Here is a 72,089-nt window from a genome sequence, read left to right on the forward strand (position 1 = left end):
CTCCAGTCATCAGGATACTTCTCCAACAGGATCTCAGATCCAACAAGCCTTGTATGACCCCCCTGAATAAGGGCGGTCACTGGCTTTCTGGTAAGCCTCCTGTCTCTCTGTGGTGGTGGCCTCATGTGGTCAAGTCTATCTCATATCCCACGATCTATGATGTTTACATTCCTTGTAATAGGAATAAAAGTGATCCATTTTTTTTTGTAAAAGAACAGTGTAAAAATAAAAAAATTAAAAGGTAAAATAAGAAAGTTTTTTTTTTTAAACGCATCCTGTCCTGGCGACCTCGCGTGCAGAAGTGAACGCATATGTGAGTAGTGCCCGCATATTAAAACAGTGTTCAAACCACACATGTGAGGTATCGTCGCGATCGGTAGAGTGAGAGCAATAATTCTAGCCCTAGACCTCCTCGGTAACTCAAAACATGCAACCTGTAGAATTTTTTAAACGTCGCTTATGGAGATTTTTAGGGTTAAACGTTTGTTGCCATTCTACACGCGGGCACAATTTTGAAGCATGACATGTTGGATATCAATTTACTCAGTGTAGCATTATCTTTCACAATATAAAAAAAATGGGCTAATTTTACTGCTGTCTTATTTTTTTATTCAAGAAAGTGTCTTTTTTCCAAAAAAAGTGTGCTTTTAAGACCGCTGCACTAATACGATGTGGCAGAAAGTGTTGCAACAACCACCATTTTATTCTCTAGGGTGTTATATATAATATATATATTTCTATATATATTTAATGTTCGGGGGTTCTAAGTAACTTTCAAGCAAAAAAAACAGTTTTTAACACCAAATCTCAGGAGGAGGCTTGGTCCTTAAGTGGTTAATGAACCTTTTTCTCCGAGAATTGTAGGGATTGTATGTTACCGTTTATATTTTTAACCTCATCATTTACAGTGTGCAGGGCAGTTTATAAATCCATCATTTTCCCACATTATTTGTCTAAGCTGTGTGTTGAAGCCGTGTCTGGGTGAAATTGGGTATAGACCCGCATTGCAACTAAATCAGCTATTGTGGTCCCAGGAAAATTGTCTATGGTCCACTCTAAATTAGCAGATTCTTAGAAGTTAGAACTTATTTCAAATATGGTATTATCTATCTTTTGGCTCCTCAAGATATATTTCTGTCCTTTCTTCTGGCCGGAGAAAGTCAGAAAGTTGTCTTATGAGCACCAAGAGATATTAATTTTTAATAGTTTCAGACACGGTTAAACACCCCCTTTTATATAGTTGGTTGGGGCTGTCCCGGGGTTATTTTACTTTTTTAAGAGAAATAATTTTATTGTTGTGTCGATGTCTTTGATTATGTGATGAAATATTAATCACCGGAAATTCCAATTTTGTATGAAGTTGTTTAATTTATACTTGTATATTAATAAACTCTATATACTTATTAATTGATTAACAAACTCAGGAAATGATTGTGGTATACTACTGATTGTCTAAACAAAATTCATATTTTATTAAGTTATTTATTAGTTGCCGTAACAGGCTGGAAGCACTGCGAAACACTTTACTTTTATTCAGACACTACTTTTTTTTTATATAATTTACCATTTGCCAAAACGTTAAATTTTTATTTTATTAAAATTCCCCATATGTATTATCATCAAAATTCTATACCACACTCACAACAATGGCAGCCGGTTCGACAGAAGCCAGTCATTTGGCCGACTTCTTTTGGACAAGCATGCTGGAAAACCAGCAGCAGACCGGATCTCAATCAGCACTTTCAGCCAATGGCAGAGAGCCCTGACCGGAGTGTTCTGGTGGGGGGGGGGGCTGTCCCCCTATCAGAACACAATAGCTCAGTTGGGGAGATCGCTCTACTAACATTGGATTGTTAGTACATGGGCTCTGGCCGGAGCTGTCAGATTTTTTTTCCGTTCAATTCACCAAAAAAAACCTAGTGGTGTATACCAGGCTTAAGGAGTATCTTTACATTTAGCATCACATACAAATTAATTGTTCTTATGTTTAAACGCTACAAAGTAGGTAAGTATAAGCTACAAAGCAGATGGAACACATGGTTTCCAAGTAATTACATTAAAACTTTTCACTAACAAGTTGAGATAATGCAAAGAAAAGAAGTAATTGTAAAATAAATAACACAAAAGGTAACCAAAAAACATAATATTTTTAAACTATTAGTCTGAGACTGGAGTATTCAGTACACCTAAGGTGTTGAAGCATAGACATTTACCATAACAATACGATCTACCCTGAACAGTTTCAGTCTACACCCAACAAACAATATATAGAGGAGGAACTGAGAACAATGGTGACAGGATTCAGTAATTACAGGAAACAATCAAACAATTGTAGAGGTGATACCTCTACATACCTAGTCAAACATTTGACAATGGATTCCAATTCCAACGCCCAAAAAATAGTAGAGGTGATCACCTAGACAATGGCTTCCATTTCCACCAACCAACAATGATCTACCAATGGTAATCTTGATCAGCTTGAACCCCCACAATAATAACCTCCCATAAGCAGATCTAGAGGTTGTGGTGAAGGTATTGTCAGACTGGTATAACTTGTGGTAAAAGGATGAGACACTTAAGTGAAAGTCCATCCACAAGAACCTGCATATGGCAATCCAGCAATCTATTAATATACAATGTAATTATCAGTCATGTTACATTAGCCAGTCTAATAGAGTAGCTGGTTATTTCCTGCATTTCCTCCACATCTGGTCTATGATTCTCTATGCCTTGTTCAATAAGATCTGCCAGCATGGAGGTACACTGGTGAGGCCACCTCTTTATCTTGACCCCCAAAAAAGGCTTTGGATTTTACCCATGTCAAGGGATTTATTAACTTCTTCAGTTAAAACAATTTGTCTCCCAATGTGATCTGGGTCTGTCACAATGGCACACGCTCTGTTTTCTGTATTGTGATGTCAAAGTGAACATTTAGAGTAAAGTGGGGCAGATTCCAGGAAACAAAATACAACAAGTACAATGTGACAGTGAAGATACAAAGATCATCGTTTCAAGGAAAGTTCCTCCAGATCTCTCCAATGAACATATAAATGTCGGAGCACATGGGGGATTCTTAGAAGGTACATTCTACTAAAAAATGACTAGTAATGCAGCCCTCAAACTTTATATCTAAATCTTCTACTTATATAAGAGTAGTGTACACCACAAGATTTTGCAAAGTATTTGGGAAGCTTTTGAAGTTTAAGAATCTTTGTTAAGCCTCGTTGTTTAAAGAATAACTTCAGATTCAGGGCCAATTAACAATGAAGAATTTCAACCTTTATCTATTATTGGTTTCCCCCTTCTTATAGTCTCTCGGATGAATATAATTCTATAATAATTTAAAGATTGTATGCTGTATTTATTATTTATATCTGGAAGCATGTATGTGTTTAATTATACAGATGTTTTATACATGATCTTAAAAGTAAAACTCTAATAGCCTAGACCACACTCATGTAGTGACTATTATGAGATCACTTTTTATAGTTTGTAGGCTTATAGCCTCTCGTTGGGTTTCACCCCACCATCGTACCCTTGGGGATTGGATTTGGGAAATGGACAAGCATGTAATGTTTTGAAAAACATACTTACATTCAATGTAATGCTTCTTAAAAGTTTGTAAAGATATGGAGAAATTGGATAGATACATCACTTTCTAATCTCAATCTTAACATCTTCAATACCGGGCACTTTTACCCCCTTCCTGCCCAGGGCCAATTTTCAGCTTTTAGCGCTGTCACATTGTGAATGACAATTCCGCGGTCATACAACATTGTACCCACACTAAAGTATCATCATTTTCCTCACACAAATAGAACTTTCTTTTGGTGGCATTTAATCACCACTGGGTTTCTTGTTTTTTGCTAAATAAATGGAATAAGTGAAAATTTTGCAAAAGAAAATTTCTTAATGAATTTAGGCCAAAATATATTATGCTACATTTGTGTGGTGAAAATAACCCAAATCAGTGTATATTATTTGATCTGTGGGAAACGTATGGGATATATCTGAAAAATCAATCAATCCTGAAATCTAAAAGGCCCAAAAATGCCAGGACAGTACAGATACCCCTCAACTGACCCTCTTTGGAAAGTAGACAGTCCAATGTATTTAGTAAGAGGCATGGAGAGTTTTTTGAAGTTGTAATTTTATATTAAAAATTATATATATATATATATATATATATATATATATATATATATATATATATATATATATATATATATACACACACACACATACATATATATATATATATATATATATATATATATACACATATACAGTGGGGACGGAAAGTATTCAGACCCCCTTACATTTTTCACTCTTTGTTATATTGCAGACATTTGCTAAAATCATTTAAAATCATTTAAGTTCATTTTTTCCTCATTAATGTACACACAGCACCCCATATTGTACACACATCACCCCATATTGTACACACAGCACCCCATATTGACAGAAAAACACAGAATTGTTGACATTTTTGCAGATTTATTAAAAAAGAAAAACTGAAATATCACATGGTCCTAAGTATTCAGACCCTTTGCTGTGACACTCATATATATAACTCAGGTGCTGTCCATTTCTTCTGATCATCCTTGAGATGGTTCTACACCTTCATTTGAGTCCAGCTGTGTTTGATTATACTGATTGGACTTGATTAGGAAAGCCACACACCTGTCTATATAAGATCTTACAGCTCACAGTGCATGTCAGAGCAAATGAGAATCATGAGGTCAAAGGAACTGCCTGAAGAGCTCAGAGACAGAATTGTGGCAAGGCACAGATCTGGCCAAGGTTACAAAGAAACTTCTGCTGCACTTAAGGTTCCTAAGAGCACAGTGGCCTCCATAGTCCTTAAATGGAAGATTTTTGGGATGACCAGAACCCTTCCTAGAGCTGGCCAAACTGAGTATCGGAGGGAGAGCCTTGGTGAGAGAGGTAAAGAAGAACCCAAAGATCACTGTGGCTGAGCTCCAGAGATGCAGTCGGGAGATGGAAGCAAGTTGTAGAAAGTCAACCATCACTGCAGCCCTCCACCAGTCGGGGCTTTATGGCAGAGTGGTCCGACGGAAGCCTCTCCTCAGTGCAAGACACATGAAAGCCTGCATGGAGTTTGCTAAATATAATAATAATAATATATATATATATATATATATATATATATATATATATATATATATAATATAAATATAATAATAATTTTTTTTTTGTGTAATCTCCTCTAATATTTGGGGCTTTGGCTATATTATTCTGAAAAGACTCTTTAAACACATAACCCGCTGGGTTGAATGAAAAAGGAAAAACTGGTGGTGTGTACCAGGCTTTAGACTGGAATATTCCACACACAGGATCGAGACACAAAATGTATAATAACAAACGTATCCACCCTGAATAGTCTGAGCCTACACACCCAACAGACAATAGACAGAAGATACGGAAAACTATAGAAATGGTGACACAGTGTGTACTGTAAAACACAACAAACAATAGCGGAGGTGACCCCCCAACCCAGGTGGACAATAGGAACAGTAAATATTGGCAGTTTTATGCTAATAACTACCACAACCAATTCAACTGACAGTGTTAGTGGGGTAGTAAGAAAATGCAGGTGATGAAACAAATAATAATACTATTATTAATATTATCATTAAATATTAATAAACAATATCAGTGATATCAGCCAGCACCCACTTTCCACCGTTCAGTAGGGGAAGGTCAGCAATGAAACTCACATCACAAACTGCAGGTGAAAAATAGTATATTGTACAAAAATTACAGTACAGTGAATAGCTTAGACAATACAATCACACTATAATAAGTTCGACAGAAAACTAACCAACAAGAATATCCCATATTAGCACTCCGAGGAGATTGAACATTCGCTGGTCTCTATGTGTAGGTCAGGTCTCTCTCTTCCATTCTTATCATTGAAGACTCTACCTATTGGTCTAAAGACAACAATCATATCTGTCCCATGAAAGTGATTGGATGACAACCCAAGACCCTTTGATGTGATGGATATCCAATATTAATTAAGATCTCTCCCTGGTATTCAGATTTATATTTAACATTGTTTGTAAAGTTACAAAAAAAAGACCCAACTCCATTCAGTTCAACGAATGTGTGTGACTTTTATTCTCTAACAGTTTCCATAGCCCGGTATATTCCAGAAGACATGTAGAAGTTTTTTTTTTAAGTTGTCAACACTCTCAGTCAGTATCACTTCCTGGAGAGAAAGTTTCACATTTTTATCACTCTAAAAGTAAAGAATCCTTTCTTCACTCTAAGGCAGTGGTTCTCAACTCCTGTCCTCAGGACCCACTAACAGGTCAGATTTTAAGTATTACCTTGGGGGGATGCAGACTAGAATATTGCACTCGCTGAGCGGCAAATTTCAGTTATCTTGCAAACCTGGCCCATTAGTGGGTCCTGAGGACAGGAGTTGAGAACCACTGCTCTAAGGTTAAACATCATTTCTTCTAACCTCAAATTATGGCCAAGTGTCCTCTTCAGGGACCTTAAAGTAAACAATTTATCATAATTACTGGAGTCACCTATGATATATTTGTACATTGTAATCATATCTCCTCTTATGCGCCTCTTCTCATAAGTGAATAACTAATCTATGCCATCAATCCTCATAGCTGATCTCCCCCATCCCCCATAGATGAGCTCCTCTATCCCTATAGCTGAGCTCTTAAATCTCCCATAGCTGAACTCCTCCACTCCCCATAGCTGAGCTCTTCCATCTCCCATAGCTGAGCTCTTCCATCTCCCATAGCTGAGCTCTTCCATCTCCCATAACTGAGTTCCTTCATCTCCCATAGCTGAGCCCCTCCAACCCTCGCCCCTTATTCATTTATTAAGAAATTTTTTGTAAGATTTTTAAGGTGGACAATCTCTCAACAAATGTCAATACACATGCGTACATTAAAATCCAATCTTTTATTGAAATGTAACCACTAAACAAGAAGTGGCTGGTATTTAAAAAAAAGGGCAACGATAGTGTAGCCATTATTAAAAACAACATACACAACATCTACCCTCTATGAACACAAACCTTAAAAACTCTCCACAGCATCATAATATGACAGATCTAACCCCCCCGGGGGGGTTGACAATGATTCTTATAACACCCTAGTTTTGAGTATTTGAAAATGTTGTGTAGCAATGTGTTTCTTGTATTCTAATTTTAGCCCTACTTTTCCCTATCTTTTTTTAATGTAGAGCTCTTTTCATTCCACTATGCTTCTCTGTCCTGTAATCACCATTTCCAAAGTTCTTTCTAACTTGAACACCTGTAATAAGCTCCAAGTCATGACATCTCTTGCAAATATAAGTTTGTTAAGCTTTATCTTCTGAAATTACACCGACTCAGACACTCCAAGACGCCCCACGTGATTCTAAACATTGGCCTGTCAGTTGGTCTGTTAGCATATCAAAGCAGCCGGACATCATGGAGACAACACTGCCTATTACCTGGCTTCCACCTATTCACCTGCGTCTGAAGACAAAGGGTGACCCTAATTATGATGCGCAACATTTGGCTTTCACATAATAATCAAGGAACTAACAGGAGAGCCTTTGTCTTTCTTCGAAGACAGTTGTTGGTCTTGTAAAATAGTTCTTCACACATCCATACTTAGGTCCATATCCCATATAAACCCATATTAATAGATAAATCTCATTTATTCCCTACAAATACTGACTTTACTGGACAATGACATTGCTTAAAGTACACCTCAAAAGGCAATCTAAACTTTTAATAACAAAACAAAAAAAATTCAAACCTCTATCTGATTCACTGATTACATATAAAAAGCTATATACCCTAGAACATATTATTCATGCACAGAAAGATAAAAAAAACTGTCATCGACTCCCCTAACACTCCCCTCCCCCCAGCAAATGGTGGGAGAGTAGAGGAGGGAAGTTCAGCAATGTTGGGGAAGGCAGAAGAGGATCGGTGTCTGCAATAAGGCAGTACAGCCATCCCTCCTGCTAGTAAAGACCCCTATTATGAACTGATGAGGCTGAGCCCCGGTACAGGAGGGTCGGCCGTACTGCCTTATCAGTGAGCCTGGTTGAACACATATCTTGCAGTAGTGATGAATGACACATATATAGAGCATTGTACCATAAATGTCTACTGCATGCTTACCGTGTATCTCCTTCTATTGGAGACCATTTTTTAGTAGCTCAATCAATCTCCACAAATAGTACAACCACATGTGTGCTCCTTTCCACTAATTATCTGTGAAATATTTACCAAAGAACTCATTTCTCTAAATTTCATTGGCAAAAAAACAGTGGAGACTTCTCATACTAACTCTGTGGATGAGCAAATTTCCCCATGTCCACCCACTGCTTGTATAAGATTCATGGACACAACAAGAGTCTTTTAGAGAGTTTTGAGCATCTTTGTTTAAGACTTTGAAAAGTAACCAGTAAGTCCCAGGACCCATTTACACCTAGATATCCCAACATGGTTTAGGAAGCCAATTGATATACGGTATATTACCTACTTTATAGTTTCCGAGGTGGATAGAGTTTAGTGCTGAATTTTGTAGAATATATATATACACACACACACACTGTATGTATATTTATTTTATTATTATTTTATTAAATGAAATACTCAATTGCATAATATTTATTGCAAATAATGATCCATTATATATTATATAAAATATACTATTGGTTAGAATGCTAAGACATTTTATACATTACATTTAGAAATCTCAGCACCTAGAAACTGGTTTCCTTAATTAAATCATTTGAAATTAGTTTCAGGGTAACTTTCCCACCCTCAACACACTGGCACAGTATAAACAAACCCCATTCTTATGGACCTATTGACCACACCCTCCTAGAGCTCAACCCAAAGTCTCCAGACACACATATAGACCTCCATTCCTTACTCAGTGAATCTCATTTTGCTTGTAGCAAAAGTGATTTATTTTCTTCATTGACCACTTCCCACTGGAATAGCTTTGGAGAAGACCATATAGACTTCCTCAGTGATACCAACTTGGAGACATCTATATCTTCATTGTTTAAGGTAAGTCATACAGAACCCCAAAGACCTATAGACCTGATAGTTTTATGCTTTAAAAAGCTGGGATTTTTCTCTGATTTAAGGAGATGTATTTAGCAGGAAATGGAATAGTAAAAACTTTTTTAACATTCTAAAGGGCCTTTTATTTTAGAGATGGATATATTGACTGAATATCCCCATTATTTTACAATATTTTATTTTAAAAATATTTCAACCTCATGCTTTACATTCAGATGTTCATTCTTCATGTCCCGTCAAAAGTAAATTAAACAGTTTCATTTTAGGTTGTCCTAATTTTTGCCATTCCTGTAAATTTTGCTATTCCTCTCTGTCTTTTTTTGGACATAGCAAGTATTTTTCCTATTCTCTTAATTTTCACTTTCACCATATTTTACAATGACAACCTAACAATACAGATGTCTTAGCAGAAAGTTAAGTAGAAAAAAATCTAAAACTTTTTGTTTTTATTGTTCCCTGAATTAAAATGATTTACATTATTTTTTTCCTTTTTTCACTTGCCTGTTGTGGTCCTTCATATGGGATTAGATTATTTTCTTTTGTAAAGAGATCCATAGATTGATTGATTGAATATCCACATTATTTTGCAATATTTTGATTTTAGAACCCAACCAACCTCATACATTACATTCAGATTTTCTATCTTCATGTCCCCTTGAAATAAAATTAAACAGCTCCATCTTAGGATGTCTGTTAGATGGTAGATTAGCAGTTGCATGTTAAATGCAATTCAAAAATCAAAAGTTTTTCATCTTTCACCATATGTTACAATGACAACCTAACAATACAGAAATCTTAGCAAAAAGTTAAAAAGAAAACTTTTTTGTTTTTAATGTTCCCTAAATGTAAATTATTTAAATTATTTTCCTTTTTTCACTTCGCCTGTTGTGGCTCTACAAGTGGGATTAGATTATTTTCTTTTGATTAGAGATCAATATATATTTATTGAATATCCACATTATTTTTGCAATATTTTGTTTTTAGAATCCAACCAGCCTCATGCATTATATTCAGATGTTCTTTCTTCACGTACCCTTGAAATAACATTAAACAGTTCCATCTTAAGTTGTCTGTTAGATTGTATATTAGCAACTGCATGTTCACCATCAAAAGTTCTCTGTCTTTTTTGTACTTCCAAGTGTTTTCCCAATTTCACCCCAGACAAAGGTTTTAATGTTGAAAAAAATGTATAAAAACTGCGCTATGAGAACTAAAAACGAAATTAGGAAGGTGATGGCAAGATGATTAACACCCAACCATCACTTAGGGAGCAGCAATGAATATGTACAGCATCAATACACACACAAAAGGAAAAAATTAAAAATCGCGCTGCCCTTAAACATTATTAGATAGTGAGTATGACGTCTATATATAAACCTACGTGATAAGTGTTACATGTGTATATATGAACCAAGACCAATAGATAACAAACAGGGAAATTAATATACCATGCCGGTAATATTAAACAATAATAAAATAATAATCTGCTATTGAATTGTCTATCGATCACTGGTCATTTGTCATTGTACACGTTAAATGTCATTTTTATTATTGTTTAATATTACCAGCATGGTATATTAATTTCCCTGTTTGTTATCTATTGGTCTTGGTTCATATATACACATGTAACACTTATCACGTAGGTTTATATATAGATGTCATACTCACTATCTAATCATGTTTAAGGGCAGCGTGATTTTTAAAGGTTTTATTGTTCCCTTAATTTAAATTATTTTTCTTTATTTCACTTGCCTGTTACTGCCCTACAAGTGGGATTGAATGTGTTTTTTTAATTTATTTTTTTAGAGATCTGTATATTAATTGAATATTCAGGATCTTTTTTTAGCATATAACCACCCCCATGCATACATTGAGGTGTTCGTTCTTCATGTATTCTTGAAATAAAATGAAACAGAAGTGGGGACAGTGGCGTTTTAGCAGCACAGTGGCTGCAACTGATGATCTTTTTTCAAAAAGTGGGGCTGAGTGAGGTTGTGACTGTATATTTTATTACAGAGCACACAGTATTACAGCACCTAGATAGCACTAGTGTATTTAACTGCTTGAGGGGCTTATTTTGGGCCTGTCTGGTTCACATGTAGGTGTTTTGGTGGCCCACATTTGCGCAGGCACAGCAGCCTATTCATTTGAATGGGCTGCCATGCCTGCGTTTCCTGCAAAAAAAATGTGCATGCATCATGTAATAGGCTGCGCACACCTATGCCCACCAAGCAGTGAAATACAGCACTGTCTGTCCATTCTGCTTTTGCACCATGTGACTTACCTGCAGTTCCTGCACCGGCAAACTTCCTGCATTTTTTAGATGTTTAGGCCACTGCATTTGTAAAATGCTACATGAACCTTTTTTTCTGCATGAAACGCAGGCATGGCAGCCCATTCAAATGAATAGTCTGCTGTGCCTGCCCAAATGTGGGCCGTCAAAACACATACATGTGAATGTGTGATGTGACAATGGCTTCAATGTAATTGGGGTGCTGTGATGTGTAAAGGGGAACGATGACATGAAGGGGACTCTAATGTAATGGGGGTGCTGTGATGTGTAAAGGGGCACTATAATGTGGAAATGTCTGTAATGTAATGGAGTGCTGTGACATGAAAGGGAACTGAGGTCACCGTGGGACTGCTGTGTGTTTTTTTTAGATAATTCTGTGTGTGTCTGTTTTTTTGAGATGTTGGGTTGAAGAGCAAAATTGCATTGGGGGGCAAAAAAATTTGCCCAAATGGTTAATAACCGTATTAAAGACGGCCCTGACTGTAATCTATGCCATCAATTCTCATAGCTGATCTCCTCCATCCCCTATATATGAGCTCCTCTATCCCCATAGCTTAGCTCCTTCATCCCCTATAGATGAGCTCCTCTATCCCCATAGCTGAGGTCCTCCATCCCCTATAGATGAGCACCAATATCCCCATAGCTAAGCTCCTCCACCCCCCCTGGCTGAGCTCTTCCATCTCCCATAGCTGTACTCCTCTATGTCCCATAGCTGAGCTCCTCCATCTCCCATAGCTGATCTTCTCCATACCCCACGGCTGATCTTCTCCATCCCCTTATAGCTGAGTTCCTCCATCCCCCATGGCTGAGCTCCTCCATTCCCCTATGGCTGTTCTGGAGTATTTCTGACTATGACTATTTCTGAATATCTTTGAATATTTTTGAATGTTTTCAAATATTTTGAAAAAAAATAGAACAATTTTGAATATTTTTGAAAACTAGATGATAATGTATTAATTATGTGGATGTTGTTACTATTTAATATGGTAACTTGGCCTAGGTTTGCATGTTTGTTTGTTTTTCTCCTCTCTTTTCTTGGTGGTTTTTGTTATTAGATGTTTATTTTTTGTAAAAATGTTTAAAATAAAAAAATAAATAAATAAACAATTAAAACAAACTTTACATGGTTAAAGTGTGCCAATGTATTTTACTTCAGAATGTTTGGAATATAGCGGTTGATAAAAATGTTCATTACATAATATTTATTACAATCAGTAAGATTACTTGGTTTCAGGCTCAGGTTTCAACCCTCCACACAACAAAACAGAATACACAAACCCCATTGATATGGACCTACCTGCCCCACCCTTCTCAATCTCTTTCCAAACTCTCAAGTCTTATGTTAATCAGCAGCTCCTGTGTGCTGGCCAATCAGAATCCCCCATGAATTAGCAAAAGCCACTCTCTCCCCCCATATAAACCCCACATATATCCAGCCTTACTTCCACTTATCTTATTATTACTTGAAGCAAAAGTGAGTTTATTTTTCCATTGACTACTTCATATTGCAATTATTTCAAGAAAAATTGACAAGTTGGGAAGTCTGCAAAGATTCCATTAGTGAAGACCGAGTGGGAAACCATCTGCACCTTCATTTTCTAAGGTTTGTCCTTTAGATCAGTATAGTTATTCCCTCTAAAATTATAGGATTTTTCTTTTTGAACCTGCAGTCTACAGATAACTTAGCATTGAGATAAATAAACAAACTCTTTAATGTTCTTTAAATTTGAATAGATTTTTCTTATTTCACTTGCCATGTATGGTCAGAGTAGAGATCCATCTATGGCTATTTTACAACACTGGCTGTTAGTGTATTGTATGGTTCTTGGTGTAGATGTTCAGGGGCCACCACCACCTATTGACACATAGCTGCAAATATGCTACTTGATATTTTTTTCATTGATTTTATGACTTTGCAAAAACAAAATTTTTACTTTTACTTCTATGAGTGTTGTGTGCCAATAAAGTCCATGGACTGTGGTCCAAAACTGAATACTTTTTTTGTTTCTTTCAATCTATATTGATTTTTATTATTTCACTTGCCATTTATGGTCAGTAGAGATCCATATACAGATTGGAAATCCACAATATGTTGCAATGCTTATTTTTTTGTTAATACAACCAACCTGATACATGGAGATGATCTGTCTTCATATATTTATGAAGTAAAATTAAAATGTGAAATCTTAGATTGTCTGATAATTCCATGATCCATCAGTTGGGTGTGAAAGCACAATCCAATTTTTTTTAGTATATTTTTTTTAATAGTACTTTGGGTTCCAAATTCCACCATTCCAATTTGTTTTTAATTTACACAAAAGTGGTCTAATTTCTCCTATACCTTATTGTTACAATACCAGTGACATTCACACCTCTATTTGTGACTAGAATGTTGGTCATTCTAACCAGCCAATCTCTACAAGTCTTGTAGTTTAGAGATCAGCTTCAGCCAAAACCCATTTCTTGGTTTGTAATCTCTGTCAGCTTTTTTTTTATTAAATTCTCATTTAACAAAGAAAAAAAGATGACAAAACAGAAAGAGAAGTAGAAGATAAAATGGGAGAATACAAAAATCCTTCAGTATCAATATTTCCTCTTTCTTAAACATAACCATGTATAAAGTCTATTCCTATGTATTTCTATACATGCCTATATATCTTTCCTCCCGTCTTATATAAATACTAATATCATTATGTTTCCTAAAACTCTATTGGACTCCCTTAAAACATAAATCTCAAAATCTCTGTCTGCTTTTAATTGTCATGTGTCCATGTTGGTGAGACTTCATTGGTAACCACACAGAATATGTCATCTCCCCAACTGGGATCCATATGGTTATAAAATACTGACCCTAGATGCTGGGCAATATTCAGAGGGATATTTAATGCTTTTTTGTTGTTGTGATTCTAGAATGGCTTCTAACATCCATGAAGTTACAAAGAACACCGCAAGACATGTCATCGAACTCATCACCCAGACGTCCGAAAATCTGAAGATGATGGAGGTTTCAGAGCATTTTGATCCCATCCAAGAACTTGGGTCGGGGTCATATGGAAAGGTCCTTCTGGCCAAACATCGGGGTTCAGGTAAATGTTATAGCCTAATTCATGTAAGGAAATTAATTTCTTAGTATTAGTCGTGCTTTTGAATCATATTAATTGAATGGAACTAGTGTAAGAAAACTTTAAAAAAATGCTAAATTGCCAGCAGGTAGAAGAGACTTGTATGTTTGTTCTGGAAAAAAAATGCAGAGTCTGACATCCAAGATCCAAGAATCAATAGAATTGCTTATCTGTAGACAATCAGTAGGACAACTTTGAAGCCACGTGTACACACAATTTGTTTAGCTTGTGAATATTATCCTGAGCATTGTGTAAGGAAACAATCACAAAGCATTAACCTTGCTTTAAGCAGCGTTATTTTAAGTTCCTAAAGCTGCTTCCAAGTACCTTTTCAAAGTAAGTTCTTAAAGCATCCCTCACTTCCAGTTTTAGGGTGATGATTATGTAACTTAATTAATGTCACTGCTGTAGATTTAATCAAGCATTTAGCACACTTTAAAAGGCTTTTAGCAAGTTTCTGCATCTGTTTATGTTACTAATTCTCTTTTTTCTCTCTCTCTGTTTGACAGGTCAGTTAGTGGCTGTGAAGCTGCTTAGCAAACAGAAGGTCCCAATGGACAACTTCCTGGTTGAATATGGGATGTCTATCAGCCTCAGTGGCCATCCCAACATCATCAGAACCCATGAAGTTGCCTTTCATACAAACAGAGACTACGTGTTTGTCCAGGAGGTGGCGACAGCTGGAACTCTACATTCCTTAATACAGCCAAATGTAAGTTTGTATGAAAAATGAATAATCCTTACATTAAGAAAAGATTTCATCTCTGCTCTCAATATCTTTAAAGTATTTCTGAGGTTTAAGGACTCCCCACTCATTACAGTGAGTTGAGTCGGATATTGTATCATTTGATTTATAGGTTTGATTTTAGATATGTAACTTTCTCAGCTGTGAAGCAAGGTTAAGAAATATAGTCCTGGATTTTGCACCATCAATGGTGATTCTCATATTTGTATACCAACAGGTTTCCTTTAAGCATCCTTTCAAGTGTATTGAGCTAATATTCTATGTCCCTGTATGATGGATAAGATAGGCTTCTTATTTGATTACATTTTGCCATGGTGGTGTCTAGTAACTAATTTTGTCCTGTTTTCTTCTTGTTACAGGTTGGTTTAAATGAAGAGACAGTAAAGAAGTGCGTTCCTCAGATAGCCAGTGCATTGCAATACATGCACAACAAAGGGATGGTCCACTGTGATATTAAGCCAGACAATATTCTGCTAATGGACTTTGAATGTAATATTATCAAAGTGGCAGACTTTGGACTGGCAAGGCTCCAGGGAACTGAAGCACCATCCTTGTCCGGGTTCATACCCTACACAGCTCCGGAACAGTGTAACTTGAAACCAGGAGAACAAGTGCTTCTACTCCCGAGCATTGATATCTGGGCCTTTGGGGTCATGGTTTACATCGCTATGACTGGATACTTTCCTTGGATAGGAGCAGATGGTCATGATCCAATGTACAGAAAATTTGCTTGGTGGCAAGTCAGAAAGGATCTGACCTTAGCACCGGAAAAGTGGAGGAAATTCTCTCTTGAAGCCAGGAAAATGTTCTGGGACCTTTTGGCCCTCAATGCGTCCGAGAGGTGCTCAGCCATGGACATTCTAATATATCTTCATGTACCATGGAAAGCAGAATTACTTTCAGAAAATCATGGATGGAACACTGCAATACATATGGCCTATAGAGAACATGATGTACATTCCGGAGCTACAGCAAGTGCCGCCTTGTGTCTTCTACCTGATCACGAGACAACTTCATTTTCTATAGGAGCTGAGGTGGAAATTTCATAAAAAATTTTGATCACCTGGTAATCAAGGGACCAAATTGCTGAATGAAGGCTGGGGATTTGTAAAAGTGACCTAGTTGAGGGTAAGAACGTAGAAATCGTAGAACACTGTTGATTTTTTTGCTCACGTGATTGCTTATCTACAGTATTGTTTTTTGGGAATTATGGATCAAAGCATCATAAAACTGTAAGATGGCCCTGGAAGTGATATGTTTCAGGAAAAAAAAATCATAGTGTGGGCAAAACTCCTATATGATAGGTAGGGTAGAGTCAAACGTTAGGTCCGAGCATAAGTTCAAATTGAACATTCTCGGTTTGGCTGTTTTATAGAAGATCTGAAATCTAAGGATATTTCCTCCCACCAAAATGTCCCCCGATGCATTTCTTTAGCTAACGCTGGCTAAGGTCATATACTTGACCTCTAGTCAGGAGCAAGATGTCAGCCAATGTTGGGTCACAGAATAATTTCAGCCCACACACTGTAAAGGCTGACTTTGCAGCACCCTTTTGTCAGTGTGTTGGTGAATTTAGTGTGAGTGAAGGACAACTGACATTTGTTAAAGTGATTGTAAACCCTTACAATCCACTTTGTACTAGAGGTAAGCCTATAATAAGGTCTAGAATAAGGCTTACCTGTAGCTACCCTGGATATCTCCTAAACCTACACAGTTTAGGAGATATCCCCTGTATCAGCATGTGCCGACATCAACGGCACATGTGCATTGAAGCAATGTGCCGTTGCTTCAGCTAGTATGCCGTTACTGGCGGCTCCCACGTGCATGTGCGGGAGTGACGTAATTGTGGCTTAGGCCAATCACAGCGCCACAGCCCGCGCGATACCCGGAAATAACTCCTGGAGCGATGTCACCGGCGGGAGCTGTGTACTGGGACCGCTTCCGGGGCTTCCATCTAAGGTGAGTATTTCATAATGAGCTTGTATGCTATGCATACTAGCTCATTATGTCTTTGTCTTGCAGGTTATTGTTTCTTGTTTTTTAGTGGGTTTACAACTACTTTAAAGGGAAAGACGGGTTAGTGTTGTGTGCTTTCAGTATGGTGCTTTAAACTGTATTCGGTGTTATAGGTATTAGTATATTGTATGCTGTATACAGTTTTCTATTGATGCTTTTATAGTAAATTGCAGTATCTGTGGCTTTGGAGAGTGGAGTGTAAGCCTCTTGTATTCACTGCAATATAAAAAGACCCAATAGTTAATTTAAGGAATGCTTTTTTAGTTTTGTGGCGTTACTTAGCATTTTGTTAATAGTAGCTAGTTTGTTTTCTTTTAAATTAAGCCAAAAAAAAGTTTTAGTTTTGTCTTAGTGTTTTGAGTGGGAGTTTTTAGATTTATTTTGTTTTGTTTGGGTCATTTATTTATATAACCAACCCCAGCATTAGGTTTGAGCCAAACTGCCCTGGGTTATGTTCAAACAGGGTTTGGGGAACTTCAAAGAAGATCAGATGGCAAACCTGAACCCCATTGAAATCAATGGAAGCAGAATCTGTCAAATTAAACATGGTCATTTTCTGGGCTAACGGGCAAAGGGTTTAAAAAAAAAAAAAAAACAAAGAAAAAAACAAACAGCATGGGGGGCCTGTCTTGAGTAACATTCACAAATTCAAAAAAATCAATTTGACTAATATTCACAAAAGGAAAACTGTGTTACATTGCCATTTCCTTTGCTATTTAACAAAAAAGTTTGCAGACCCCCCTCCAAAGGTCCCCAAAAATAGTATCCTCTTCCATCATTTCCATTCTCAATATTTCTCCTCCTCCATCTCTATTCTAACTCCTCCTACATCTCCATCTTCATTTTCACTCCTCATCCTTTATCTCCTTTCTCACTCCTCCTCTTCTCCATTCCCACTCTTCCATCTCCATTCCCACTCTTCCATCTCCATTCTCGATACTTTTCTCCTCCTCCTCCTTCATCTCTATTGTAATTCCTCCTCCTCTTCCCCATCTTCATTTTCACTCTTCCATCTCCATTCTTGCTCTTCCTTCTCCATACTTCTCCACCTCCTTCATCTCTGTTCTAAATCCTTCTCCCTCCCCATGTTCATTCTCACTCTTCCATCTACATTCTCAATACTTCTCCTCCTCATTCATTTCTAGTCAAATTGCTCCTCTTTCTCCATCTTCTTTCTCACTCCTCCATCTGCATTCTTATTCTTTGTCATGGAAAGGTGTTCCTTACAATGGTGGTATTTACTTGTCTACCCTGATTCCATATATCTTTGTATGACTTTACAATAATCACTGGTGATTTTTTTGTACTGATGACTTTATAAGATAGTTACTGAAGCTAACCTCTGCTCTTTATACTTATTTTTACTACTTCCGAGTGTCACAACCCGGGACAACAAACATCAGTGCCAAGTCTCCAGACATTACATCATCAACGTAGAAATGAACAATATATCCAGACAACGAGAAATTCCAGCAAAAGACCCAGAAGCTACCAAACATCACCACTGATTGTCGCCACCACCTTATTGTCACCAGCATCTTATCAATCGTCACAAACATCTGACAGATGACCAAAGACTGAACACCTTGCATCTTTTCTCTTTTATATACTTATGTAAAATCTGTAATAAATAGAGACTTTTTCAGCATATATTTGGTGTTTTGACTGATCTCTTATACTCCAGTATGTGCCTTCAAGTTAAGCCTCAATGACTAAGATAACTCCACAACTCTCCTCCCCACCTCTATTCGTACTCCTCATCCTTCATTCTACCTCCTCATCCATTCTGAATTCTCTTCCTCCTCCATTATTCTTAGTTCTCCTCCTCCTCCTCTATTTTCACTCAACCTCCTCTATTCTCAGTCCTCCTCCATTCTTAGTCCTCCTCTTTTAGTGCCACTTCTGCTCCTCTTCCTCCTTCTCCCCCAGTTTCATTCCTCCTCCTCATCCATTCTCACCCCTGTTCAAGGGCGTTGCTAGGTGGCAAAAAGACCAGGGGCTTCAGCCTGAAGTCCAAGGCCAACACAGGGGGCGGGTGGCTCTATGGGTGCAGGTTTTTTTTTTCATTTTTGCCTGTTTTCTGTTCTTGAAATGAATTCTGGACATATGTCTAAGCAATATCTTTAAATATAGTTTCAATATTCCTTACTAAAAAAGTTGATATACGTACTGAAAGACAGAACAACATGTCTTTGAGATAAAAAGTTGCATTGCAATAAGTAAAGACCCAAAATGATAAGCCTTCTCGTATCATAAAAAAGAGAAGGAATTACCATTACACACAGTGATATCGGACATATAATAATAAAGAAGGACGGAATTGTAAAGAGCTGTGCAAACTGTTGGCGCTATATAAATCCTGTATAATGATAATAATTTGGCTATAGGTGCAACAATTGGAAAATTGGACAACATAGTTAATCAATTATTATAACAACTGTATACTAATAATAATAATTTGGACATCACGTGATGTCAAAAGGGGCGGTACCACCGGGTGACATAGCCTGTTCGCCCCGGCCCCTGCCTATATAAGAACTGTCAAAGCGCACAGCGGGCAGTTGGCTGGGAGGCGTCCCAGGTGGTGGAGTGGGTTTTTTTTCTCTATTTTTCAGGTCTGTCGGGTGTCCTGATTGACAATGGATTATATTGAGGGACATTTTTTTTATTTTTATTTTTTAATAAAGGATTTGTCAAAAACTGTGTCTTGTGGTTTTTGTTTTTTGACACTTTTTTGGTGAATGGGTAATGGTATGATGTACCCGATACCCACTCACATGGGGGGGGCAGGATCTGGGTGCCCCAGATTCCAATAAGGCCACCGTCCACAGACCCCGACAACCACAGCTAAGGGTTGCTGCAGCAGGTTCTATACATTGAACAGATGCGCCATTTTACAGGCAGACTAAGGGGACCCTCCAGGCACGGTATTTAAAGGAATTTTTCATTTTTATTGTTTCACTTTAGGCATCTTTAAAATCACTGCTCCTTAAAAAAAACAATTGTTTTAAAAACTTTCTTGCATTGATACATGTCCCCCAGGGCAGTACCAGGGTCTCCATACACTTTGTGTGGCAATAACTTGCATATTAGCCTTTAAAATTAGGACTTTTTATTTTTCATGTTCGTATCCCATAGACTTTAATAGAGTTTGCATGTTCGCCAGAACTTTTTGCCTGTTTGAGATGTTCTGCTGCGAACTGAACGGGGAGGTGTTCGGCCGATCCCTACTCCCTTGTTATCTCTCGCCTTGACTAATGCAACTCCATTCTCATTGGCCTACCTCTCCATAGGCTATCCACCCTTCAGTCTGTCATGAATGCTGCTGGCAGACTTATCCACCTTACCAACCACTCAGTGTCTGCCAACCCTCTCCGCCAATCCCTACGCTGGCTCCCAATCACCCAAATTAAATTCAAAATTTCTAACTACAACATACAAAGCCATTCACAACTCTGCCCCGAGCTACATCACCAATCATGTCTCCAAATATCACCAATCATGTCTCCAAATCGCCCTCTCCGCTCCTCTCAAGACCTCCTACTCTCAAGCTCTCTTGTCTCCTCCTCCAATCTATAAGAACATATTTGGGGGGCACACCATACAATGCATTTAAATTCAAGATGGTGCTGCTATAAGACCTACAAACAGTACAAAATATTTTACAGCGCACACATACAAGAATGACATTTCCTGCAGGGCTAGTTAAAAACACCTGAACATATTCAAAAAATACGGGGGTTTGGTCACACTATATGGTCATATAGTGCTAAGCCCACTTACTGCGACAAAGTACCCCGAATTAGTGGGTCCTACACTAGTAATAGAATGGAAGATCCTTTGTCTCAACCATGGGAGCTGAACTCCTCTATGTGGGATAACTGAAAGGGATACATCCTAAACACTGGTGGCCACTAAATAGGAGGTAATGAGGAGGGGGAGGGGTGCTCCAGCCCAAAAACCTGGTCAGGGCCTATTACAACATACAAGAACATATTTGGGGGCACACCATACAATGTGTTTAAATTCAAGATGTTGATCAAAATATTTTGTACTGTTTGTAGGTCTTATAGCAGCACCATCTTGAATTTAAATGCATTGTATGGTGTGCCCCCCAAATATGTCCTTGTATGTTGTAATAGGCCCTGACCAGGTTTTTGGGCTGGAGCACCCCTCCCCCTCCTCATTACCTCCTATTTAGTGGCCACCAGTGTTTAGGATGTATCCCTTTCAGTTCTCCCACATAGAGGAGTTCAGCTCCCATGGTTGAGACAAAGGATCTTGCATTCTATTACTAGTGTAGGACCCACTAATTCGGGGTACTTTGTCGCAGTAAGTGGGCTTAGCACTATATGACCATATAGTGTGACCAAACCCCCATATTTTTTGAATATGTTCAGGTGTTCAGGTGTTTTTAACTAGCCCTGCAGGAAATGTCATTCTTGTATGTGTGCCCATGGATCAGGTTTCACCATAGATCAGGTATCCCAATCAATGACCCCATAGAGCATGTTTCCCCATCAGTGTCCCCATAGATCACTGATTTATCAGTGTCCCCATAGATCAGGTGTCCCCAATCAGGTGTCACATCAGTGTCCCCTTAGATCATTGATCTATCAGGTGTCCCCATCAATCTGGTGTCTCCATCAGTGTCCCCATGGATCAGTTGTTGCCAACAGTGTCCCCATCGATCAGATGACACCACTGATGTCCACATCGGTGTCCCCATAGATAAGGTGCCCCCATAGATCAGGTGCCCCCATCAGTGTCCCCATAGATCAGGTGCCCCCATCAGTGTCCCCATGGATCAGGTGCCCCCATCAATGTCCCCATGGATCAGGTGCCCCCATCAGTGTCCCCATGGATCAGGTGCCCCCATCAGTGTCCCCATGGATCAGGTGCCCCCATCAGTGTCCCCATGGATCAGGTGCCCCCATCAGTGTCCCCATGGATCAGGTGCCCCCATCAGTGTCCCCATGGATCAGGTGCCCCCATCAGTGTCCCCATGGATCAGGTGCCCCCATCAGTGTCCCCATGGATCAGGTGCTCCCATCAGTGTCCCCATGGATCAGGTGCCCCCATCAGTGTCCCCATAGATCAGGTGCCCCCATCAGTGTCCCCATAGATCAGGTGTCCCCATCAGTGTCCCCATAGATCAGGTGCTCCCATCAGTGTCCCCATAGATCAGGTGCTCCCATCAATGTCCCCATGGATCTGGTGTCCCCATGGATCAGGTGCCCCCCTGGATCAGGTGTCGCCATCAGTGCCCCCTTGGATTAGGTGCCCCCATCAGTGTCCCCATAGATCAGGTGCTCCCATCAGTGTCCCCATGGATCAGATATCCCCATCAGTGTCCCCATGGATCTGGTGTCCCCATCAGTGTCCCCATAGATCTGGTGTCCCCATCACTCTCCCCATCACTGTCCCCATAGATCAGGTGTCCCATCAGTGTATCCATAGATCAGGTCCACCATCAGTCTCCCCATAGACGAGGTCCCCCCATCAGTGTCCCCATAGACAAGGTCCCCCCCCATCAGTGTCCCCATAGATGAGGTCACCCCATCAGTGTCCCCATAGACGAGGTCCCCCCCATCAGTGTCCCCACAGATGAGGTCCCCCATCAGTGCCCCTATAGACAAGGTCCCCCCATCAGTGTCCCCATAGATTAGGTCCCCCCATCAGTGTCCCCATAGACAAGGTCCCCCCATCAGTGTCCCCATAGACGAGGTCCCCCCATCAGTGTCCCCATAGACGAGGTGTCCCCATAGACTAGGTCCCCCCCATCAGTGTCCCCATAGACGAGGTCCCCCCATCAGTGTCCCCATGGATCAGGTGCCCCATCAGCATCCCAGTAGATCAGCTGTCCCCATCAGTGTCCCCATAGAGCAGGTCTAACCATCAGTGTCCCCATGGATCAGGTCTAACCATCAGTGTCCCCATCAGTGTCCCCATCAGTGTCCCCATGGATCAAGTCTAAGCATCAGTGTCCCCATAGATCAGCTGTTACCATCAGTGTCCCCATAGATCAGCTGTCACCATCAGTGTCCCCATAGATCAGCTGTCACCATCAGAGTCCATAGATCAGTTGCCCCTATGTTCCCATCTCCAATCTATTCCTCAGGCTTTGTCACTGTGTCTGCTGTGTTGGGCTAAGCTATGTAAATGTGTGAGCAGAGTCAGCGCCAGCATAAGCTCTTCTTGAGGGACCCCCAAAATTAGCGCCCCCCATCTCCTGGTGCCCTCCTGGGCTGCCTTATGCTGTCGCCGGCCTTGATGATATGTAGGGTAGACCCAAACATTAGGTCCGAGCATAAGTTCAAACTGCAAACACTCTTTTCAGAGAAGACAATCTAAAAAAAAACAGAATCTTGTGATCTACCATGTGAAAATCCAAATGATAATTAGAGATGATTAAAGGACAGCTGCTAGCATAGATCACGTCCCATATGCTCGTGCCAAAAAGTTTTCTACCAATATAATGCTGCGCTATCCAAATGTAATCATACGGGAACCGTACTAAACCATAATATTACTGGCTGCAGTTATATAGTGGTGAGGGGACAGGCCGGTGTGTGAGACAGTGGGGTGTTCTCAGAGCAGGAGAGGACACATCACCACAGAGCCTTTATATTTGGCTGGATACAGAGTGGTGGGCTCATAGCACCTACTAAATGTGAGTACCCCAATATAGGGAATATTGTCATTTTACATAAAACTTTTAAAACGGTAATACACTATCCAGCTTCCTCTGTTTACCATATGAATATTGCTGAAAGCAACCACCCAAGGATCTGAATGCTGACCATAAACCCCGAGGTGGTATAAAAGCGTGTTCTGACCGAGCTTAGGTGCGAGGTCACACGCTCCAAGGTGAGCGCATACACCAAAGGGGGAGCACAAGAGAGGACACGAGCACTTTACTGTTATATCATCTGTTTTATCATCTGCAATGAGCACCAGAAGAACAGAGGAGTTATCAATGGACTTTATGCTGAGATTTTATGGACACAGATTAATACATGAATTAGTTTGGCACAAGAGCACTTTAAACAGGGTTCACTTCATTTCTATATTGATTATTGTATATTGATGCACTTTTATATAGATTTATGTAAATTACAGGTGGTCACTGCAATTATTGCACAGGGTTGCAAATTCCTCTATTACATATGAATGCTACATGTGTATATAGAGGAGTGTATGCTACACAGGTTGTCATTGGGCGGATCGCAATTTTTAATTCATGATTGCAACTTATAAATCGCATAAGTTTGCATTATTATATTCACTAGATTTTTCATATAGGAATAGAATATCTCACCACCACTATTTATCTGCACCCAGTAATATTATGGTTTAGTATGATTCCGTATGATTACATTTGGATAGCGCAGCATTTTATTGGTATAACACTGTTTAGAGAAGATCTGAACTTTAAGGATGTTTGGATGGAATTCCTCCCACCAAATGTCCCCCAATACATTACTTGAGCGATCGTTGGCTCAGGCAATGTTCATATACTTGACCTCCAGTCAGGTACAAGAGGTTGGCCAATATTGGGTCACAGTAAAGTTTCAGCCCAAACACTATAAAGGCCGACTTCACAGCACTCTTGTCAGTGTGTTGGTGAATTTAGTGTGAGTGAAGGACAACCAAACAAGATATTTGGGGGGCACACCCTAAAAGATCCATTAAAGATGGTGCAGCCATAAGACCATACAACAGAACAAAACATTACAGCACACACATGCAAAAAAGTCATTTACCTCCTGCAAGGCTATTTAAAACACCTAAACATTAACAAAAAACATTATCAAAAAATATGGGGATTTGGTCACTCCATATTGCTATATGGTGCTTAAGCCCACTTACTGCGACAAAGTACCCCATGATTAGTGGGTCCTACACTATTCATAGACTGGGAGATCCTACTTCTCTGAACCATGGGAGACATACACTCCTCTATATGGGAGAACTAAAGGACTCCACCTATGACACAGGTGGACACTAATGAGAGGCACTGATGGGGGACTTTGTCTATTGTATGGATTCTGACCAAATCCTTTTGGGCTGGAGCACCCCACTCATAATAGGGAAGCCTATCATTCCTCCAACTAATCTTCTACCACTTCCATAAGCTCATTCCCCACAGTTACAACCTTTTGTACCACCTGCCCCACCATATTAGATTGTAAGCTCTTCTGGGTCTCTTAATCCTCTTGTATTTTATTGTATTGTAATGATATGGTCTCCCTTTGTTACTGTAAAGCACTACGTCTACTGTTGGTGCTATATGAATCCTGTATAATAATAATATTAATTATACCTTATTCATATGAAGGCAGTAATTATATGTAGGAAAATCCAACAGGCCAAGATAATCAATAGATCAACTTAGGTACAATCATCCTGCCCATACATGGATTGAAAACTCGGGCGGTCCGTGCTGAATCGGCCTGATTGTGATCCATGTACTGGAATATTCTGTACACAGGATTTCAGACACAAACTTTATAAAACAATGGTATCTGCCCTGAATAATCAGAGTCTACACCCAATAGACAATAGACAGGAGATATGGTGGACAATGGTGATGGGATAGACTACAAACAGTAAACATACAATGTACAATAGTACAAGTGAACCCTCCCAGGCAGACAATAGGAACAGTAAACAATGACAGTATTATGCCAATAACTACCGAAACCAATTCAACAGAAATATTGTATATACTCGAGTATAAGTCGATCCGAGTATAAGTCGAGGCCCTAATTTACCACCAAAAAATGGTAAAAAATTATTGACCCGAGTATAAGACAAGGGTGAGAAATGCAGCAGCTACTGTAAGTGGAAAAAGAGGGTCAACAATGCCCATCTGCAGCTGTATACCTCTCTGTGTCCTGTGTATATGTGCATGTGTCATGTATATGTGCATGTGTCATGTACCTGTGTCCTGTGTATATGTGCATGTGTCATGTATATGTGCATGTGTCATGTACCTGTGTCCTGTGTATATGTGCATGTGTCATGTGTATATGTACCTGTGTCCTGTGTATATGTGTCATGTGTCCTATACCTGTGTCCTCTGTATATGTGTCATGTGTCATGTACCTGTGTCCTGTGTATGTGTCATGTGTCCTATGTATACGTGCATGTGTCATGTACCTGTGTCCTGTGTATATGTGTCATGTGTCCTATGTATATGTGCATGTGTCATGTACCTGTGTCCTGTGTATATGTGTCATGTGTCCTATGTATATGTGCATGTGTCATGTACCTGTGTCCTGTGTATATGTGCATGTGTCATGTGTATATGTACCTGTGTCCTGTGTATATGTGTCATGTGTCCTATACCTGTGTCCTCTGTATATGTGTCATGTGTCATGTACCTGTGTCCTGTGTATGTGTCATGTGTCCTATGTATACGTGCATGTGTCATGTACCTGTGTCCTGTGTATATGTGTCACGTGTCCTATGTATATGTGCATGTGTCATGTACCTGTGTCCTGTGTATATGTGCATGTGTCATGTACCTGTGTCCTGTGTATATGTGCATGTGTCCTATACCTGTGTACTCTGTATATGTGTCATGTGTCATGTACCTGTGTCCTGTGTATGTGTCATGTGTCCTATGTATACGTGCATGTGTCATGTACCTGTGTCCTGTGTATATGTGTCATGTGTCCTATGTATATGTGCATGTGTCATGTACCTGTGTCCTGTGTATATGTGTCATGTGTCCTATACCTGTGTCCTCTGTATATGTGTTATGTACCTGTGTCCTGTGTATATGTGCATGTGTCATGTACCTGTGTATATGTGCATGTGTCATGTACCTGTGTATATGTGCATGTGTCATGTACCTGTGTATATGTGCATGTGTCATGTACCTGTGTCCTGTGTATATGTGCATGTGTCATGTGCATGTGTCATGTACCTGTGTATATGTGCATGTGTCATGTACCTGTGTCATGTGTATATGTACCTGTGTGCATGTGTCCTGTGCATCCTCCGTGTGCCGCTCTGCACCGATCAGCGTGTGCGGCGGCCATTCACTGTTCAAAAGCCGTGCCTCCTCCTCGTCCATGATAGGCAGAAAACTCCATTTCCCAGCGGTCAGCCTATCAAGGACATTCTCTCATCCTCTTTCCATGGACGAGGATGAGAGAATGTCCGTGATAGGCTTACGCTGACTGCCTATCACAGACGAGGAGGCACGGCTTTTGAACAGTGTGAGGCTGCCGAGTGGTATGTAGCACACGCTGGCCACCGTCTGCCTGCATGACACGCTGATCATGTAGGCAGACGGCGGTGACTCGAGTATAAGTCGAGGGGGGCACTTTCAGTCACAAAAAAGGGGCTGAAAATTTCGACTTATACTCGAGTATATACGGTACCATTTTTTTACCACAAATTATTCTACCTTTCTAAAAAAAATACAGTGCATTTAGTGGACGCAAAATCTAAATATTAAAATATATATATAAAAAAAATTGTTAAGGCTTAAAAAAAAAAACAACAACAAAACAAGCTTTTTTTCCTTAATAACATAAACAAATGTGAAAAAAAAATCAAACTGTAAGACTTTTTACAAAACAAAAACATTTCTGTACTTTTCTAGCAAAAAAAATGCTCTTATGCTTAAAAGTATGAGCTGTAAAGCTTTCCATACTAGACATGGCAGCCATTTCTAGCAGATGGTACGCATGGTCTTCAAGTAATTACCTTCATACTTTTCAGAGTTACACTATCAAGTTAAGATAATGCAAGAAAAGAAGCCATAATAATAAGATCTACCCTGAGTGGTCTCAGTCTACACCCAACAAACAATAGACAGAGGGGGAGCTGAGAACAATGGTGACAGGATTCAGTAATTGCGATAAACAATCAAACAATAGTAGACGGGATCACCTAGTTTAACATTTGACAATGACAATGGCTTCCAATCCAACACTGAAACAATAGTAGAGGTAAACGCTTAGACAGACAATGGCTTCCATTTCCACCAACCAACAATATTTGCAGTTTTGTATGCCTGGAAAGACACCAACTACTGATAATATTGTGTGTTAATGGCAATGAATATTAAAAATTATAGACAAATACCCATAGGAATGCCAGAAGAAACTTAAAATATGTCATATTCTGATCCACTGACCATATACAGCTTTAAAGTGGTTGTAAACTCTCCCCGACAACTTTGTCCTGTGTAAATCAGCATAAAAAACCCTAATGAACACGGCTTGTAGATATCTCCTTTACTTGCTTAACATTGTTGTAATACCTTTTGTTCTTTAGAATGACTTCACGGAGCATGCCCAGATCTCCCCTGATTTACGGCACTCTGTGTACTTGTCTGTCTATTATCAGATATTATCAGATCTTCCTATGGCACAACTCTGAAATCCCACGAGACTTCACAATCACTCAGAGCTTCCTACTACACCCCATGTGACCATGTGACATCACATGCAGTGTAAACCTGGCCATCGGACAGCATTACTGCAGCCTTATCAGCTGAAGCTGATAAGACTGACAAAGGCAAACACTAGATAATTGGCACAAGTAAATACTATGAAATAAAACAAGTCAGCTATGAGCAGTAAAGCAGGGTTGCCATAGAAACGTTGGATTGAGAAGGAGGCTTGGTTAGCAGTACAGGAAGTGCTCAATGTAAGGGCGGAAATACACTCTACTGTGGACTCAGAAAACAATACTTAAGATGGTGCTGCCTAACCTCTGGAAACAAGTTTTTTTTAAAGTTTCTTTAAACAGTAAGTAATATGCGATTTGGGCTGGATTACAGTGGCTATAGTTTGATAATTACTTATTATAATGGACTAAATGAAAAGCAGCATCAAAGTGGGAGAGTTTACTTCCTCTTTAAAGTTTTTACATTGCACAGAAAAACAAGTGCAACTATAATTTATCCACAACTGTTCTCACTGTTTTCAGTTCAAGCATCTTCTATAAAATTTAAATTTTTCCAAAAATATGGATACTAAAACCCGTGTACATTCCCAAAATTCCTTAGGCTGCTTTTAGATTTAATTTCATACAAATACAGTTCATTTCAATGGATCAAGTCAGAATAAACTAACATAAAACAAGGCTTTTCAAAAAAGTTTAATCTGCCAACCCACAAAAACAATATTTTCTTACATTATTAACAGAACAAACAACTAAGAAAATGAAACAAACAAAACACACTTCCTGTTCGGTCTATAATCCCTATTAAACTGACCAGATTTTAATGGTTCTTCCCATATACTTTTCACATAAAATTTTAGGATATATAAATATAATAATGAAAATGTTGTACATTCTCCCTCCTAGAGTTATTCTAATACCCCCTCCCCCAACTAAAACAACAAGGTACCCGCTTCAAGTAAATAGTATTGCTGGGGTGGCAATCACTGATTGTAATCTGGATCAGTTTAAACCCCCCAAAAATGACTTTACTTTCATAAACAGATGTGGGGGTTGTGGTGAAGATATTATCAGACTTGTATAACCAGTGGTAATAGGATCAGACACTTAAGTGGAGATCCATCCACAACATTTTTTTGGGTACAGTAAAAGGACCTGAATATGGAAATCCAGCAATCTAATAATTTACAAGGTAATTCTCAGTCATGTTATATTATCCAACCTAATACAGAGTAGTTGGGTATTTCCTGCATTTCCTCCACATTGGGTCTATGATTCCTTATGCCTTGTAATAAGATCAGGCACCATGGGGTACACTGGTGAGGTCACCTCCTTACCTTTACCCCCCCAAAAAACTATGCATTTTACTCATGTCATGTTCTTCATTTTAAAGAGTTTGCCCCCCAATGTGATCTGGGTCTGCCACAATGGCACACTCTCTGTTTTTTGTTTTGTGATATCAAACTGAACATTTATGCCCTGTACACATGATCGGACATTGATCGGACATTCCGACAACAAAATCCATGGATTTTTTCCAACAGATGTTGGCTCAAACTTGTCTTGCATACACACGGTCGCACAAAAGTTGTCGGAAAATCCGATCGTTCTGAACGCGGTGATGTACAACACGTACATCGGGACTATAAATGGGGCAGTAGACAATAGCTTTTGTCTCTTAATTTATTCTGAGCAGGCGTGGCACTTTGTGGGTCGGATTTGTGTACACACGATCGGAATTTAACCGATCGGATTTTGTTGTCAGAAAATTTTATAGCCTGCTCTCAAACTTTGTGTCAGAAATTCTGACAGAAAAAGTCTGATGGAGCCCACACATGATCGGAATTTCCGACAACACAATCCAATCGCACTTTTTCTGTTGGAAAGTCCGACTGCGTGTACGGGGCATTAGAGTAACGTGGACAGATTGTGGAAACAAAATACAACAAATACAATGTGACAGTAAAGATACAAATATCATTATTTCAAGGAAAGTTCCTTCAGATCTCTCCAATGAACATATAAATGTCGGAGCACATGGGGGATTCTTAGCAGTTCCATTCTACTAAAAATGACTAGTAATGCAGCACCATAGCAGAAAAATGTGTTTTATCCTCAAACTTTATATGTAAATCCTCTGCTTGTATAAGATTAGTGTACACCACAAGAGTCTGCAAAGCATTCATGAAGCTTTTGGTGATCGAGAATCTTTGTTGTTTAAATAATAACTTCAAATTCAGGGCCCATTCACAAAGAATTTCAACATTTTATGGCAGTTTATATTGGTCACCCCTTTTTTTTAGTCTCTAAGATGAATATAGTTCTATACTACTTTTATGATTGTATACTGTATTTATGATCTATATCTGGAAGAAGGAATGTGTTTACTAATACAGATGTTTTTATACATAATTTTAAAACATAGAATTATAGTTAAAGCGTGTCAATGTATTTGATTTCAACATTTTTGAATGTTTGGAATGTAGTGGCTTGATTTTTTTGAATTTTTCGAAACATAATAATTTTTATTAAGTTATTAAAATCCTTCAGATTACCTAATTTTAGGCTCAGGTTTCAACCCTCCACCCAACAAAATAGAATAAACAAACTCCATAGATATGGACCTACCTGCTCCACCCTTCTAGATCTCTTTCCAAAGTCTCCAGTCATATGTTAATCAGCAGCTCCTGTGTGTTGGCCAATCAGATTCTCCCATCAATTAGCAAAAGCCACTCTCTGCCCACATATAAACCTCACATACAGTATATCCAGTCCATACCAATCTTACTTTTACTTGAAGCAAAAGTGAGTTTGTATTTCTATTGACTACTTCATCCTGCAACTATTTCAAGAAGAACTAACAGGTTGGGAAGTCTACAAAGATTCCACTAGTGAAGACCCAGTGAGATCCCATCTGTACCTTCATTTTCTCAGGTTAGTCATAGTTTTCTCTAAAATATTAGGATCTTTCTTTTAGAACCTGTTGTCTACTCTCTGGAACCTATAACTTAGCAGTGAGCTAAATAGGCAAACTCTTTAATGTATTTTCAATTTAGATTGATTTTTAATTTATTTCTCCTGCCATGGTCAGAGTAGAGATTCATACACGGATTGGAAATCCACATTATCTTGCAAGACTTATTTTTTTTAAATATAACCAACCTCATACATGGAGATGTTCTGTCTTACATTTTTACTTCATAGATAGAACGGTGAAATCTTAGGTTATTTGATAATCTCCATGATCCAACAGTTGGGTGTGAAAGCACAATCCAATTTTTAATAGTATTTTGGGTTCCAAATTCCACCATTCCAATTTGTTTTTAACTTACACGGGAGTGTTATTTAATTTCTCTTATGCCTTATTGTTACAATACCAGTGACATTTGCACCTCTAACTAGAATGTTCATAAATTCTAACCAGCTGCTCTCTACTAGTGCTGTAATTTAGAGATCATCTTCAACCAAAACCCATTTCTTGGTTTGTAATCTCTGTCAGCTTTTACCTGTCATATGTATCCATCACTGGAGATGACACAGAATATGATATCTCCCCAACTACATCTTTGTTCATGTATCCTTAAAAAATGAAAGGGATCTTCTTAGGTTGTCTTTTACACTGTTTCAATTTTTAGTTGGGTCTGAAATATTTTTTTTTTCTATAAATTTGTATTTGAATTATAAAAGACAGCTATACATATTACATACATGAGCACAAATGATGTATAGTAAATACATTATTCAGTAGTCTGTACATATATAACTCTTGATAGAAGAGCAATAAAGAATTTTACAAAACAAAAACAGGGAATAGTAAGCAGAAGACTTTCAGATATCATATTAGCATCCTACAAGGTACACAGTACTGAATATCAGAATAAGATTAACATCTAGGGAACACCAAAACAATATCACTGAGCCCCTTCCTGACATCTATTGATATGCTAAATCTGGTGGAGAGAGTAGATGGAAATGTTATATATGCCCAGTAAGTACAGTCCAGATGGGTCATGTTTGGCATTTTTGATGGCAAACATTAATTCAAATTGTGTTTGCACATTGAGATTTTGTAAGAAGATTGATTTGTCAGGGGAGACTGTTTGCAAATATTAGTGTCCACCTGTGTCATGGGTGGAGACCTCAAGTTCTCCCATATAGAGGAGTGTATGTCTCCCATGGTTCAGAGAAGCAGGATCTCCCAGTCTATGGATAGTGTTGGACCCACTAATCATGGGGTACTTTGTTGCAGTAAGTGGGCTTAAGCACCATATAGCAATATAGCAATATGGTGTGATAAAATCCCCATGTTTTTGGAAAATGTCTAGGTGTTTTAAATAAGCCTTGCAGGAGGTAAATGTCTTTTTTGCATGTGTGCGCTGTAATATTGTGTTCTTCACCAAGAACGAGAGCCGCACCGCCCATCCGTCATTTGATGGTGGGCGGGCGGCAAGTGGTTAAAGAGCTTTTGTTGACCACACATATGAAGTGAGGGAAAACCTTCCCACTGACATTGGAAATGGCAATAAAAAGTTTACAGATGTTCTAACCTGTTCTTTTTTTATCCAAATTCTTGGATTGGATTTGTGCCTAAAGTATAAGGAAGTCATGTATTTGACTCTATGTGAGATTTTAGTAATTCATTTTACTTTACAAAAGGAACGTAAAACTGGGGACTTTGTAGGATGGCACTCAGGGATATAAATTCAAAACCTAAAAATAAAATAAAACGTGACTAATACATTTGGAAATATTTTTGTAGATTTGATTTTTATATCTATGTTTTGAATTTATATCTCTGGGTGAAATCCTAGAAAGTTGTTACTTTGTTGTAGACATGTGTTGGTTTGGAATGATGGCGCTCTAGGTCCTTTGCCCAGTGTCATTGTCTCTCTTTGTCTTTGTCTTTTGTCTCTCTGTCTCTCTCTTTGTCTCTCTCTTTGTCTCAGTTTCTGTCTCTCGCTTTGTATTTATAATCTATAATTGTATGCATCTCCAACATCAGATTAAGGTCTTGTGTAAATAGAATCAGTTTGATGTCCGTTTGAGACCCTTCTAAAATAATATATATAATATGATGACAGGTGAATTTAAGGTTACTTCAGGTAGGGTTTGCATTACCATAGACTTATATAGGAATACAATACCCACTTGCTGTAAACAAAAGCCAATCTTTATAGGCCCAAAATGTATTTAAAAAGAACTGTAAGCATATACCTTCCTTAAAATCGCTGTCTTTAATTATAGTACTACCCTTCCATCTAATGAAGGTTACAATTAATAGATGTTGGATAATATCCAGAGGGATGTTACATAGTTAGTAAGGTTGAATGAAGACACCAGTCGAACCAGTTCAACCTATGTGAGTGTGTTTTTGTGTTTGTCACTACCACTTTCCATATCCCTATATATTACTTTCTTTATAATGTGCCTCTAAGTTTTTTTAAATGATCAACAGTCTCTGCTGACACCGATTGTGGAAGGGAGTTCCAATCCCTTACCACTCTGACAATAGAGAAACCCTTATGCAGTTTAAGCTTACATGGCTTCTCCTCCAATTTCATTACATGGCCATGTGTCTTCTCAAGCTACCTGAGAATGAATAGTGCTCCCCTATGCTAGAATCACCACTGAGATATTTTTATATTGCCATCATATTTTCTCTTAAGCACCTCTTCTCCAGGAAGAATACGTTTATTATTTGTAGTCATTCCTTGTAACTGAGTTCCTACAGCCACCTTATTAGCTTTGTTTTCCTTCTCTGGATTCTCTCCAGTTACAGCACATCCTTCCTGAGGACTGGTGACCAGAACTGGACAACATACTCCAGATATGGCTGAAACAGAGTCTTTTAAAGTGCTAGAATTATAGTTCTATCTCTTGTGTTTAATGCTGTTTATTAGAGATTCATGTGAAATAAAACTAATTTGTATTTTCTGATGTTGTGATTCCAGAATGGCTTCTAACATTGAGGACGTGACCAAGAACACCGCAAAGAATCTCCTTGAGCTCATCTCTGAAACCTCTGAAAACCTGAGGATGATGGAGGTGACTGACTTCTTTGACCCCATTAAAGAGCTTGGGAGTGGATCGTATGGAAAGGTTCTGCTGGCCAAACATCGGGGTTCAGGTAAACTTTGTAGCTTCATTCATGTAAAGAAAATATTTTTATTTTAATCATTTTTGTTTCTAAATTAGTGGAACAAATCTAAATAAAAAATAACTAACAGGTAAAGTTTCTGTGGTGATCAGGGGACCTTGCATCACTAGAGGAGGGCAAACTACAGTGAGGAGGTCTACTATAATGTGCAAGTATGATCTTAAAGCCCCATACACACTATCAGATTTTCTGCTTATTTTTGCCTTCAGATTTACCAAAACCAGTGCAAGGGCCTGCCTGATTGCATACAAATTGAAACTCCTAAGGTTTGACCTCATATTATATGGTTTTAGTAAATCTGAAGGAAAAAAATCAGCATAAAATCTGATAGTGTGTATGGGGCTTTAGAGAGTATAGTCAATGTTCTGGGGCTCCTTTTGGGATTTAGTTCTATTTAGCGCAAAACATCAAGAAAGTTTGAGCAGATGCCTAGAGGGTCTCTACTTCTAAACTGAGAATCTGAGATTTAACAGAATGGTACAGCTGCAGAAAATTTCCAATGCTTTGAGCAGCATTCTTTAAAGTTTTCCAAGCAACCCCTCACTTCCAGTTTTTAAGTGATGATTATGGATCCTAATAATTCAGTGCTTTAGATTTACACAAGCTTTTAACTAAATTCAGTAGGATTTTAGCAAGCTTCATCATTGTTTGGTTTATGATGCTAATTATCTTTTTTTTTTTCTCCCTCTTTCCAACAGATAAGTTGGTGGCTGTAAAACTGATGAGCAAGAAGACAACTCCAAAGGACAACTTCCTAATGGAATATGGAATGTCTCTTAGTCTCAGCAGCCATCCAAATATCATTGCAACCCACGAGATCGTTTTCCATACCAGCAGTGACTATGTCTTTGTCCAGGAGGTGGCGTCAGCTGGAGATCTTCTCTCAATAGTAAAGGAAAGGGTAAGTTTGTATCAGAAATTGAATGATATTTAAAAAGTTATAATTTCTATCCATTGCTCCTTTTAAAGCATTTCTGAGGTTTAAGGAATCCTCTCCCAGTGCAGTGAGCTGGTGGGACCTATAATGAGCATAAGATTGTTATTTTAGGTATGTGACTCCCTCAGTTGTGAACAAAGTTAATAAGGATGGAGTAAGGTGGGTTAAGATGGATCTTGCACCATTAATAGAAGCTCCCACTTTGCATGCAGGTTTCATTTAAGTATACTCCTTGTGTATGCAGCTAATGTATCTTCTGCTTTCCTGTGCAAGAGATAAGATGAGTTTTATATTTGGGTAACATTTTGCTATGTTGTCTAGCAATTCATTTTGTATTTTTTTTTACTATAGGTTGGTTTGAATGAAGATATAGTGAAGAGCTGTGTTCTACAGATCGCGAATGCTTTGGACTTTATGCACAGCAAAGGAATGGTCCATCGGGACATTAAACTGGACAACATTTTGCTCATGGACATGGAATGTAATAATGTCAAGCTGGCAGATTTTGGACTGACAATGCTCCAGGGAACTCAAGCACCCTTTATGCCATGGTTTATACCGTACTCCGCTCCGGAACTGTGCACCCTAAAACAAGGGGAAAAGTTGCTGCTGCACCCGAGCATTGACATCTGGGCCTTTGGGGTCATGATATACGCAGCTATGACAGGGTCCTTCCCCTGGAGAGAAGCAGGGAGTCATGACCTCAAGTATCAGAAGTTTGCTTGGTGGCAAACACAGAAGGATCTGACCTTGTCACCAAGAAAGTGGCGACAATTCTCTATTGAAGCCAGGAAGATGTTCTGGGGCATGTTGGCCCTCAACGCCTCTGAGAGGTGTTCTGCTTTGGATGTTTTAAAATATGTCCACCTGCCTTGGAAAGCAGAAATGCCTCCAGAGAATCTATCCAGGAATACGGTAGTACATATGACATAACTGTGCATGATGTCCATTATGGAGCCTTATCAGGTGCTGTGTTGTGTCTTCTTCTAGATCAAAAGAAAATCCCCCTCAATATTGGAGGAGATGGATATCATTTAACACGCTTTCGGTCACCTATTAATTACAAGACGGATGTGTTGGATGTACTCTGGGACTTGTACAAGCCTCATGTCCTATGTGACGGTAAGACATTTTAGAATACTGTAGACTTTTTTGTGTAAATCTTTAACTGCTAGATATATCTGCACAAATTTTTGTTGGTTTTCTTCTCTATTTTACTATTCATTGTCAAGTGTAATAAAATGTGGGTTTTGCAATTGTTCTATAGCAGGCGTGTATGGTAAGTATATTATTGTCATGACTGAAATAAAGATCTTAATTACTCTGTTGCAGCTGACTGAGGAATCGTTGGATACATTGATGGAATAATTAGGTTACAGAGCCTGAGATCAGCAAGTCCCCCCCAGCTGCATAGTGTAGTAACTTTTACTATCCTGTGGTTACTCCTCCTGTGCATTGGGTGGTGCTCTTGTGCTTCTTCGCCTCTTGTTTATTGAATATTACATAATTATGTTTTAAAAGCCATATGACTATTTTTTTGTTGTTATTTTGTTTTGTTTAAAAGTTTTTCAATGTACAAGAATAAAAACAATGATCAGTTTATAGTCGTACATAAATGATTGATTCCATTCATAAACAAGATAATAATAACTTTTAGTAATATCCACAGAAACCTGGTGGTGCATAAGATTAAGGAACCATTTGGGTCTAACCCAAAGGAAAGTAAGGTGAGACATGTGGGGGACTGTGTGTCGGACTGATAGAGAAACCGGGCGTGCCTCCGAGGCACCCAAACACCCCTATTGGGAACAAACTGTGAGTGGGTGGGGGCAATTATAGCCGAAATGTGTCTCTTTATTCCTTCCAGTTCTCCAGGGAGTATATTCGAGTCACTCTCTGTCACATTTTACATTTATCTGCATGGATGTGCCGTGAGGGGGAATCCCCTGGCACTATGTTAAAGTGGAATGTTGTACATTTTAGCTGGGGTAGCTCTAAAGCCTAATGTTGAACCTTAGTTTCTGTTATTTGGGGGGGGGATGCTGGGTGAGGTGAGTGAAGTGTGAGTTGATTAGCTGGACCAGGTATCCAGAATATTGTGGGAGCACCTGTTTTGGATTCATAATAAAAGTTCTGAAATTATTATATCTACCCCTTTATCAAATTAAAGCATGCATGCCATTAAGAAGTAATCACGCTCTGACACTTAGTTCGGAAAAAGAAACCTCTAGTCTTTAATTTCCGCTTTACAGTGGGTTTTATACCCTCACAAAATAGTACAGCATATGCAAAACATGTCAAAGTCAGCAGTTTTAGTAACTTTTAGCAATAATCTCAACAAACTTGACAATTAATCAAAGCTAATATTATATGTTGACGTCATGTCTGGTTTTGATGCAATTTCTGGGAGATGAATGAGGAAGTAACAGAAAGCTACAGGAAGCTACAATCTATTGATAACTCAATGCGGTCTGGTTCCAGCCAGAAAAAGAGGAAGTAGCAAAATATCTGGAAAGTGTTACCTTTTTTAACATTCAATGTTTCTGATACAGATATAAAATGTTTGGAATAGACATTTTAATATACCTCACCTAGTAACCTAGTAACACCTGATATCATTATTATTCACATCCATTACAGTTCCCCCCTTGAAAATGTCTATTTAAGAATCTGTCCCTCACACTGAAAAAAAAACCTACCCCACCCGGCCCATTTTACCTCTGCAACTCTTTTAAGCTGTATGTAGAGAAGGGGCAGTGACTAGCTCCCCACTCCCCTCGATACAACTGGCAAAATGTGGCCAGGTGCTATCTATCCCTATAGCCCTATGGTTTTGCACCCCGAGGGGAGGTGACTGTAACGGAGTGCATTTCAAAACTTTCATCTGGTATTTCCTGATTCACAAAAGCGAAAGAACATCGGTTAGTAACTTTCCCGACACACTTTTTTAAGAGAAGAATTAAGGGAGAATACAGCAAACTATGACAGCCAAGGTCACCAAGATTATTAGGATGGTTATTCCTATCTGTGTTAGCAATCCCTGCCACCCTCCCCTAACCCAGGTGAAGTATTGATCCCAAGGGTTGGTGAGCCCTGAATTCTTTTTTAATTCTTCGGACAAATCCTCAAGTTTCCTGATGTCCAAAGTCACCTTACCATTTGGGCCAGTGTTCTCTGGGATGTAGGTACAACATGTACCTGTTTTAGGCACCATTTTACACACACCCCCCTTTTCAGCTAGGACCATATCTAAGGCCATGTGGTTTTGGAAAGTCATGTGTGACGCGGCTTCTAGTTGTTCGGCTAAACCTTGGAGTGCATCTCCGGTGTAATTAACAAACCTTTGTTGGTTATAGTAGATGTAATTTATCCAGTCTACATTTTTATTTACAGTGATGGTGGGGATTAAGATTTAAATCCTGCTGCTATTTGGTCTCTTGCTTTGAACTCATCTGGGACCCCTCTAGGGACCCCTATGTTGTCTATGTATACATGAAGGTGAAAGCTTCCTGCTGGGGCACTCCTACGCCCCCTGTTAAGTCTGGGTATGTTGTTTAAATCTGGTTCTATTTGTGGAGTGGCCTCTGGAGAAATGTGTAGAGGCATTATAGCCTTGGCCAATGCGCATTCCCCTGTCCTCTACTCTGTTAATATGCTTCTGATTTTGTCCCCGCAAATCCAGTATATGTCTCCCAAGGATTGGACTTGATTTTGTACTAGATCTATGGAGGCCTCACTATAAGATCCACAGTAACCCCTAGTCAAATTCCCAAAGGGTTTCCCCATTCCCTGATACCATCCATGGCATGTGTAATTGCCAGGGTATATAGTGATACCTTCTCCTTACTTGGGAGTTTTGGCGACTATGGTATATTCCTCCTTCCAATGTTCACACAGGGAGTGGTTAGTGGTTGTGTTTGTAAACAGGCTAAGGAAACATGTCTCATGTTTGGGGGGTATGTCTAACGGTACTGTTCCCAGATGAGGCCTAGCCCCTCCAATTGGTCTTGTTATGTTTTTCTGCATTGTACCTCATACATTCTAGCCACAAGTTGACGTCTGAGAACCCAGTTTCTGCAGCCATCATTTCCTTTCAGGTAGGGTCTGCTATGGCCACCATGTCCCCTAACTTCTGTATATGGGGCTCAGGGGGTTTACTAGATGTGGATTGGGGAACTTCCCACTCAGGATTATTGAACATATCTTTCAGTTGGAAAGGCTTTCTAATGCCCACCTCCCCACCATAGGCTCAGAACATAGGTCCCACTGTCTTCTGGGCTAGGATTCTCAATGGTCAGCCTGAACTCTTTGGTGTAAGGCTGATCTGTGTGTTTGTTAACTGTCATTTTATCTAAGAGTGACTTCCCATTTTGTCTTTCCTATTTTGGGTGTTTTCAGGTTTGTACCCCCCGTTTGTACCCCCAGTGTTCCAATGAAAAGGATATACAGAATCATTTGGTTCCCTTAGCCTCTTCCTCAGGTACAGGAGCTTTCTTGCAGTGGGAAGCGTGTATCCACAAGTTTTTCCCGGCCACCTTGACTGATGTGGCGCTTGTTAGGAGAACCTGGAGAGGACCATCATATCTCGGTTCAAGGGTGTGCTTTCTCACAGACTTCTTTACCAGGACCCAGTCTCCGGGAACCAACTTTTGTAATCCTGTATCTCACTCAGGATCTGGAATGGAGGAGAACACTTCCAAATGGACATAGATTAATGCTCGAGATAAAGCAGTCACATAATCAGTTAATACATCAGATTGGAGTTACAACTTTTGTAGGAAATAACAACCTAGTCTGGGGGCTAAAGTAAATATTATAGGGTGACAGACCATGGTTTCCCCTTGGAGTGTACCCAACACTGAATAAGGCTATGGGCAGGCTATCTGGCCAACTCATCCCTGTTTCCTGTGACATTTTAGCATTCTAAATGTTATTGTGCCTTTAATCTTTCCACCTTCCCAATGATCTAAGGGTGGTATGGGGTGTGGAAAGATAATGTGACCCCTAGAGCTGCCTATATTTCCTTGGTTACTGAGGCCATAAAGGCCGGCCCCTGGTCACTCTCTATAACCTCTGGGACACCATACCTGCCCACTGTTTCTGTTAAAAGTCTTTTTTCCGTGTTTTTTTTCTGTCAATCAATGCATACTCATATCGGCCACTCTTTGGCATCTGGATGCGGTTGATCTGTATCCTTTGAAAGGGGTACTGGGCCTTTGCTAGATGCTTCAAAAGGTACCTTTTCCATTCTTCCTGGGTTACATCTAGCACAGATAGTGCATGACTTGCAAAAGTTGTTGGTGAGTGGTGTAATCCCTGGGGCTAGGTAGTATTTATTGATCAGGGCATTCATCAAAGTTTTTGACAGATGAGAGGCACCGTGGGCTCACTGCACCACTGCAGGAAACATTGATTGTGGCAGACACGGCTTCTTGTCTAATTCCATGATCCCTTCAGTTTCTGTGGCTCCTTTCTTGATTCACACTTCTTCTTCTTCTTTATCAGCTGCTTCTTGCTGCTCCTTGAGATGGGTCCTGCTCACAGGAAGGTCTTGTAGAATTATCAATCATGGTGGTCTGTACCGTTTCTTCAGGGGTACCCACTGTACCATCCAGGATGGGTGCATCCACTCCACTGACAACTTCTTGTGTTCTGTTTGCAGCTTGTTTCGCAGCAGTATCCACCACGTGATTGCCTCATGTTTCTTGGGAATCCAGCCTGAAGAACTGTATCTTCGGTGGTGACTGCGTGGTCCTGTGTGGCACCGTCCAATGCTGTCAGCATACCTAGACCCATCCACAAAGATTGCCACGTCAGGATTCTCAAGGGCTGTTTCACTGACTGTTGTAAATGTGAAGTCTCCATCTTCATTACCTCAAAACAGTCATGAGCGGTGAGACGAACATCTTTCTCCAAAAAGGATCCCCCCTTCAAGAAGTGGAAGTAGAGTGGATGGGTTGAGAGTATCACATCGGAGGAGAGTGATGTTGTCAGGGAAGAGCAAGGCACACTGGAGTTTGAGGTGTCTTGCTGAAGACAGGTGCTTGGGCTGTACTTGGTTTAGTATGGCAGCTACGTCATGAGGGGCATTGTACTTCAAAGACTGCTCTGAAGCCACTGAGTCCAGTTGACAGGAGTAATACCCAATGGGTCTGAGTGTGTTGCCATGGGTCTGAACCAAAACTCCTGTGGCATGTTCTGGTCTCTCTGAGACAAACAGTTTGAAAGTCTTTTAGTCCCAAAGCGAGGGCTGTTGAAAGAATCTCCTTCAGAGTTTCAAAATAGTCGACAACTTCTGGAGAAAGCAAGAAAGGGCATCATAGAGGGGTTGCATCAAGAGGAAGGCTTCTGGGATTCATTCTTGAGGCAAAGGGATGGCTTTGATTGCAGCAACTCCTTCTTCATTGAGATGTCGGGTACCTTGGGAGATGCAGAGGCCTAGGAAATTCACTTTCTCTCTGGACTTTTTGCTTTAAGGCCTTGCATCCTTGCTCTGCCAAGTGTTGGAGGAGACTTTTGGAAAAGATTAAGGGCATCCTCAAGGGTATCTGCACAGAGCAGAAAGTCATCTACATACTGAAGGGGTAACTTCATCCAGTAGTCCAGAATGAGGGCCATTACATTGGCGGATTGGGAAGGGGAGTTCTGGGCACCTTGTGGCATAACAGTCCAGCTAAGTCTTCTACTGTAAAGTATTTTGCTGTGGGCAGTATTCCTGCCAGCAAGGTGTGTGGGTTTCCCAACCAGGGACGCCATAAGTGTCTCCAATACAGTAATTTTGTTCACAGCCTTAAGGTCTTGTACCATTCTGTATTTTTCTGGCTCTCCTTTTGCAGTTTGTTTCTTCACTGGGGACAGTGGTGTGTAGCACGGAGATGTGCAGGGTATCAAAACTCCATTTGACAGAAGGGTTTCGATTAACTTTGAAATTGATGCAGCTTGAGCTGGCTTCAAGGGGTACTGTGGTCTTCTGGGCAAAGGGGCCCCAGACTTTAGCTGCACACAGGCGTGTAGGGACTTGATCCAGAACCTCTTTTGGGATTCGGGATTCCAACCTCACATTATGCATCCAATGATAACAAAAAGGGGAACAGAGCACAGAGCTGAAGCATCATCGATGGTCAGTGGTGAGGAGACCAGAACACCACCATCGGGTTGAAAGGAAATAGAAGCCTGGAGTCTGGATAAGACATCAGCCCTTAAAAGATTTAAGGGGCATGTGGAAAAGACCACAGGAAAGTTGCCCACCTGTAAAGGGCATGTAAATGGGTTTTTCCTGGGTGTTCCATCCACCCCTACGCATGTTATGTCAATGTCTGATAAGAACAAGGTATCAGATAGTTCTTCTGTCCTAACTACACTTCTGGTAGTTATTTTTTGCAAGAGGACCTCCTGAATCCTCAGAGGATTCCATTGTAGGGGTAAGTGACACAGGTTTGCCGGAATCCTAGTTGAGAAAGTCTACATGGTCTGGAGGGGATGGGGGAGGAATGTCATGTCTCCTATTGGATATCTTCACGTGGGTCACAGTTGGGGCCTGTGGGCAAGCTTCTGCTGTCTTCAGTATTCTCTTCTAGAACGGCCAGGTCTTCTGCAGTTGTAGCAGACACGTGGAGTTGGTACTGATGGGCGCAGATAGGGTGTGTCAGAGGCCATCATGAGAGGAGCTACTCTCTACTGCTTTGTGAGGACCTAACTACTACTAACTCCATTAGCTCCACTAGCTACTACAGCCTCGGGCTCCATTAGCTCTATACTCAGACCCTTTTGGATTAACTCTTTAAGATGTGAAATAAATTATGTGTCTTTGTTCAGCACACTAAAACCCAAATCAGTAAACTTCTTGTGCTTTTTCTCAACAAATTTGCCTTTCCTCATGTGATTTCCTATACACATATAGGCGTCAGACATTTCAGAGTGCATATATGAATACATACAGAATAAATGTTGTTTTCTTTTCTCTTTTTTTTTTCTCTTTTTTTTTTTTTCTAAATACTCAGATGTGAATGAGCCTTCAAATCTAGATACAGATTTGAGTGAAGAAAACACTTCCTCTTTCGCTTTTCTCCTGGCATAACGCCCAGAGCATAAAGTTCCTCTTACTGTTAAATATATTCTCAATTGAATTTGAACATTTTAAACTTCATTTTAAAATCATTTCTTTCTAATACAGCTTAAACACAATTACATAATTACAATTTGCATGAATATAGCACATTTGCTACATTCACTGTTTTAAAGAAACTCCTTAAAGTCAGACTCTCAGTTTCTCAGTCTCTTGGTGATGAAAGGAAAGGACCGTATTGAAAATGGCCCTTCATATAGACATACATTTTTGAGTACTTTAAATATATCCCCAATAACTCTGATCAGGCTCTGTTGCCGCTTCCCCCCACTGTTCCTCCCACTGTGTGCTGGCCTGGATCCCCCAGCAGTTCTTTGAGCTGGGGATTGTGGGTACTGGATTACAAGGGGTGTAAGAGGGGCTGTAAATGTATGTCACCGTATATGCAGTCGAATGGGATGTTGGACAATGGCACAAAGGAAACCATTCCCCCAGCTTGTGAGTCATACATGGGGATGGATCCGATGCAGGGTGTGCCTTACAATGTAACAGTCTGTCGTTTTGGGGTTGCACCTGTTCCAGCATGCCTGTCAACTTGGTGCATCCTAACAGGGCCGGCGTGACCCTGGTCAGGACTTTAAGAGGAGGGACCGGGTTGGGGCTAAAGTTGGGTCCCCTAGTCTATTAGCATTAGGTCGGGTAGAGTCTGAGTCCTTAGTCCTAGGTCTATTAGGGCAGGAGGGCTAAGGGGGGGACCTCCTGAGGCTTGAGTGTCTGTGTTTCCGCCCTTGGGAGCTGTCCGAGTCTTTCCCAGAATGTACCCTTGTCATTACTGGGGTAGGTTGGGCTCTGTAATACGATAGCAAGGACTGGTCTATCACCGGATGTATGTGGGTAGGTTCCGGTGGGGGCAGTGGTACAGTTTGTGTTGGGCGTGTGTGACAGCAACCACCTGAGCCGTATAAAGACAAGTGCACATTGTCTATTATTAAGCACAGTGGGGGAGGTGTCACAGGCTCCCCTGTCACTTGTAGCAGAGGGGGAGTAACGTTTTGGGAGTGTGTACTTCCTGGGGTCCAGACACCATTATAGGGCGGTGGCTGGCTGTCTGTCTTAGCTTTTGACCCCTTTTCTGGCTTCTTGTATACATACATAATACAACCATTCAGAAATATTTCATTTTCTATTCATCCTTCTTCATGAATGGCTTTGGCAACTTTAAACCAAGCGTCTGCTGTTTGCAGCAGCCCATGGCCCCATAACAAACCCCTTTCCCTTCTTAACAGAGTACACCATTCATTCGGCTCTAGCCGACCACCCAAATGGCTAGTGACTCCACACACTTTTGCCAATCTCTTCCCTTCCTTGATAGCATCCTCTCCTTCTCGCTCTAATACCAGATCACAAGCCAAACTACCCTCTTTAGGTCTTTCTAACTTCTGCCCCATCGTTAGCTATTGGGAAGTTTATGTGTCCAGGCTCAGGATTTGTATGGCGGTTTTATGAAGCTGTCCTGGACTCGAGGGTCCGACAATCCTCTGACCACCACCTGTCCTCTTTCAGACCACTTTCCAATATATATCACTATCTTGCTATGTTCTGTCTTGATGACTGTGATATTTATGTGTGTCTGCTCAGGACTTTCAACGGGTCATGAGGCTGTCCTGACTCAAGGGTCTGACAATCCTCTATCCGTCACCTGGTACCGGTTCAGACCATATCACAGTCTCAAGTTAACGAGGACAAAAGTCAAAATGGATAGAGAGAGAGAAAAAACGTCTACAGTGTTCGACTGCCAAGCAAGTCTCCTTACACGCGTCTTCCCAAAACGTAGACCAGTCACAGCAGTGTCCACTCAGATGGCCACAGGTAAGGGAGCGGGCGGGTAATACGTGACTACTTATTACCCTCAACAAGACAATTAACAAACAGATAAGGAGTACAGTAATTAATATTCAATGCACCACTTTAAATCTCATTTACATGTCCCAATTCAATACCCAAACTTCTCACTCTGTCTCTTTCCCCTTCTTCTAACCCTTCCGGTTGTTCAAGTTGCAAGGGGCACCTTTCGGCTGCACGTCCTGTTATTCTGGTTTGAGCCTCTATTACTTCCAGTGATTTGCCAACAACAATTTTTACTGGATAATGCACATTCAATCTGAACACCAATAAACGCGGGGTATATGGCAGTAGAGGTTTGTAACCAAGAGACTCAACTCTATATCCTGGCTCTACCACTTCAATCAACCCCCAGCCCTCTTCATGTATCCCAAATAACAGACCACAAACACATTTAGGACATGACATAATCAACCAACAAGATATGTGACGGCTGCAATGGAGTACAGGATCTCTCAAACTGTCACGGGATCCCCCATGCCACTGTGCGTGTTCCTGACGCCCCCCCTGAGGTTTCCCGGTTGCCCATACTTCTGTACTTATTGTACCCGTGCTTTGCCTGCATAATTATTTATTTTTATTCCCTCAGGAGGAGTTTAACCACGTCCTGACACCTTCTCCTAGTCCCAGGAGAAGTTTAACCACGTCAACTAATTTCATCTGTCATCCATGACTATATAAGCAATCCCCAACAGCCATCACCAAACACAATGATCAATCAACAAAACAGAACAGAACAAAACAGGCGGTAGATATAATTTGCAGGTTCTTTAACTTATCAACAGACTCGAGGCAAGATTAATACCTGTCTTTGAGGATCGCAGGAAGCCGATATGGGCACAGAGATTGATCAGCCACGGATACAGGATAAACAGCAGACTAGATATACAAGATATCAAAAGTGTCTTACCATTTCTAGAGTTGATCAGTCTCCTCCTGCATCCGCGTTGGCTTTTCCTGGTCCCTTCTTGAGATCGGCTACCTGGCGATCCTAGCCTCGAGCCCCATGTTGGGCGCCAAAATGTTTTGGATTTAGAATAAAAGTTCTGAAATTATTATATCTACCCCTTTATCAAATTGAAGCATGCATGCCATTAAGAAGTAATCACGCTCTGACACTTAGTTCAGAATAAGAAACCTCTAGTCTTTAATTTCCGCTTTACAGTGGGTTTTATACCCTCACAAAATAGTACAGCATATGCAAAACATGTCAAAGTCAGCAGTTTTAGTAACTTTTAGCAATAATCTCAACAAACTTGACAATTAATCAAAGCTATTATTATATGTTGACGTCATGTCTGCTTTTGATGCAATTTCTGGGAGATGAATGAGGAAGTAACAGAAAGCTACAGGAAGCTACAATCTATTGATAACTCAATGCGGTCTGGTTCCAGACAGAAAAAGAGGAAGTAGCAAAATATCTGGAAAGTGTTACGTTTTTTAACATTCAATGTGTCGGATACAGATATAAAGCGTTTGGAATAGACATTTTAATATACCTCACCTAGTAACCTAGTAACACCTGATATCATTATTATTCACATCCATTACACCCCCAGGTCAAGCTATTGAGATATGTTCAATAGATTGGAATTCTACAGATTCTGTGAAATGTAACCAGCAGGCCCAGACTTGAAATTTCGTCGGGCTCTCTCTAGCCTGGTGTACTAGGTCTTCCATTTCCGCTATTCTCCCTACTCGTTGAAGCCATTCTGAGATGCTGGAGGGGTGCTGTCCTTCCAATGTAGAGGAATACACATTTTAGCTGCATTAATGCGGTGAAGGGTGAGAGATCATTTGTAAGTGGATTGTGGTATGGAAGGTTAGTGGAGCAAGTATTGAGCCGGTGTGACGTCTGGGGAGTAGGTCGTTATATGGGAGGTAAGGCGGTGTATTTCTTTCTAGTATGGTTGTAACAATGGATATTCCCATCATATGTGGAGTAGGGAACCTCAGGCCATGTTGCATCTCCAACATTGTGGGGAGGCACTGGGATGATATTAATGGATTCTATCTGGGGTCCTGTACCACCTAGAATAGATTTGTACCCATTTTCCTGTGCGTTAATGTTGGTTGACCCTTTGTGGATGTGAGTGTGGTTTTGCTCCCACTCTTCCTTTAACAGATCTATTGCGAGTTCTTTTCCCATTGTTGGCTAGTCGCGTTTTCTTTGGGATTGCTATCGGAGCATATGACTTTTATTAGTACTACCAATATTTACTACTACTTTACTACTTCATGTCTGGAAAACCTATACTTCTATAATGTTCCAGTGTACAGATTTGGATTCTACTGTTTTTTTTACTGTTTAATAACTTCCATTTAAAACACTGTATTAGCTAGCAGGTGAAATGATGGGCTCCAGTGATCGATAATTACCAACTGTTCCAGATTTGCTTTGACAGTACTACTTTTTGGTCAGTTTTTCCATCACAGTTATGTTTGGGTTGTGTCCTGTGATGACAGCATGAGGTTCCGATGCTTTCAGTGGTAGCAGCATTAATATCAGTGCTGACCACTAGTCCTATTTCTTGTTTGCCCACATTCCCAGCAGTGGTAGCAGCTGTGCCCACTGGTCCCACCCTCTACAAACTCACATTCCCACCCCCAGATTGCAATGCCAGTGTATTGCATGCTGTGCCAGATGGCCCTTCTACCCAAATTGACAAAAAGCAGCTAATCTTGTAGAGGCTCTGACGGACTTCATGGTTGTGTCTACCAAATAAGACTTGGAGACCACCTGAAGGATATTTACAATCTGTTGCAAGGTGCTGACCTAAGTGGTCAATCAAACATATGGGGTGTGAGCCACACACATTAGGCTAGTGCCATGGAGGAATACCTTACATCCTAGGCTAACCTAAGGAGAGCCTTTACCTTCCTATCCATTAGGGATAAGCTGGCAATTCGATCTGAACTTTGGTTGTTTAGTTGAATGCCCAAACCATCAAGCATCATAATTAGAAGCAGTATTTCTACAACTTCTATATATAACAGCTTCCTGCTGTCACTGGTTCTTAGGAACCACTGTCGTTCCTGAAACAATGGAATGGAACATTAATGGATTAACAAACCTTTGTCAACAAATCCAGTAAAACAATCTGCATGGTGGTGGATGCGAGTCAACAACCTAAAACATCATCGACACATTGTGCCCCCTCAGCCGGAAATAAATCACATCGGACGCAAGGCTCCAAGGTTGCGGAGCACATTACCGAGATCAGGCGGTACAGGGCCATTGGTTTTTTCGCCCCCAGGGTGTAGTATCGAACATCCTGGAGCTCAGGGCCGCCTTTCAGGCTCTTTTAGCGTTCAGGCTATACCTCACAGGGAAGAGTGCATTAGTACGCACGAACAATACGGTGGTGGTAAATTAAATCCGGAGGCAGGGGGGCACACGGAGCAGCGCTCTCATGCGGGAGGTGCATCCTATCCTCGACTGGGCCCAAAACCATTTGGAAGACCTGAAAGCGGTGTACGTCCCAGCAGTGCAGAACCAACTTGCAGACGATCTAAGCAGAATGTTCATCTCGAACAATGAATGGTTACGAAATCACCAAGCCTTTTCCCTTCTAACACGCAAGTGGGGCATTCCCGATATTGACTTGGCAGCAAACCCAAAGAAAAAACAAGTGTGCCAAGTTCCTGGCGAGGGTCGCCTATCCAACGGCACTAGGGGTCGACTGTCTCCATCACCAGTGGAGGTTCCGCCTAGGTTATATATTTCCTCCACTCCACTTAATAGCCAGATTCCTGGCCAGACTGAGGAACTCAACATCCACGGTGATAGTAGTAATACCGTTTTGGCCGAGGAGGCCGTAGTTCACGACCATCCTACAACTGAGTACAGAGGACCCATTACCTCTTCCGGTAACTCTGGATTTACTCTCACAGGGTCAGTTCCTACATCCAGCACCAGAAAGACTACACCTAATGGCTTGGAAAATGAAACAGAGTGTACTAGATCAAGGTTGCGCTATAAGGGTGGTGGCTACCCTGCAACAGGCAAGGAAGAAGTCGACTATCAGCACTTATAACAGAATTTGGGAAAGATTCACTACATTAGCACAACAACAGTCCTGGGACCCACTTTCTCCTACAGTGTCACAAATTCTTGAATTTTTACAACTAGGCCTGGAAAGAGATCTAAGTTCAAGAACACTAAAGGTTCAAATATCTGCTTTATCAGCCATGATGGGAATCAAATAGGCCTTCAATTGCCTCATAATTCAATTTCAAAAAGCAGGTTTTAAAATAAGACCACCTAGGAAGCCGACCTTCCCAACATGGAACTTATCGATAGTTCTTGAGGCCTTATCAAAAGAACCCTTTTTTTCTTTGGAGTCGATATCATTATGGGACTAACACTCAATTTAGCCTTTCTAATGGCAATAACCTCCACAAAGAGAGTGTCCGAGCTGCAAGCACTATCAATGAAAGAACCTCATTTGATTTTCTGTCCTGAGAGTTGTTCTAAGACCTTCTGAACAATTCATACCTAAGGTAGCATTTGCTTTCCACTTCAATCCAGAGATCAATTTGCCAGCGTTCCTCACTAGCCAAGGGGACCCACATCCATTGGATATTTCTTCATATCTGGAGGCTACTAACCCATTCAGGAAAGCAGAAAACGTGCTAATCATACCACACGGCGCTAAGAAAGGCCAGGCAGCTTCTTCCAGGACAAGAGCCTCTTGGCTAATAAAGATCATTAAGAGGGCGTATGGAATCCAGCTTCTTCCAATACCCAACGACCTGAAGGCTCATTCGACCAGGACAGTGGCGACATCTTGGGCAGCATATTGTAGAGTGTCGCCGGAAACTATTTGCAAGGCAGCAACTTGGTCTTTTAGAACCACGTTCATGTCTCATTACAGAATAGACCCGGCTCAGTTAACAACGGTTGAATTTGGAAGATCGATCATTAAAGCTAATTCTTCCATATCTTGTGGATAAAAATAAAAATCTTTGAAAAGCACCCACCCATGTAGCGGGTTATTTCCCAGTGTGTGTGCTGCCATGATGCTTCAGGAAAATGGAAAATTGTATACCGTAATTTTCCTTTCCTGACGCATCCCATGGCAGCACACAGATACCCACCCAACTAAGGTAATAGATACTGAGAATGTAGCGGTGGACTCCTCTTCAATGCTTATAACTAACCAGTCCTATCAGGTTGTGGGGGCAGAGTCACAACCCAGTGTACTGCAATGGGATGCATCAGGAAAGGAAAATTACGGAAAGGTGAGTATACAATTTTCTGTTTTGCTGCAGTACTTTTCTAAACATGGGAAAAATTTGCTACTTTACAGGCAGACTAAAGGGGACCCCCAGGCACGACATTTAAAGGAATATTTTATTTTTATTGTTTCACTTTAAGCATTCTTAAAATCACTGCTCCCAAAAAAAGTCAGTTTTAGAAACTTTTTTTTGCATTGATACATGTCCCCTGGGGCAGGACCCGGGTCCCCAAACACTTTTTATGGCAATAACTTGCATATAAGCCTTTAAAATTAGCAATTTTGATTTTTCATGTTTGTGTCCCATAGGCTTTAACAGTGTTCGCATGTTTGCACAAATTTTTTGTCTGTTCCCAAGTTCTGGTGCAAACTGAACCGGGGGTGTTCAGCTCCTCCCTAGTTGCCAACTGTCCTGTATTTCCCGGGACATTCCCAGTATTTAGACCTTTGTCCTGGTCTTACCGTGTCCCAGGAAATCAGCATTTTCCCAATTTTTTCTGCAGCTAGTAGTCCGTGGCCGGTACTGGTGAATTGTCTCTGCCGGCTGCCATTTTACAGAAGACCAGCTATCGCAAGGAAGAAACAAGAGGCAGAATTCAGGCGCCCCCTCTTGGTTCTTCCCTTCGGCATCCACAAGCTGGTGTTCTGTAATATAACGGAGACCAAATCACCAGTGGCGTCGCAGGTGCGGCTTTCGTAAGGAGGGACACCTGATGTAAGGAGGGACTCTGCTGGGGACACCTGTGATGTAAGGAGGGACTCCGCTGGGGACACCTGTGATGTAAGGAGGGACTCCGCTGGGGACACCTGTGATGTAAGGAGGGACTCCGCTGGGGACACCTGTGATGTAAGGAGGGACTCCATTGGGAACACCTGATGTAAGGAGGGATTTTACTCAGGGCACCTGACGGCAGGCAACATGGCGTAGAGCCAACAGTAGCCTTCCAGAGTTGCTTACCAACCTTAATTGGCTGACCCCAGATTTAGTAGCACCTGTTATCCTTTCTCACAAACCAATTAGACATGTGCAATTTGTTTTGTTCTGAATTAGTTTAAATTAAATTTCAACAAATTCGTTCAATTTGGAAAAATATCTGAATTAATGAAAACCCGTTTAACTGATTTTTCCGAATATTTGAAAATTCGTAAATCCCAAAATAAGAACGAAAATTCAAAAGAATGAAAATCCAAAAATCTGAAATAATAACTATAAATACCTTAACTATTAATTATAGGTATTGGAGTTTCCCTTTCGGATTTGGCTGTTATAGAATGTAAAGAATACAAATTTATACAAAGTTATGAATTATTCGAAATAACAAATGCAGTATCTAAATAAATGGAACATAACTAATTAATATTAATAAACAATAATAATAAATAATAATAAAAACTTTTTATTATTAATTCATTACGTTCCATTTGTTCATTAGATCATTTGTAGCTTCAGATAAATGTATATTCATTCTGTTGACTAACAGCCAAGTTTGAAAGGAAATTTCAATAGTTATTATTTCATATTTTCTTTCCTATTTTTTGGTTTTAGAATTTCTGAAAAAATTTTTTTTTTCTTCGGCAGTGCACATGTCTACAATCAACGGACATGTAGCAGAATACATTTGGTCCTAAACTTATGAAGACATTTTTATTGGATAGGTTTTATAATAGAAAGTATCGGCGGTGCTTTTCTAAAATTTTTGGTCTTTTTTCATTTAAATAATACAAATGAAAAAACCCAGTGATCAAATACCACCAAAAGAAAGCAATATTTTGTGTAAAAAAAAAAAAAAAAAAAAAAAAAAAATCTACATTTTATTTGAGTACAGTATTACATGGTTGTGCAAATCAGTTAAAGTAGCGCAGTGCCAAATAGCAAAAAATGGCCTGGACCTAAAGGGGGTAAAACCTTTCGTGTTCCAGTGGGTAAAGGAATTGGGCATTTTTAATGTTCCACTTTTAGCATTTAAAAATAAATAAAATAAATTTAAAAAAAAAAAAAAAAAAAAAAAAAAAAAAAAAAACACTGCTCTTAGCCAAATGGAATTTTTTAAAAATGTTTGCATTGGTACGTGTTCCCCTGGGCAACCTCCGCCCTCTTGCCTATCTGCCAGGAAAACAGCTATTTTTAAAATTTGACAGATTTGGATTATATTGATTTTCAATAGGGTTTGGGTTCATCATCCAAACCAATTCACTGATCCCTACATGAACTAAACCCAGGGTAGTTCGGCTCATCCCTATTATCCATTGGACCCTCAATGGATTCTGATTCAACAAAGGAAACATCTGCATACCTGGAATCTTACAACAAGGCCACATCTAGCTTTGAGCATTAAAAATAAAAAAATCTGCATGCGTGGCAGCCTGAGGTAACGGTTATGCTACCTTAGAGCTCCGCTCCTCTGGAGATTTCACCGGAGGACTACAGGTCCCAGAGGCACCGCAATCTCCTCAAAACATTAGAAAACTCTACCCAGCACTATCAGATTCATAAATAATGGTCCTGAAAGGACCTAAATCAAAACTTAAATCAGGTAAATCGAAGGAAACGGCACACAGACTGGCGGCTAGAATGGCGGCGGCATCCTCTCCCTCACAGCGCAGCAGTACACACAGTAAAAAGTCTCTGCCTCATAGCCAGAAGACACAGACTACTAATGGCGAGTCTGAGCCGGAATATGACATTTGTGACTTACAAACAACTGTACAACCCGACATATTCAAAAATTTGAATATATGCTTCAGAAAGCCCTCAAGCAAACTTCAGATCTCAGAACAGACAAATTAACTAAAGAGATAAGAGAGTTAGGTCAGAGAACAGCTGATTTAGAACTGAGGGTTGATGAAATGGATAATTTTACACAGAACTATACATCTGAGTTGATACTTAAAGAGGAAAACCTTACACTACAGGCACGTTTAGAAGACCAAGAGAATAGGGATCGCAGATCGAACCTGCGAATCAGGGGAATCCCTGAATCTGTTTTAGACCTGCAGGTTACTGTCACGGCCCTCTTTTAGGAACCTGGTACCCCTATTGACAGACTTGAAATGGATAGAGGGCATAGAGCGCTAGCCCCACGCAAAATTAATGGTCCTCCGAGAGATATAATAGCCAAAATGCACTATTACAGAACCAAAGAACAGATACTAAGAGGACTTGCAGTCGGCCCTCATTGAAATGGGTTTAGCTGAAGCAGTCTTTTCCAAGAACCAGTCTCAGATGCCCAGCCTCCCGCTCTACACAGCATAATAAGGACCCAAAATCCAGCTCTTCCACATCTTCCCAACAAAATCTTAATAAACGAGGTCGATATGAACATTCACCGCCGAACAACGAGGATTCAATGGACTGATAATCCAGTTCCAATAAAGTATTCTCTCTCTTTACATTTTCCAGCACTGTATGCTGGCTGAGTTAATTAATTTACCATATTCATGACTGAAATGAGCTTTGGCTACATGGTACTGTAATAAGTATAAAAAATATATATATATATATATTTTTTTTCTCTCTCAGTTTTTGAACTTTAACTTCATTTTGTTTTTATATTTTTAAAAATAATTTCAATGTCATGTTCCATGATAGCAATGGAATAGTTCCTGTGGTCCTCCGATGTTAATTATCCCTAAGGAATTTCTTGCTGCCCCTTATACCACTTGAGGACTCCCACCATTGTTATGGGGGTCCTTCTTAGTGGTCCTGGATCCTCTCTGGGAGTACTTAATACTCTCCTGAGATGTTCCCACACCCACTTATTTACCCTCTACATACTGCTAAATTATCTTTATATTGGGTTCGATCAATTCTCTTTTGTTTTTTTTTTCTTTTGTCTTATTGCTTCTTTCTTTAACCTTTACTTCTCCCTTCTGATTCTCGGATTGAGGATCCTGGCTCTCGGTGAGTACTTTACTTGTTATGATATAATATTCACACTTGTTGGTTTATGGCTCCTATAAATATCTTGTCATTAAAATGTACAAGGGTTTAATACTCCACATAAGCGAACCAAGGCACTTCGCTCTTTTGCAATGAAGAAAGCTAATATCATATGTTTGCAGGAAACTCATTTCACTGACAAAGTTTACCCCAAATTTCTTTCTTCATCATATCTACAATTCTATACTGCTTCTGCTACGGTTAAACAGCGCGGAACCCTCATTGGTTTCCACCGTTCCACTCCGTTTAACCTTGTATCACAATTAACAGACCCTGAAGGACGATATATTCTCCTAACAGGATTTATTTCTGATAATCCTATTACGATTGTGTCTTACTATGCCCCCAATAAACACCCAACAGCTTTTTTATCGCACCTTTTTCAGCTTATAGATGTACATAAATTTGGTACTGTTATACGTGGGGATTCCAATGCAACTATTTTCCCGTTCTTGGATAAATCTCCTTCTGGACCTACTACAAGCTCAATAAACCTAACTTTTCAACATCTTCTTACCACGTATGGTCTGGTAGATACTTGTCGAGAAATGAACCCTATCAGTAGATGCTTTACTCACTACTCCTACCCACATTACTCCTTTTCACGAATAGATCATATTCTTATTCCGTCAAGTATGCTACCAGAAATCATATCAGCCAAAATCATTCCTCTTCCTTGGACAGACCATTGTGCAGTATTCACTACCATCGCTTCCACAGTCCCTAGATCTCAAGATACCACCTGGTGTATAAACGACTCAATACTGACCCATCCTTCTCATCGTATTGATATTGAAAAAGCAATCTCTGATTATCTAATGACACAGGTGAAGTCTCTGCTATTACTTTATGGGAGGCACACAAAGTAGTCATTAGGGGTAGATTAATACAACAAGCAACTGCCCTTAAAAGAGAACGCAAACTTTTGTTTGCAAAACTTGAATCTACCTTTAATGACTGCCACCAGACTTTTCAAACCTCCCCAACTCCCACTAACAATTCTAAATTAGAAAAAGCCCGTCTTAAACTGGATCTTTTTTTGACTGATTCTGCAGATAAGATTATAAGTAAATGCCAGTATGTTCAATATCGTAAAGCAAATAAGCCAGATACACCTATGGCTAGAATTCTAAAGAATTCACAACACATACATATGCCTATCAGATTGAAAGTATCCCGAGAAGCATACACTAGTAACCCAGTGAAAATTCTTGAGATTTTTCGCTCTAATCTATCTAAATTATATTCTTCTGCTCCAAATTTTGATATAACTAAAACAGATGCTATATTCTCTAATATCACACTTCCTAATCTAGATCAACCGAGAGATCTTCTTGAAAGCCCAATTACAGATACTGAAGTTCTTAATGCTATAAAATCTTTAAAACTACGTAAGAGACCGGGCCCAGATGGATTCTCAGCAACATATTATGGACAATTTGCACATATTTTAATGCTCATCCTAACTAAAGCTTTCAATTCGATCCTTAAAAGGTAATTCATTTAGAACAGAGACTCTTACGTCTATAATAGCAATGATCACCAAACCACACTCTGACTCCACCTCTTGGAGTAACTATCATCCCATATCCCTCAACCTTGATATAAAATTAATAGCTAAAATTCTAGCCACTAGATTGAATAATATTATTGGTCATCTAATTCATAAGGACCAAACAGGCTTTATGCCTAAACGCCAGGCAGGTGATAATATTAGGAGAGCACTCTTGCTTATTCATGCGGCTAAAACTAGATGAATCCCAGCTTGCCTCGTATCCTTAGACATAAGGAAAGCATTCGATTCTGTTACCTGGCCTTATATGGAATATGTACTTCAAAAATGGGGGTTTGGAAACAACTTTTTGACTTGGGTTTCCTCTTTATATAATAATCCTAGAGCATATATCAAATATGCTGGTTATAAGTCAACAATGATTGATATCAAAAGAGGCACTAGACAGGGATGTCCTCTTTCCCCATTACTTTTTGCCCTGTTAATAGAACCCCTGGCACACCTTATTAGAACCAATCCTAACATTAAAGGCATAGCATTAGGTGGTCATCATCATAAACTGTGTCTTTTTGTGGATGACATTCTCATATTCTTGTCACATCCTCATATATCCACCCCTAACTTAAAACATTAGATAATTTCGCCCATATCTCAGGACTTTACGTTAACCCAACAAAATTGAATGCATTAAATATTTAATTATCTCAATCAGAACTTCAGACACAAACTTCCTTACCCTTTTACTGGGTTTTAAAGCAACTTCCATACCTAGGAATTAATCTCACAATTTCCCTTAAAGATATATTTGCAGCTAATTACCTGCCCCTCCTAAAACAAATCTCTGGCTTATTGAAACAATGGGCTTACCTTTCATTGTCATGGTTGGGAAGGATTAATGCGGTAAAGATGACAATATTGCAGAAATTCCTATATTTAGGGTACTCCCTATATCTTTACCATCTTATTTTCTTAGACTTACTCAACGTAGAGTTATGTCCTTCATTTGCCCCTGGAAGACGCAGTTTTTTTGCGAAAAGCAGTGTAGGGCTGAGCGGTATCATCGCGTCACCTCCCACTGTCGCTGTATATACATCAGGACGGGCCATCTGTGGTCATCCGGCCTGTGCCAGACTGTTCTTCTTCTGAGGATGTTATTTCCTATTCTACATGTGAGTGTATACTATTATTTTAAATAAATATCGTTTGATTTTACACTATGGGAGCCCTCCTCTTTTTCTCCTTATGATGATAACACTTTGCTGAGGGCTGAATCCTTCCCTGTGGACCCATTCATCTCCACCACAGTTCCTGACATCCTTTTCCAGCCTCCATCTTGACTCCTGGGAGTTCCGGATCAGCAGGATCTCACAGCCCATTTAGACCCTCTGTAACGGGGGGTCATGGGGTTCTGGTAAGCGGCCAGGCTCTTTATTTAGGGTGGTGGACCCATACACCTAGGATTCCATACAATTGGACAACCCAGGATTGTCAATCACTTTTTTTGGGTGTTTTTTCCATATGGACTATTTCTTTAATACTTCACACTTATATTTCTAATTTTGTATATATCATACATGGAACTCATTCTTTTTATAGATTCTCTGCAATAATTGTGATACATTATTGCATAATCTGTATATGTACCCAAGGGGGCCTGTGTATTCCCCCAACTTTGTATAGTGAGCTACACTATCACATTTATATATATTTTTTGTATTTTGACTTACGTATGGTTGTGGTACCCTTTAGCCACACACATACTAATTTGTTTAGCGCGAGTCACCAATTTTTCCCCTTCATTTGGGGCACCACCAAACCTCGCATAACTAAATCCACGCTTTATCTTAGTAAATCAAGTGGAGGTTTGGGACTACCCAACTTTTCTTCTTACTACTACGCCGCACAGATAGCAATTATTCCCAAATATCATACTTATGTTGAAACTCCCCTATGGGTATCTATTGAAATGGTGGAAAGTGACCCTATCTCAGTGGCAAATATGTTTTGGCTTGTCCTTCGGATAGAGTACATCTTTCTAATCCTATCACGAAACAGACCCTAGCAATTTGGGATAAATATAAATCTGCGCATAATCTTCAATCACCACATAATCCCTTGTTTTCATTCCTTAATAATCCAGCCTTCTATCCTGCTTGGACATTTCCAAGATCATTCTCTGTATGGTCATCCAAGAACCTAACTCACTTAGACAATCTTACCTCTGCTAAAGCCATTTATACCTTTCCTGTACTATATGAGACCTTTGGGTTACCTAAAAACAGAAATATTCCGATATTTACAAATTAAAAATTTCTATGAACCACTTCTAAGTACAGGCTCAACCCTTAATCAAATGACTCAATTTGAGCGGATTTGTATAAGCGACCCTCACATTAGAGGACTTATCTCAATATTATACAACCAACTTAATATGATCTCTAGTGAGTCTCTACCCCCATACGCTTCTAAATGGGCACAGGATTTGAATCGAGAGTTTAACAACCAAGATTGGTCTAATATATGGTTAGCCACCAAAACTTCCTCTACAAACCGTTTGGCTGTAGAAACAAATTACAAGGTTCTAGCACGTTGGTACCGAGTACCAGCTAGAATAGCTAAATATGTCCCCATGTACTCACCTAATTGCTTTAGTGGATGTGACACGCCAGGTACACATTTCCACATATGGTGGCAATGTCCTGTAGTTCAAGAATTCTGGAAGAATATATTTTTTATAGCTTATAAAGCTTTGGAAATCAGTATTCCTCCAGATCCTGCTACGGCTCTCCTAAACTTTAAACCCTCTATACTCACACATACTCAATTTTAATTGTCTATTCAACTTAGTACTGCAGCAAAGCAAACGATTGGCATGGAAGTCCCAAAATCGAATTCTTGCTGAAACCAAATACAGAATGAACAGAGCACTTGTATATGCTAAGATGACAGCTATTGAAGAAAATAAAATCAATCCATTTCGCAAAATTTGGCAACCATGGGTTAAACACTACCTCCCCACCGATTTTGACCAATCTCTGTTACCTCAATAGGTCGTATACCATACCACTACTTAAATATGTACTATGTGGGTATATCTATCATGAGCCAGGACACCATTACGAGAAAAATCTTCTTATCTCTATCTTTCCCTCTTTCCCCTTTTTATTATTCTTTTGCAATGCTCTGGATACTTAGTCTGATTACTAGATTAATAATTTGTTTCTTACATCTTTTATTTTCAGCATACTGTAAGGTTTGGGGGTTGTTTAGCTCAAGTTTGGCACCCGCTAGCGAGAACAGTCCACTCAGATAATTCCTTTTCAGGGCTTTTTGGCCCACTTTTATTAAAGAAAAACAAAATTACAGCAAAAGTGGTTTCCCTCACAGGGGGTTTTTATTGCCAGCAACAAATAAAAGGATATTCAGCCTGATGGCTTACACATGCAGCATTGCAAACAAAAATACCGAGCCACCTGGCTCTCTTCAGCAGCAGACACACCACTGCTCAGCCCCCCACATGGAGCTCTCCTGACTACTGTCAGCAACCTCAGACTCAGGTCTCTGGCTTTTACCTTACAGCCTGCACTCTCTGGCTTCTTCAGTGCACACCTGTTGACCTCCTGTCTCTCTGGGTGGAGCCCAGAATTATGGTCCTGACTCTGCTATCAGGCGCACACTCACCTGAAAAATCAGAGTGCCAGTGAGTCCCAAAACCTCGACCCAGGACTGGGGATTTCATCCCACCCTGATCTCTAAGAAATCCCCAGGCTCCAGATCCCAAAACGGATTTTAGTAAAACAATGAGGAAACTGAAAAGCCAGTTTCCTCCCAAATAAGAAAATAAACTGGAGCCCCTCAACCTGCCTGGTTGAGAATCCTGCATCCAAACACTGGTGGGGTACCACTCCACCACAATACATATAGTAAACAAGGTTGTAAGATAGCGAATTCCTTTATTATATTGTAAAACGTATTGAATGTATGCTATGTAACATATCCTTTTATTTTTTTCTTTTGTGAAAACGCAATATATTTATTTAACAAGGAAAAAATAAAATCTTCTTCCTCCTTAGTGAAAGAACTTTCTCTTCCAGGTTCTGATTGTTTCCTCTGGTTCCTTCTACTGATTGAGTATTAGCATACCTCCCAATACACATGTGCAGAATGAAAACATTTTGTTTAATTCGTTTTCTGGGATTTGTTTTGTTTATTTGAATTCAAATTTTCGGGAATTCAAATAGTTTTTGAATCAATTTCAAATTCGAATAGTTTTTCAATTTCCAAAGAAACTAAAATAGAATAGAAAATAAAGTAATGAAATATAAAATATAACAGAAAATAAAAGAATAGAATATAGTAGAGTAAAATAGAACAAAATAGAATAGTAAATAAAAGAACAGAATAGAAACTAATAGAATTAAAAAAAAAAAAAGAATTAAATAGAAAGAATAAAACCATCTTCTGAAATTTGAAAAGAAAAGAAATTAAGAGAATAGTCTAGAAAAAACCACGAGGATTGAAAGAATATAAAAAAACAGCAGAGCCTAAGACCCCAAGAGTAGGGATGAGCCGAACCCCCCCCCAGTTTGGTTCACACCAAAACCTGCAAACGGACCGAAAATTTGCACGAACGTTAGAACCCTATTGACGTCTATGGGACTCGAACGTTCAAAATCAAAAGTGCTAATTTTAAAGGCTAATTTGCATGGTATTGTCCTAAAAAGGGTTTGGGGACCCGGGTCCTGCCCCAGGGAACATGTATCAATGCAAAAAAACGTTTAAAAAGGGCCGTTTTTTCGGGAGCAGTGATTTTAATGATGCTTAAAGTAAAAAAAAAAAAAAAAAAAAAGTGAAATATTCCTTTAAATATCGTACCTGGGGGGTGTCTATAGTATGCCTGTAAAGTGGCACGTGTTTCCTGTGCTTAGCACAGTCCCTGCACAAAATGACATTTTTAAAAAGAAAAAAAAAAGTCATTTAAAACTGCTTGTGGCTTTAATGTAATGTCGGGTCCTGGCAATATGGATGAAAATCAGTGAGACAAACAGCATGGGTACCCCCCAGTCCATTACCAGGCCCTTTGGGTCTTGTATGGATATTAAGGGGAACCCCGCACCCAAATTAAAAAAGGAAACAGCAGCATACAGGCTCTGTACTCTGAACAGCAGTATACAGGCGGTGCAAACAAGACAGGGACTGTAGGTTTGTTGTTAAGTAGAATCTGTTTGTAATTTTGAACTGGTACATTTTTAACGTGTTTAGCTCCAGCCAAAAAATCTATTTTAAGCTTTTTGGAAAACATAGGGAAGGGTTATCACCCTTGTGACATTTGTTTTGCTGTCTGTGCTCCTCTTCAGAAGATTTCACCTCACTTTTTGTCCCAATGACAAATGTTTTTTGAAAATTTGGGGTATTTATTGAAACAAGGATTGGAAAGCATCAGTGGAAAGGGGACACATTTTTCCCATATTAACTCTTACAGGAGAGAATTTCCCTTCCTAGGGGTAGATTTCATCTCACTTCCGGTTGTCTCCTTCCGTTTGCAAGTAGCAGTCGTTTGTAAGTTGGATGTTTGAAAGTAGGGGCCTTCCCCGATATACTCAGCAGAAATTTGGCCCTTAGGTGTTGTTGTGGTCACAACACTGTAAGCCCTCACAGGGCCCTGCTGTGAAATATTCGATCAAGAATTATAATTGAAATATAAATATGGATCGGACGTCTATGGGACTCGAACGTTCAAAATCAAAAGTGCTAATTTTAAAGGCTAATTTGCAGGGTATTGTCCTAAAAAGGGTTTGGGGACCTGGGTCCTGCCCCAGGGGACATGTATCAATGCAAAAAAAAAAAAAAAAGTTTAAAAAAAAAAAAAAAAGGGCCATTTTTTCGGGAGCAGTGATTTTAATGATGCTTAAAGTAAAAAAAAAAAAAAGTGAAATATTCCTTTAAATATTGTACCTGGGGGGTGTCTATAGTATAGAAAATCTTACAACAACTAATAAAACTATATCGGACAACCCATGGATATGTCTATTCCATGGGACAGAGGAGCCAATTAAGCAATATCAAACATCCATTGTCCCTATATTATTGGATGCTGCTAAGAGTCAGATTCCAAAGAAGTGGCTGGAACCTGAGAGTCCTAAAACTCGGGAGTGGTTTTTTTGTGTGAATGAAATTTATAATATAGAGTGTCTGGATGGTTCTGGTTTGGAACCAGATGAGGGGGCTGCACGACAAGACAAATGGGCAGGGTGGCGGAGGTTTAAGGGTACGTGGAGTTATGTTCAGGAGATTATTGGTTAAATCATAATGAGTTCTAATTTAGGAAATTAAGGAAGGAAATCTGCTTTCTTGTATGTAAAATAGAAACACCTGCAGGGAGGGGGGCGGTTTATTAATCTACAGAGGGATTTTCGAGAAGTACTTATCTAAGTTGTATTTTCAATGTATGGTTTTAGTTTTGTAAAATATAAATAATGAATAAAAAAAAAAAAAAAAAAAAAAAAAAAAATATAACCTTCATCCTATTGTAATATATTCTTTTCTATTCAAAACCAAATTGATTCTATTTACATTTTGGGAAATGGTTATATTCTTTCTATACTTTTTTTTTTCTAAAATTCTATTAGTTTATTCTATCCCTTTCTATTCAAAATTCTAATTTTGGAAGATGGTTATATTTTTTCTATTCCATTCTATTGTTTTTTTCCATACTATTGTTATTTTCTATTCTATTCAAATTGGAATGGATTCTCTTTGAATTTTGGGAAATGGCTCAAATCTTTATGTACTATTCTATTTTTTTTTTAAGTTCTAGTTTAAGTTTTTCTAGTCTGTTTATTCTATCAATTTTCTATTCTATCCCTTTTATATTCAAAATTCGAAAGATGGTTATATTTTTTTCTATTCCATGCTATTGTTTTTTTTCTATACTATTCTGTTATTTTTTATTCAAATTGGAATGGATTCTATTTGAATATTGAGAAATGGTTATATTCTTTCTATTCGATTGTTTTTCTATTATAGTCTATTCTTTTTTTCTATTCTATTGTTATTCTTTTCTTATGTATACGAATTCAAATTCATTCTATTTGAAATTCGAATTTCAGAAGATGGTCATATTTTTATTTTATACAATTCTTTTTTTTTTTTATTCTGTTCTACTTTTATTTTCTATTTTGTTCTGTTTTACTCCATTATATATTATATTCAATTCATTCATTTTCTGTTATATTCTTTTCTATTCTATGTTTTTCTATCCTATTTTATTCTCTTTGAAAACTGGTAAACTATTTGAATCGATTCACATTCGAATTCCGTTCAAATTTTTTTTTTCCGTTACTTCAAATTCGTTGAAATTCGATACTATTGTAATTCGGAAATTACATCCGAATTGCCAAAAACATAAATTCATCCAAATTTCAATTCGGAACGAAACAAACTGCTCATGTCTACCTCCCAACTTTTTTAGATGGTTCAAGAATAAACAGATTTTATTAATACAAAAATCAAGACATCATAATAATAATAAATAATAATAATAATTAATAATAATACAAACTATATTAAAATATGCGCAGATGACATGGAATTTCGACTAGTTTCGTGGGAAACCCGCTTAATCAGGAAATGTGTCTGCGAATAAAATACAATGCAATGAGATATACATAGTTTCATTTGATTTAAAGAAGGGTATAAAAAATAGATAATACCAAGGTGTGGTAAATGGGGAAGACACAAATGTAGACAGCAGCTTACCCATGTTGAGGCGCACAACACGCTGAGGCCAAACCCGGTAAAGTCTCCAGTGGCGACTGGGGAGGGCACAAAATCAGGCCGCAAGAAGACAAACGTCTAATTAAGTGATAAAGGGGTATATATGAATAATATACATGAATGTAGTCAAAAGAATAAGGGTAAATAGGAAAAAACACCATTGGGAATAAGGTGGAGAGAATCAGGAAGAAGAGTCCATACCAACGGCCGAGTTGAAAGCAGAAGGGGTAGTGTGAACAAAAAGGCGATAAGCAGAAAAATGATAGTGATAGGACCAGAAGCAAACCATGACTGAAGGGTGACAGTGAAGGATATTAATGATAAATGAGCAACCAAGAATTGGAGAAATAGTCAGGGGAAAGTGTAGAGGGTTACTGGTGTGTAGACCAAGGGTAGAGATACCAATAGTAAATGCAATGGTGAAACCCAGAACACACACAGGACAAGATAACTGTGAATAAAGTAAGGACTAGGACCAATATATACCTATACCAGGTGTTATGAGTGAAAAACGGGGGCACCGGATGATGAATTCAATTGATTAACCGATAGTAATTCAAAAAAGATTAGTGGGTAAATGCTTGAATACAGGCTATATGCCTGTAGATGCCAGAAGTCATTAACCCAGATCCAAAATCTATAAAGTGTAGTCGAATAAAGATAGTAAATGTAATGGCAATGCTGCCCCAACCACACTCAAGGCTGTAGTGAGGGTGGTGGGCAGGATGCACGGCTGTGATGGGGTAAAACACTTACTTGAATTGGATCTGATACCAAAGATCTCCGGGTCCCATGCTGGCCTATGAGAACTGCGGAACAAGGCCGCAGTATGTGTCCTCCAACCCCGTAACGTCACAACACATGAGGGATCTCAGTGTGAGGCGGCGTCACGGGGTCACTCATAACACCTGGTATAGATGAGAGAAAACCATGAAAGATGGTGGGGGGGGGTTGAACATTCCCACCCACTGCTTGTGAAGTCTAGAGGCTAATTAGCTGCTAGGATTGCTTTTACATGAAAGCCGACCGCTGTCTGAAAAGAATGATACCTAAACCCGCAGGCATCATTCTGGTATAACCACTCAAAGTCCAGCAACATACCAGTACGTTGCTGGTCCTTGTTGCGCATATATTGTAAATCTTTTTTTTCCATGCAGCCTGTGGCCTGAACAAAAAAAAAAAAAGAAAGAAAATAAAGTTAGGTACCTGGTAACCCTTTTTCTAAGAAGTCTTCCAGGGCAGCATCTGAGAGATAAGCTCCTCCTCCCTGAAACAGGAAACACATTAGTCCACCATTATAAATTTCAGTCTTACCTGCGTGCCTCAGTTGTATTAAAGCACCGAAGGAAATCTCAGTAAATCTTAAAAGCTCCCCCGTTGTACCTGGTATTTGTCTTTTCAAGGGTGGGAACTAGTGCTGCCCTGGAAGACTTCTTAGAAAAAGAGTTACCAGGTACCTAACTCTATTTTCTCGAATAGTCTTCCAGGGCAGCATCTGAGAGGATGTATCAAGCAATACTTACTAGGGTGGGGATAGAAACTGGAGCACCTTGCGACCAAGTGCCTGGTCTTGGTCAGACAGCTGGTCTATGCGGTAGTGCCTTGCGAAGGTACTGAAGCTCGACCATGTCGCTGCCCTGCAGATCTGCTCCGGAGTTGCCCCTGCTTTCTCTGCGACCGAGGTAGCCCAGGCTCTGGTTCTTCATGCTCTGATACCGCTTGGCGGAGTGAGGCTTTGTGCCTCATAGATAGTCTGTATGGCCATTCTTATCCATCTGCTGATGGTATTCTTGGAAGCCTGTTTCCCTTTGTTGACTCCTGCATAAAAAAGGACAAAAAAAAGGGGAGGTCGTTCTTCGCCAATCCTTCGTTCTTTCGAAGTATGTTTCCTACATTACGTTTGTTGTGAGTGTGTCTTTTCGCTAGCCATAGTTTTTGGAAGCAAAAGTATGATGATATTTTGGGTTCTATGGAATGTTGAGGGGACCTTGGGCATAATGGCCAGGTCTGGAGAGAGAATTATTTTGTCTAAATGCATTAGGCAGTATGGTTCCATTATAGACAGTGCTTGGGTTTCGCTCACTCTTCTGGCTGATACTAGGGCCACAAAAAGTACAGTCTTTAAGGTGAGGTTTGTGTTTGAGCTATCTTCCATCGGTACAAATGGAGGGGAAAGAAATCCTCTAAGTACTGTGGGCATGTCCCAAGTTGGAGTTCTATTCATTTTGGCTGGTCTAGCTCTTTTGTGTGACATTGGGAATCGCAGTCCTCTGCTAGTCTTGTGTCTATGAACGAGGAGAGTGTGCTGTAACATGTACCTTCAGCGTACTTGGGGAAATATTTTTGTCTGCTCCATCTTGTAGAAAATCCAGGATTGTTGGGATTATTCCTCTTTTGGAATATGGTTTGTTTCTGTTCCAGGAGACAAACTTTTTTCCCCCCCACTTCCTCGTAGATCGCCCTAGTTCCGGGCTTCCTGCTGTTTAGGATGGTATCGATCCCATTGTCTGACAATCCTTTGTTCTGAAGTCTCACCCCTTCAGTACCCAGGCCGAAAGCTTCAGGATTCTGTGGTTCAGGTGGTTGACTGGGCCCTGCGATAGGAGATCTGGCTGGTCCATCAGTGTCAGCTGAGGCTGGATGCTGAGGTTTTTCAAGTGGCTGAACCATGCCCTTTGTGGCCAGTGCGGTGCTATTAGTATCACCATTGATCTCTCTGCCTTTATTTTTTGAATCACCCTTGGTATTATGGCAGTTGGAGGGAATGCATAGCATAGTTGCCATACCCAGCGCTGGTCGAAAGCGTCTACGCCGCTGTTGCCATCTATGGGGTCCAGAGAGAAGAATGTTGGTGATTTTGCAATCGCTTTGGAGGCGTATAGATCTACCTCGGGTACTCCCCACTTTTGAGTGACTTGTGCGAAGGTCGCTTGGTTCAGAGACCACTCCGTCTGTTTTATGGTCTTCAGGCTCAGGAAGTTTGCCAGCGTATTGTCTGTTCCTTTCAGATAGATACCTGATATTGACTTTGTTTGGTTCTGCCCAAAGTATAATTTTCTCCGTCAGCTTCATCAAGCTTCGGGACTTTGTCCCACCTTGCCTGTTTAGGTATACCACAGTTGTGACGTTGTCCGATTGTAACTTTACTTTCTCCCCTGTATTGCTGGTTTGAACGCTTTTAATGCTTCCCCCACGGCTTTTAGCTCTCTCATGCTTGAGGAGGCTTGGGACCATTTGGACGTCAATTTTCCCTGTGAGCAGAGGCCCTCGAAGTGTGCCCCCCAGCTTAGGGCACTGGCATCGGTGGTGATCCCGATTGGCTTGGATTGGGCCCATTTGCGTCCTTCGATGTATCGAAGTAGATTTAGCCACCATTGTAGTGTTAGTTTGACTGTGGTTGGAACAGGAATGGACCTGTCTAGGGATGAGTGGCTGCCATCCCACTGGGACAGAATGTAGTTCTGTAGAGGTCTCATGTGAATATGTGCCCAGGTGATAGCTGGAATAGAAGACATCAGTCCTAGTACAGTCATACCTTGTCTGAATGTTATGGCGTTGGTCCTTATTAGGAAGGTTACTGCCTGTGTGATTTTTTCGTTCTTTTCTTCCATTAGGAAGGTTTTCGTTAGTCTGGAGTCCAGTGTATATATAGCCCAAATATACCACTCACTGGCTTGGGGTCATCTGTGATTTTTCTGCATTTATTATCCATCCCCGGTTTTGCAGATAGGACATACTTGTGCACAGGTTGCTTTCTAGGGCCTCTGCTGAGTCCGCAAAGAATAGTAAATCATCTAAATATGGTATTATGCCAATACTTAGTTGTCTTAGACCTTTTAACGCTTCTGCCATTATCTTTGAGAAGATTTTTGGTGCAGAGGAGATGCCGAAAAGGAGAGCTGTGTATTGAGGGTGCGGCGTAGTTGCTGGCCCTTGTACTGCGAACCTCAGGAATTTTTGGATGACCCTCCTTTATGGGGACATGTAGGTATGCATCCTATAGGTCTATTGTCGCCATAAATGTCTCCCGTGGAAGGATGTCATGTCTTTGGAGTGTGGGAGGAAACCGGAGTACCTGGAGGAAACCCACAGGGACAGGGAGAACATGCAAACTCCAGGCAGGTAGTGTCGTGGTTGGGATATGAACCAGCGACCCTTTTTGCTGCTAGGTGAGAGTGCTACCCACTACACCACCGTGCTGCCCTCCCTAGGTGTGTCACTCTCCAGAAGTTCTTGAAGCTGGGTTAGCCAGATTGATAAAGTCCGGGCTGTGCAGGTGGAAGCCATTGCCGGATTTCCATGGGGTCACTTAAGGTACCGGCGTCGTCAAAGGCCAAGTCAGATTTATTTGTGATTTTTGCCAGAAAACCATCCACTTTGGGGCATTTAGCCCAGGTTTTGGTGTCCGTCTCTGCAAACGGGTCTGCGTTTGACTGTGGCTGGCATGAAGAGAGTTTCTTCTCTGGGTCTTCGCACTCTTTTTTTAAGATATCTTTACGAGTTTGGTGTACAGGGAATGTACTAGGCTTTCTGGGTTGTAGCTCTTTATACATCTTGTCATGTATTGTAAATTCTGCGGATTTATGTTCTTTAATACCTAGCGTGTCCTCTATGGCTTTTAGAAGGCTATTCATATCCCCTGATAGAAATAATGTTGCCCTCTGAAACCGCATCTTCCTCGTCGGAGTCTGAGCAAAGTTCATTCTCCGATTTGGATTCATCCGAATCCTCTTGTTCTGTCTGTTCCCTGTTACCTGAAGGAATGCATATCCGGTGGTAGACGGGGTATTGGTCTGACTGACGCTTGATGGCGCTTCTAACTTTTTAATAGCTGAGCGCAGAGGTGCCATGGTGCTCTGTATTTCTTTCTTGAAAGAGCTGAGCAGATCTTTCAGATACCCTTGCGATTCTTTGGCCACCATTTTGTCTATACATTTTTTATATAGGGGTTTTTCCCCATTCTGGGGAAAACCGGTGGCTGCACAAAGCACATGTTTTGTTGCTTTCCACTCCCTTTCCTCAGGGGTCTTTGCCTGAAATCAAGCACAAAAAAGGTCCCCATGAGGTAGGCGGGTAAAGGCTGCCTGTAAGTAGGCAGTTTTACAGTAAGGTTAAGTCAGAGGTGACTCTTGAGTATTCTGGCTTACCTTGGAGCTGTCCTGGCTTGCAGGATCTGCAGGGCAGGGTGGAGAAGCGTCAGCATGGTCAGCCACCAGGATCCTCTGCTTAGAGGGGCCTTTTTAACTGCTTCCTGCTTAAGCTCTGGCCCCGCCCCCAGCTGACCCCGTGCAGGTTGGTGGATATACCTGCACATGCCGCTGCAATTGGTATCCTCCCTTCTGGGACCAATAGGGAGGGGGACTCTGCTGCAGTATGCATGTATATTGATATATTTGCTATTATTAAAAATCTTTTTTTTTTTTTTTAATTCCCGCCCCCGGAAGTGATGTAACCGTAGCCCATTCTGTATCCTTGGAAGCAGGCTCCAGGAAAATGGCTGCTAACCCGGAAGTGTCTCTGGCGCCATCTTGGTACACCCCACCAAGCCTCCATGAGGAGAGGCTTGTTTTGCGGTGTGTAGAGGATGCCAATCGCGGCACAAAAAACGGCAATCAAGTGGGCGGCGGGTGCGGACATCACGGGGGTAGGAGAGGAACAAAAAATAAGCCGTGAGGCACCTACCGGACCGGCGCGGCAGTAATCAGGGGGTAAGGCATCCATGCACCACACCACTGTACGCCCTTCATGTCTGGGAGTATGTTGCCAGAGTTTGCACATGGAGTTCCCTGGTGAAAAAACTGCAGCAGGTCCCTTGAGCAGCGGCATGGGAGAAATGTCAGTGCATTATTGCAGCTTGGGGGGATGATTGCAGACCCCTCTGTAGGGGTGAAATCTCAGGCAGAGCAATACTGCTCAAATATGCTGCCCCTGCTCGACCTCCCAAGGCCCGCTGGGCTGGATGGGATGCTGGCAGGGAGTCTCCTGCAACTAGCACAGAGACTGAAGTAAAATAACAAACACAAAGGAGACACAAACAACTGAGGCACGCAGGTAAGACTGTGAAATTTATAATGGTGGACTAATGTGTTTCCTGTTTCAGGGAGGAGGAGCCTCTCAGATGCTGCCCTGGAAGACGATTCGAGAAAAAAAAAAAAAAAAAAATTGATCAGTGGGTATGCCCACCATTAGAATACCCCCCTTCATCCACCCACTTCTAATGATGGGCATACATGCACCATTTTGTTTTTAACTGTGGTGGTGAAATCACCTCCTACAGTGCTGTAGTCACGGCTTTATGTATTGTGGGAGCAAACGCGGTTGCGGTCAAGATAAATAAATCAACGCTGCAGCTGAATGGCGTAACTGAAAACAAAAATAGCGGGTGTCACGCCTATATCCGCACTTTTTACAGACACATTTTCTTTGGACTTGTTGGGTAGGGGTACTCGGGAGGACATACGGAAAATACCTCTCATGCAGCCAGCTTACTGCATTTGGATTGGGAAGGTGAAGTGGAGCACCGTCTGGAAACAGAAGAGCCCTGACGATCTCCTCCTGGAATTTAAGGAAGGATCCAGTCCGACCTGAAGCTCTGTATAGCACATGAGCGTTCAGCAAAGCCAATTGAAATAAATAAACAGACACTTTTTTGTACCAGCGTCTAGCCTTACGGGCAACTAGGTACGGTGCCAACAACTGGTCGTTGAGGTCCACCCCTCACATATTTTGGTTATATTCGTGGACACAGAGGGGTTTCTCCACAACACCAGTCGCCGTAGGAATTTGGACCGTCGTGTCTGCATGAAGGGAGGAAAGAACAAAAACATTCTTATTATCGTTCCACTTCACAGCGAGCAAGTTATTACACTTCAAGCAGGCTCTCTCCCCCAGCCTAAGACGGGAATCTACAAGCCGCTGGAGAAAGCCCCGGCGATTAGATTGCACAGTGCCACATGCGCTAATCTGATGATCAAACAAGTGACTAAAAAGTGGCACGCTCGTGTAATAATTGTCCACATACAAATGGTACCCCTTTCCGAATAAGGGTGACACCAAGTCCCACACCATCTTGCCAGCGCTTCCTATGTAATCTGGGCAGTTTGGCAGCTCTACGTGACTATCTCTTCCCTCGTAAACCATAAAACTACATGTATAGCCTGTGGCCCTGCCACAGAGCTTATACATCTTGACCCCGTATCTGGCACGCTTGCTGGGAAGATACGGTTTGAATGACAACGGCCAGAAAATTTAATCAGGGACTCAAATGCAGACAACTTGATGGTAAGTAAACAAGGCTGCAAAACGTTGGTTGAAGTGGTTTACAAGGGGCCAAATTTTGTAGAGCCAATCACATCCAGGGTCTCCACGAGGACGACAGTTACATAGTAGGTGAGGTTGAAAAAAGACGCAAGTCCAACCTATGTGTGTGATTATTTGTCAGTATTACATTGTATATCCCTATATGTTGCGGTCATTCAGGTGCTTATCTAATAGTTTCTTGAAGCTATCAATGCTCCCCGCTGAGACCACCACCTGTGGAAGGGAATTCCACATCCTTGCCGCTTTTACAGTAAAGAACCCTCTACGTAGTTTAAGGTTAAACCTCTTTTCTTCTAATTGTAATTTGCTTGTTGAAGTTCATTGTTGTTGAAATGCATGAACCGCAAGATCTGCTCGTATCGTGCCCTGGCCATGGAGGCAGAGAACACGGACATATGGTGAATTGGGTCAATGGACCAATATGACCGCAATATACTCTTTAGTTATGCCCATGTGGAGGGATATGCCCAGAAAGGTGTTAAATTTGGAAACCGTAATTGGTTTCCAATCTCTGGGAAGGGAGGACTTGGGATTAGCAGCAATGAATT

The 72,089-nt window shown here is 40.3% G+C and overlaps 1 protein-coding gene across 1 annotated transcript; it reads left to right on the plus strand.

Moving 5' to 3' along the window:
• The first annotated feature begins 14,289 nt into the window (after positions 1-14,289).
• LOC141129112 (ribosomal protein S6 kinase alpha-6-like) lies at positions 14,290-36,718 on the plus strand. The gene is made up of 6 exons (XM_073616916.1): positions 14,290-14,464; positions 15,010-15,212; positions 15,605-16,086; positions 34,643-34,818; positions 35,547-35,749; positions 36,137-36,718. The coding sequence occupies exons 1-6, from the start codon at positions 14,290-14,292 to the stop codon at positions 36,716-36,718; spliced, it is 1,821 nt and encodes a 606-aa protein (XP_073473017.1).
• The last annotated feature ends 35,371 nt before the right edge of the window (positions 36,719-72,089 follow it).

This window comes from Aquarana catesbeiana, linkage group LG01 (genome assembly GCF_042186555.1).
Source record: "Aquarana catesbeiana isolate 2022-GZ linkage group LG01, ASM4218655v1, whole genome shotgun sequence".
NCBI lineage: Eukaryota > Metazoa > Chordata > Amphibia > Anura > Ranidae > Aquarana > Aquarana catesbeiana.

Coding starts and splice junctions, on each gene's coding strand:
- LOC141129112 (XM_073616916.1), top strand. CDS start 14,290: ATGGCTTCTAACATCCATGAAGTTACAAAGAACACCGCAAGACATGTC. Junction 16,087..34,642: donor GCCCTCAATGCGTCCGAGAG/GTGCTCAGCCAT, acceptor TTGTGATTCCAG/AATGGCTTCTAACATTGAGG. Junction 35,750..36,136: donor TCTCAATAGTAAAGGAAAGG/GTAAGTTTGTAT, acceptor TTTTTACTATAG/GTTGGTTTGAATGAAGATAT.